The 70793-nt window shown below is 46.8% G+C and overlaps 5 protein-coding genes across 5 annotated transcripts; 4 read left to right on the forward strand and 1 right to left on the reverse strand.

Moving 5' to 3' along the window:
• The first annotated feature begins 7745 nt into the window (after nt 1-7745).
• Nucleotides 7746-9057, forward strand: LOC127330839 (putative serpin-Z5). The gene is made up of 2 exons (XM_051356921.2): nt 7746-8138; nt 8239-9057. The coding sequence occupies exons 1-2, from the start codon at nt 7746-7748 to the stop codon at nt 9049-9051; spliced, it is 1206 nt and encodes a 401-aa protein (XP_051212881.1). The 3' UTR covers nt 9052-9057.
• A 13199-nt stretch (nt 9058-22256) lies between these two features.
• LOC127302883 (uncharacterized) lies at nt 22257-22828 on the forward strand. The gene is made up of 2 exons (XM_051333581.2): nt 22257-22621; nt 22703-22828. Exons 1-2 carry the CDS (start codon nt 22301-22303, stop codon nt 22826-22828), a joined length of 447 nt encoding a protein of 148 aa, XP_051189541.2. The 5' UTR covers nt 22257-22300.
• A 2729-nt stretch (nt 22829-25557) lies between these two features.
• LOC127330838 (serine carboxypeptidase-like 18) lies at nt 25558-30925 on the reverse strand. The gene is made up of 13 exons (XM_051356919.2): nt 30719-30925; nt 30457-30602; nt 30307-30383; nt 30111-30233; nt 27484-27586; nt 27338-27375; nt 27068-27169; nt 26839-26922; nt 26494-26682; nt 26224-26417; nt 26020-26133; nt 25886-25931; nt 25558-25794 (listed from the first exon to the last, which is right to left on the reverse strand). Exons 1-13 carry the CDS (start codon nt 30868-30870, stop codon nt 25711-25713), a joined length of 1452 nt encoding a protein of 483 aa, XP_051212879.1. The 5' UTR covers nt 30871-30925; the 3' UTR covers nt 25558-25710.
• Nucleotides 30926-41389: 10464 nt separating this feature from the next.
• On the forward strand, nt 41390-52937 carry LOC127336956 (DNA-directed RNA polymerases IV and V subunit 2). Its single transcript, XM_051363822.2, has 8 exons — nt 41390-41557; nt 44057-44678; nt 45273-45524; nt 46531-47411; nt 47508-47799; nt 48559-49512; nt 51418-51689; nt 52174-52937. Exons 2-8 carry the CDS (start codon nt 44082-44084, stop codon nt 52673-52675), a joined length of 3750 nt encoding a protein of 1249 aa, XP_051219782.1. The 5' UTR covers nt 41390-41557; nt 44057-44081; the 3' UTR covers nt 52676-52937.
• A 4198-nt stretch (nt 52938-57135) lies between these two features.
• On the forward strand, nt 57136-60151 carry LOC127336955 (uncharacterized). The gene is made up of 2 exons (XM_051363821.2): nt 57136-59042; nt 59125-60151. The coding sequence occupies exons 1-2, from the start codon at nt 57233-57235 to the stop codon at nt 59823-59825; spliced, it is 2511 nt and encodes an 836-aa protein (XP_051219781.1). The 5' UTR covers nt 57136-57232; the 3' UTR covers nt 59826-60151.
• The last annotated feature ends 10642 nt before the right edge of the window (nt 60152-70793 follow it).

Below are 70793 nucleotides of genomic sequence, written 5' to 3' on the forward strand. Positions count from 1 at the left end.
TTCGAGAAACCACACTGATGATACATGAAATTTGGAGTGATTTAGTCATACTCCTACCTAGGCGTATAATATGCATACTCGTAGTCTTCATAGCCGCCGCCGTTGTACTGGTAGTCGTCGCCTTCTAAGTTGCCGCCATCGTCGTCGCTGCTGTCGTCGCTGTCGTCGGGCGGCGCTCGTGGCTCGAACTGAGGGTAGCGCAGGCGGGGGATATCGCCGGCCGTGATGTAGTCCATGACGCTCTGCAGAGTCCGGCCGTACCACCATAGCCGACGGTCGGCCTCGTGGAAGTTCCCAGGAGGCAGACCGTCCTCCTCATACCTGGCGAGCGCCCTCTCACGCCGATTGATGAAGAAGGCGTCCCAAGTATGCTGGTTATCGGGATGCCAGCGGGGATTCATCCGCTGCTCCGGCGTGAGGTCGAGGTAGTAGTGGTTCGTGATGGCCGCCCGGCACGCAGTACCCTGAGGGACGGGAGGGACCGGCACGCCGCCGGCGCTTAGGCTCCAGCCGGCGGGGACGCGGTAGCCCGGTGGGCAAGGGTAGTTCGAGGCGCAAAGCTCCTCCACCTGCTGGTAGGTTAGAGTGGGTGCGGTGGAAGCCATGAGAGAGTGATGAGAGATTGTAGAGATGTGATAATGCTGGCCAAGCCGGGCTACATATATGTAGTGAGAAATGGCGGGAAAAATGGGAGCGGAAAGACAGGAGGCGGGAAGAAAGTGGCGGGAAGAAAGAGGCGGGAAGAAATTGGCGGGAAGAAAGAGGCGGGAAGAAAGGGAAGAAATGGCGGGAAGAAAGAGGCGGGAAGATAAGGAAGAACTGGCGGGAAGAGGAGGCCGGAAAGATAGAGGCGGGAAGAGGGGGCCGACGGAAAGACAAAGGCGGGAAGAGGGGGACGGCGGAAAGACAGAGGCGGCCGGGAAGAACTGGTGGGAAGAACTGGTGGGAGAGGGAGGCGGAAAGATTTTGAAATGAATTAGTTTTATTTTTCTGAATTTTTTGATATATTATTTGTATTTTTCAGATTTTTAAATGAATTAGTTTAATTTTTCTAAATTTTTTGATATATTATTTGTATTTTTAACATTTAGAAATGAATTGATTTTATTTTTCTGAATTTATTGATATATTATATGTACTTTTAACATTTTGAAAAAGAAAAGAAATTTGAAAAATACCTTTAGTCGCGGTTGGCCTCGCCAACCGCGACTAAAGGGTATTTTCCGCGGGAAACGAAAACCCGGCGAAAAATACCCTTTAGTCGCGGTTGGGGTCGCCAACCGCGACTAAAGGTACCCCTTTAGTCGCGGTTGGGGTCCTGAACCGCGACCAAAGGTCGCCCAGTATAAATGCCGCGCCCGAACCGCCGCTGCCCCCATCTCTTCTTCCTCGATCGGTCCGCGCGCGACTTCTCTCTGCAGGACGCCGTCAGGCTGCTCGCCGACCGCCGCCCTCGCCGACTGCGACGCCCTCGCCGACCGCCACCAGGGCCCCTCGCCGACCGCCGCCCTCGCTGATTGCCGCCGCGCGCTTCTTCGACGCCGTCGCCACACACGCACGCGCGCGCCACCGTACGTGCTGCGCACCATATGCCGACGCTCCCCCGCCGGCGTGCTCGATCTTTTCCCCGGCGGTCGTCTTCCCCGCCGGCGCCGGCGCTGCCGCACGCCACACACACAGGGAGAGGGAGGCCGGCGGCCGGCCGGGGGCGCGCGCCAACACACACGCACAGTAGGGCGGCGCCCGGCCCCGGCCCCTCCAACTCCCATTTTTTTTAATTAACAAAAAATTTAACTTCATAAAAACTTTAATTAACTTAACAAAAAAATTGAACTTCACAGAAACAGTAACTTAACAAAATTTGAACTTCACAAAAACTTTAAGATATATAACAAAATTTTAAATTAACAAGAAATAACTTAACAAAATTTAACAAAAACAACTTAACAAAAGTTTGTCAAAAAAATGAACTAAATTTTCGAAATAACAAAAGTTTGTCAAAATAACTTAACAAAAGTTTGTCACTTTTAAAAGAACTCAAAATTTGACTTAAAAATTTTGTCTTAAATTTTTTGACTTATCTAAAATTTTACTTAACCACCGCGCGTATACGGAGGGGGCAGCGCTCGTCGCCCCCTCCGTATATGCGCGGTGTTTTTTTTGGGATCGAGAGGGGGCGGCGAGGGTTATGTGTCCTCGGCACCGCCACCGCCCTTTCGCCACCGCCACCGGTCTCTCGGTCACGCGGTCACTGCGTCCCCCCTCTCGCCTCCCTCGTCGCCCTCTCTCTTTATATGTAGAAGAGATGTGATAATGCATATACACAATTAATTTGTTTTTACTACATGTTTTTAGGACTGACATATGGCGGACGATAGAGCTGACCCGATTATGGCCAACTATGATCCGGAAGCTGAAGAACATATATTTGGCCTCATAAACGGCGATATTCTTTATGTGCCGGCCGATCAAGATGAAGAAGAGATCTCTTCTTATCTGAACCTTGACGGTGAAGATGAAGGCCGTCAGCAAGATGATGCCGAACAAACGTCGATAAACGACGATCTTCAATTGGAAGTAGCAACCACCTCCGGCGCCGAGGTATATATATATACATTGAGCCTCTGGTGATACAAACTAACTGATTTAAATAATTATGTGTGTACTAACGCGCGCGACTCTCTTTCTTATTTTAGCCCTCGGCCGGATAGTCGAAACAATCGAGTACGTCGTCAAAGCGTGGCGCAACCAAGACGATGAAACAAGGAGAAACATGTACCATCAAGGTTGTCGACAGTGCAACCGGCAAGCCGCTGGAGCCCCACAAGAACGCCACCAAGTTTATCAACCAATGCGGAGCCGTTGTTAGTCCGACTGCACATAACCGAACTGAAACCGAAAACCGAACCGAAAAAAATCTAACCGAAACCGAATTTCAGTTTTTATGGTTTTATGGTTAGGTTACAGTTAGCAAAAGTGCTAACCATACACAACTCGGTTAATTCGGTTTAAAACCGGGAAAACCACAGTTAACCGAAGAAAACCGAACAGCCTAGCCCAACAACGAATTTTGCTTTGCAGACCATCCATATTTTATGTAAAACGTTTATATTAGTTTACAAGTGCATATTAGACAATGGAGGTGCCATAGCGTGGTGGTGTGTATGTTGTACTTTACGTGAAATACTTGGCAGGTCCTGAGTTCAAGTACTTAACGTGCATCATTTTTTTTCAATTTGGTAGCATTCTCATTTTTTTAAGTCTGTAATATGCATCGTTTTTGTAATTTGGCCACATTTCATTATTTCAAGTCTGTAATGTGCAGCATTTTTTAAATTTTGCCGTATTTTCATTATTTATCATTTCTGTTTCCTGTAACATAATCAGTTTGGCCTTTAAAAATATAGGAACGAAATACATGTCCATAAAAAATAAGTGTTATTTAAAAATTCGCGTCAACTTTGGTTAATATGGTTATTACCGAAACCGAACCGAATTAATATGGTTATTACCGAAACCGAATCGTATTTTTATACGAAACCGTATTAACCGAAGTATAGAAACTGTATTTACCGTAAAACCGTATTTACCGAACCGAATTAACCATATTAACCGAACGCGCAGCCGGAGTTGTTAGCGACAACGTCTCGATCACCGTCCAGGAGTGGAATGAGCCAAAGAAGGCACGTCTTGGTTTCACTTTTGTCGATAAGAGAACAAAAAAAGATTGCTTGAAAAAGCTTATGCAACATTTCGTTCTACCTCCGGAATACAACAAATTCGATGAGGAGGGTAACAAGATTGAGGAAAACAAGGAGAGGAGGAGGCTAGTCAAACAGTTCGCTCTTCATAAGATGGCCGACGCATTCCGGAAATTCAAGCAAAATCTAGCCCGTGACTATGTCAACGAGAACAAGACTCCGGATTTCAAAGGACAATATGAGAAACTGAAACATGATTGGCCAGAATTTGTGAAGCAAAAGAAATCAGAGCAGTTCATTCAAATATCGAAAAAAATAAGGAAAATGCGGCTAAGAAGGAGTACAATCATATTATGGGGCCAGGAGGGTATCGCCTTTGGGAGCCTAGGTCGGAGAAGATGGAGAACGAGCTGAGGACGCGAGGAATCCGTCCAGGTACGGAGAGATGGGACCCAAGGGCCAAAAGCTGGTGGTACGGGCATGGAGGAACGCTACTCCCGGAGACAGGGGAGTGTGTTTACCGGGGCAAAATGTTTAAACCCACCCAAGCCCTTATTAACGCAATGAGGGATGCTCAAGAGGGGAAGATCAAGTTCAACAGAGAGAACAACGCGCTGACAAAAGCCCTCGGGAATCCTGAACACGGAGGACGTGTACGAGGCATGGGGAACCTTCTGTGGAAAATAGGGTTCTCCCAGAACGATGACCCGTACGGTTACAGAAGCCGTAAGAGAAAGATGGATCGGGATGCAGATGTTGTGGCGCGGTTGGCATCGGAAATGGATGAGATGAAGAAAACCGTGAATGTACTAGTACAAGAAAGAGATGCAGCTCGGACGCAGCATGAAGATCATCCAGCGTATCTCGGAAGCCAGCAGCGGAGAAGCAGCGTGGCTTCCACGGAGGCCCCACCGGCTGGTGCACATGCACCGACAATCGAAATTACTGCACCGGAGCCTCCTCGCTACCCCGTGGACGATGTAAAGGAGATGAAAGAATGCCATCTGTATTATCCAATCGGGAACATGTCCATGAAGGTAGCCATCGGCAGTGCTTTACCATGTGAACCTGGAGCACTCCACCACAACAAGCCCATTCAAGATGGCTATGCTCGTGTCACGGTGGAGGACATAGTACAAGGGTTTGAGGACCTGGAGATTGACATTGCTACACCTGAAGGGGAGAGAAGACTTGGAGATGTCAAGCGCCATTTCATTCTATGGCAAAAGAAGTTTATCAAGTTTCCAGGCGAGGCGCCAAGGCTAACAAGTCCACCCCCCTACGGTGGTGGTGGCGGTGGCGGTGGTGGTGGTGGTGCTTCACCTACACCTCCTTCACGTCAGCCGACGCCGCCCCCAATTCACCTCCGGCGGGTAAGCAGCCGCCGCCCCCCAGTCCGCCCCGGGCGGGTAAACAGACGCCGCCCCCCAATCCACCTCCGGCGAAGAAGCAGAAGCAGTCCTGGAGTATTAACCCGGACCGTTATGTACCTGAGACCACAAAGGTACCGGAGTCATCACTGAAGCCTCTCCCCACGAGGCCTTGGGAACGTAGTGCTGAGGAAGTCGACGCGGCCGCGACTGCTGATTATGAGAAATGGAAGGCGGACTGCAAGAAGAAAAGAGAGCCCGAGCCCAAGCCAGTATTTTCTGATGAGCAAAAGAAGTGGGCTAATTCATTTTTGAGCACACCGTCCCAAGCCGCGAAGAATCTGCCTGATGACTATGCACGTGAACTTCGTAGGCAGGCACTCATGTTGAAGGAGAAGAAAGAGCGGGCGGAGAAGCAGGAGAAGAAAGCCTTGGAGGAGGCCGAGAAAGAATTAGAAAGTAAAAAAAGCGGGAAACGAGTTGCCCAGCTCGGGGAACAAAGTAAACAATCGATTGTCCCGCTCATAGTGAAAGCCGCCGGTCCGGATGCCCCCGATATCATAGAAGCTGCGGAAGCACAGGGATTGACTGTAACGAGTGCCAGAGAACAAGCGGCCAACTTAGGTATGACTCTTCGTGAACTGTTAGACCTTGATGAGGCGCCAGTGAAGGAGGTAGTAATTACATATGTGCCGAATGAGCCTCTCGTCGAGCCTGCGCAGGAAGAGGATCTACCTCCACAAATGAAAAGTCTGCTGAAATGGTACAAGGGTCACATAAAAAATAAAAACGCCAAAGAATATATTTATGCGGAAGTTAGATATGAGCATCACTTCAAACATTACTATGTACAAATTCATCTGAGTGAATTGTTCCAGCTTTTCAATCTGCGCGAGCTCGACAAATCTATCATCAGTTGCTACGTTCTGTAAGTGATTTATTTCTACCCCATCTCGTTCATATTGCCTGCACTATATATATGTCCTAACTATATTGTTGTGTACGCTATTATATATGCAGAATGAAGATTAATGAATGCAGAGTAAGGAACATCCTTGATGTGGGGTTCGTTGACCCACACATCGTTAATGGATATGTGTTAGAGCATCACCCTGCCGACGTGGAGGAAGACCTGTGGCAGTTTCTTACAAAGCAGGAACTCAAAAGTGATATTCTATTTCCTTACCATTTTGGGTGAGTGTTTCTGTCTTGAGCACATTCTCTTTTGTTTACTTCATGCATGGTATGTGGCCGGCTAATCGATGAGTTATGCATGACTGTGCATGTATCGTGTCCGCAGGTTCCACTGGATTCTGCTAGTAATTAAATTTGACACCTCCACATGTCTCGTCCACGACTCTCTGAATCTGGAAGCAAAGCTTTGGGGCGACATGAGAAGAATGCTGCAGAAGTAATTATTTTCATTCATTTGCGCTCTATATCGATCGGTCTATTTCGTTCATTTCCTAATATCAAGTAACTAATAACTCTCTTGTTCATTTAATTTTCTTTGCCTCGTAGGGTTTGGAGACGGTTCTCAGATGAAAGGGTCGGTAATTTCAAAAAAGAGCTACATTTCATGCGGTCAATGGCTAAGAATGGTGGCGATATTCAGCCAGCGGGGACCAATCTATGTGGATACTATGTCTGTGAGATGATCCGAAGATACACCTCTGAGCGGGTTCCGAGTGATAACAATGAGAAGAGGAATAACCTCCGGAAGATGCTTAGTCCAGAAGCTCGCTTCCGACCACTTCAAGAGGAACTAGCTGGATGGTTCACGAGGGAAGTCCTCCATCCTAAAGGAGAACACTATTACGAGGACGTAGAACTTCATATGCATTAAATTATGTATGGAAACTTGTTCAAAATTGTATATGGTCATCCGATGATATTGAATATATATATATATATATATATTGTATATTCCTCTTGAATTCTTTTTGGTTCTAATTTCAAATTTGTTTGAAATTGTACATTCATATGCATGTATGTAGTACCGTAGAATATGTGAAACTCCTTCAAAATTAAAATAAAACACAAAAGAAATAAAACAATACAAATTAAAAAGAAAACAGGTTGGGGGGGGGGGGGGCTAAAACCCTAAACCTGCGGCGGCCTTTAGTCGCGGTTGGCCAGAAGAACCACGACTAAAGGTCCTCCGCCCCGACGGTCGCCTGACGCCCACGTGGACGGGCCTTTAGTCGCGGTTCGTAAGCAACCGCGACTAAAGGGGGGAGCCTTTAGTCGCGCTTATTTGGTCGCGGTTGCGCAACCGCGACTAATGGCAGTTGCGAACCGCGACTAAAGGCCCTTTTTCCACCAGTGGCCCCTCCGAAACCGGTACCAAAGCTCCTCACCCGTCTGAGCCCTCAGCCCGGTACAAATGACCACTTTAGTACCGATTCGTAAGGGAACCGGTACTAAAGGCTTAGATGGTTGTCCGTTTTTCTACTAGTGCAAGTGACTACTTTCCCACGACCCAGGTGCCGCTTTGGGTTATGGAGGAGGAACGGCGGTGGTAGCCGACCCATATAGGCCCGGCCTCGCACGGTGACGCCGAAGTGAGCCTAATGGTGATTAATGACTTATGACCCAAGTCAACTAGCCCTATTGTCAGGTTGGGTTATATAAACTGCAAGCCTTGACTTGGAGGAGGAGACAAACACAGCGCATGCAAGACAAGATGCAATCTGCGAACGGCATGCAGGCGTTCGCGCTGGGTCTCAACAAGCGCCTCGCTGACGACGCCGGCAGGAGCGGCAACCTCGTCTACTCACCGCTGTCAGTCTACGCGGCGCTATCACTTGTGGCCGCCGGCGCCCGTGAGCGCACCCTCAACGAGCTGCTCGGCGTCCTCGGTGCACCTTCGCGCGACGTCCTAGCCGAGCACGTCCGCGGGCTCGTCGGTCATGTCCTCGCCGACCAGTCCCACGCCGGCGGGCCTCGCATCAGCTTCGCGTGCGGCGTGTGGCACGACATGACGATGCCCCTCCGCCCCGCCTACCGCGACGCTGCTGTCCAGTCGTACAAGGCCGTCACGCGTGCCGTCAACTTCCGCCAAAAGGTCCGTATACAGTTATTTTTCCTGACTTCATAGTTCATACACATGGATGTCAACGTGTAAGTAAACTAGCAGTACTGTACGTGTGTGGTGCTGCATGCAGCCGGAGGAAGCAGGCAAGCAGATCAACGCATGGGTGGCGGCGTCGACGAACAACCTCATCCCCTCCATCTTCAGTCCGGGCGCGCTGTCGCCTCTCACCGACCTCGTGCTCGCCAACGCCATCTACTTCAAGGGCAGGTGGGACAAGCCCTTCTATAAGAAGCTCACCAAGGAGGACAAGTTCCACCGCCTCGACGGCACCGACGTCGACGTGTCCTTCATGCGTGACTTTGGCAGGCAGCTCCTCGCCTGCCACGACGGCTTCAAGGTGCTCCAGCTCCGCTATGAACGCGGCCGCCCGTTGCCCGCCCAGCCGGCGCCCATCTACTCGATGTGCGTCTTCCTCCCCGACGCGCGGGACGGGCTGTGGCGGCTCACCGACAAGATCAACTGCGACCCGGACTTTGTGCGGAAGCACCTGCCGAGGAACGACGTCCTGGTCGGCGACTTCCGGCTGCCCAAGTTCAAGCTCAGCTTCGGCAGGGACATGTCAGGCCATCTCCGGGAACTCGGCCTCGGGGAGGCGTTCGACGAGGGGAAGGCCGATCTGACGGGCATGGCGGAGGACGGCGCAAGAGGAGGGAGGAGGCTGGCGCTACAGAAGGTGATGCACAAGGCTTTCATAGAGGTGAATGAGGAAGGCACCGAAGCCGCGGCTCTCACCGGTTCTCTAGTTGGGTGTAGTATGTACTCCCCGCCACCACCGCCGCCTGTGGATTTCGTCGCCGACCATCCGTTTGCCTTCTTTGTGATCGAGGAGGTGTCCGGTGCGATCCTCTTCGCGGGCCACGTCGTTGACCCCTCGATCAACTGAGGGATTACAGTGCTGGGAGCTTATTTGCGGACTCAAGTGCGAGTTATAATCTTTCAATTAAATGTACTTCGTTATCTTGCTACCATTGCTATGCTGGTTAAATATAAATTTATACATTTACTTACCCAGGTTGCATTTTGCGCGAGGATTCCAAGCAGCATCTATCATCCATATTTCTTGGTATAAGAAAGACCTCTATTGATTAAAAAAAAACAGTGGTAGAATCGTGGGCACTCTCACAAATCATGGAAGAAGTAAATAAGGTGTGACCAATTCTTACTTGAATGAGTTATTAACCTAGTAATTTCTAGTCAAGCAATATCGTCGAATCTTACTTGCAATCTATGTTACAACTCACGCTTGAATCATGAAGCAACCGCGGCCCCCAAAGATTTAGACCCGACGTGGTCCAAAAATTGTCCGCGCCCACAGGCCAACCCCGTCCCATAGGGGGCGGCATGGGACACCAGAGCCGGCCCTGCCACAGAGATGATGGATGGCCATCCCAAAATAAAGACACGGTTAGCTTTTAAGACTCGCTGGTTTCCGAGGTAGTGGCAGGCGAGGCGTCTCGTCGCTGTTGCATCTTTCCCACGAGGTAGTGGCAGGCGAGGCGTCTCATCGCTGTTGCGTCTTTCCCATGAGGCAATGTACGGGGAACCCATACGCCAACGTTAATGCACGCACTGGCCTCCTCACTTGTAAATAGGCTGCCTCCTCGCTTGCATCGCGCACACCATCTCCCGCCGCACATAAACTATGACCCCCACTACAGGAAAATCAGGCGCTGCCGTGCAGCATATCATTGCCGTGAGGCACCGCACGGCAAAGAATTCTTTGCCGTGCGCCGCAAGAGGCACGCACGGCAAAGAATATGTGCACGGCAAAGTTAAAGGGCGGCGCACGGCAAAGATAAAGAGCACGGCAACCTCACCCATGCCGCACGGCAACGTTCCCTCGCACGGCAAAGTTCCTCAAACGCGCACGGCAAAGAAAACATGACGGCAAAGCCAACAGAGGCCGCACGGCAAAGAAACTGTGCTCGGCAAAGGACTGGGACATTGCCGTGGGCCTCCCTTTGCCGTGCGGCCAGATAAAATGCACGGCAAAGACGCCTTTGCCGTGCACTCCTTCTTTGCCGTGCGCCATACTTCATTTTATTTGTTTTTCTTTCTATTTTATTTCATCTAATACTTATATTTATTTTTTTATTAGTTTTACTTTTTGATGACTATTTATTAGTGTTACTTAAGACAATGTGCAATACAAAATTAATCTCCATGCTCATCCCCCACAAATATGAGGGTTCCGGTGCTCCGGCGGCCGTCCCCCTCCTTCCCCCCAAAACAGCGGGACGGCGGGTCTACCCCCGTTGATTTCTCCGCGCGAGGGTGCACAATGTACTTTTTCATTCTCTTAGGTTTGTTAGGGTAGGTTTTAGGTCCAGTTGCAAGTTTTGGTTGCATTTCGGTGCTCCGCGGGACATAACCCCCTAAAAACGGCGGTCTGTGGGCCCCGGATTGTCTACCCCTAGATTTCTCCGCGAGGTTCCACCAATATACCTTGTCATAGGTTTAGGTTTGTTTAGTCCATGGACATATGGAAAACCATGTGGGGCACCCTTTGGCACAGTCTAGCCCCCGATATACCCGCGGCGGGACACTTCACCGTACACGTCCAGGAATCTGTTAAGTGTTATCGCCCGAAGGTGAGGGATGTCAGACCGGGGATCCATGCCATGCACCATTTGGTGAATTACACCTAGCATCACACTTTGACACATATCATAGGTCCACATGCAAGGTTTGGTGGGGTTCCGGTGCTCCGGCGGTCGTTATCCCCTCCTCCCCCAAAACAATGAACGCGTGCCCGGCGGGTCTACCCCCCTAGATTTCTCCGCGCGAGGGTGCACCAATGTAACTTTTCATTATTTTAGGTTTGTTTTGTACATATACACATGGAGAACCAAAGATTGGGACCCTTTGGCACATATACCAGCAGCTAGAGCCATTATCACACGATCGACGGTGTGCCTGATCTACTGGTTAGGGTTAGGGTGTAGGGTTAGGGCTAGGGTTTAGGGGCTAGGGCTAGGGTTTAGGTTAAAGGGTAAGTATTTATGGTTAGGTTTAGGTTTAGGGTTTAGGGTTAGGGTTAGGGTTTATGATGCATGCTTCTGCAGCTCCGGCGTCGTGGTTTAGGGATTTAGAGGGGTTTAGGGCTCGAAGCCTCCCCAGTTTAGGGTTTAGGGTTTAGGGGAGCTACTTTTGCACCATTAGACCTTGCACCACACTTTGACACATATCATAGGTCCACATGCAAGGTTTGGTGGGGTTACGGTGCTCCGGCGGTCGTTATCCCCCTCCTCCCCCAAAACAGCGGAACGTGTGCCCCGGCGGGTCTACCCCCCTAGATTTCTCCGCGCGAGGTTCCACCAATATACCTTTTCATAGGTTTAGGTTTGTTTAGTCCATGGACATATGGAAAACCATGTGTGGCACCCTTTGGCACAGTCTAGCCCCGATATACCCGCGGCGGGACACTTCACCGTACACGTCCAGAATACGTTAAGTGTTATCGCACGAAGGTGAGGGATGTCAGTGCGGGGTTCCATGCGTTGCTACATTTGGTGAATTACACCTTGCATCACACTTTGACACATATCATAGGTCCACATGCAAGGTTTGGTGGGGTTCCGGTGCTCCGGCGGTCGTTATCCCCTCCTCCCCCCAAAACAATGGAACGCGTGCCTACGGGTCTACCCCCCTAGATTTCTCCGCGCGAGGGTGCACCAATGTAACTTTTCATTATTTTAGGTTTGTTTAGTACATATACACATGGAGAACCAAAGATTGGGACCCTTTGGCACATATACCAGCAGCTAGAGCCATTATCACACGATCGACGGTGTGCCTGATCTACTGGTTAGGGTTAGGGTGTAGGGTTAGGGCTAGGGTTTAGGGGCTAGGGCTAGGGTTTAGGTTAAAGGGTAAGTATTTATGGTTAGGTTTAGGTTTAGGGTTTAGGGTTAGGGTTAGGGTTTATGATGCATGCTTCTGCAGCTCCGGCGTCGTGGTTTAGGGATTTAGAGGGGTTTAGGGCTCGACGCCTCCCGGCTTTAGGGTTTAGGGTTTAGGGGAGCTACTTTTGCACCATTAGACCTTGCACCACACTTTGACACATATCATAGGTCCACATGCAAGGTTTGGTGGGGTTACGGTGCTCCGGCGGTCGTTATCCCCCTCCTCCCCCAAAACAGCGGAACGTGTGCCCCGGCGGGTCTACCCCCCTAGATTTCTCCGCGCGAGGTTCCACCAATATACCTTTTCATAGGTTTAGGTTTGTTTAGTCCATGGACATATGGAAAACCATGTGTGGCACCCTTTGGCACAGTCTAGCCCCCGATATACCCGCGGCGGGACACTTCACCGTACACGTCCAGGAATCTGTTAAGTGTTATCGCCCGAAGGTGAGGGATGTCAGACCGGGGATCCATGCCATGCACCATTTGGTGAATTACACCTAGCATCACACTTTGACACATATCATAGGTCCACATGCAAGGTTTGGTGGGGTTCCGGTGCTCCGGCGGTCGTTATCCCCTCCTCCCCCCAAAACAGCGGAACGCGTGCCCCGGCGGGTCTACCCCCCTAGATTTCTCCGCGAGGGTGCACCAATGTAACTTTTCATTATTTTAGGTTTGTTTAGTACATATACACATGGAGAACCAAAGATTGGGACCCTTTGGCACATATACCAGCAGCTAGAGCCATTATCACACGATCGACGGTGTGCCTGATCTACTGGTTAGGGTTAGGGTGTAGGGTTAGGGCTAGGGTTTAGGGGCTAGGGCTAGGGTTTAGGTTAAAGGGTAAGTATTTATGGTTAGGTTTAGGTTTAGGGTTTTGGGTTCGGGTTAGGGTTTATGATGCATGCTTCTCGACTCAGGCGTCGTGGTTTAGGGATTTAGAGCGGTTTAGGGCTCGAAGCCTCCCCAGTTTAGGGTTTAGGGTTTAGGGGAGCTACTTTTGCACCATTAGACCTTGCACCACACTTTGACACATATCATAGGTCCACATGCAAGGTTTGGTGGGGTTCCGGTGCTCCGGCGGTCGTTATCCCCTCCTCCCCCCAAAACAGCGGAACGTGTGCCCCGGCGGGTCTACCCCCCTAGATTTCTCCGCGCGAGGTTCCACCAATATACCTTTTCATAGGTTTAGGTTTGTTTAGTCCATGGACATATGGAAAACCATGTGTGGCACCCTTTGGCACAGTCTAGCCCCCGATATACCCGCGGCGGGACACTTCACCGTACACGTCCGGGGAATACGTTAAGTGTTATCGCCCGAAGGTGAGGGATGTCGACCGGGGATCCATGCCATGCACCATTTGGAGAATTACACCTTGCATCACACTTTGACACATATCATAGGTCCACATGCAAGGTTTGGTGGGGTTCCGGTGCTCGGCGGTCGTTATCCCCTCCTCCCCCAAAACAATGGGAACGCGTGCCCGGCGGGTCTACCCCCCTAGATTTCTCCGCGCGAGGGTGCACCAATGTAACTTTTCATTATTTTAGGTTTGTTTAGTACATATACACATGGAGAACCAAAGATTGGGACCCTTTGGCACATATACCAGCAGCTAGAGCCATTATCACACGATCGACGGTGTGCACGATCTACTTGGTTAGGGTTAGGTGTAGGGTTAGGGCTAGGGTTTAGGGGCTAGGGCTAGGGTTTAGGTTAAAGGGTAAGTATTTATGGTTAGGTTTAGGTTTAGGGTTTAGGGTTAGGGTTAGGGTTTATGATGCATGCTTCTGCAGCTCCGGCGTCGTGGTTTAGGGATTTAGAGGGGTTTAGGGCTCGAAGCCTCCCCGCTTAGGGTTTAGGGTTTAGGGGAGCTACTTTTGCACCATTAGACCTTGCACCACACTTTGACACATATCATAGGTCCACATGCAAGGTTTGGTGGGGTTACGGTGCTCCCGGCGGTCGTTATCCCCCTCCTCCCCCAAAACAATCGGAACGTGTGCCCCGGCGGTCTACCCCCTAGATTTCTCCGCGCGAGGGTGCACCAATGTAACTTTTCATAGGTTTAGGTTTGTTTAGTCCCTGGACATATGGAAAACCGTGTGTGGCACCCTTTGGCACAGTCTAGCACCCCATCAACCCCCGCCGGGACACTTCAGCGTACACGTCCGTGAATCATAAGTATTATCGCCGAAGGTGAGGAATGTCGACCGGGATCCATGCCATGCACCATTTTGTGAATCACACCTTGCATCACACTTTGACACATAGAATAGGTCCACATGCAAGGTTTGGTGGGGTTCCGGTGCTCCGGCGGTCGTTATCCCCCTCCTCCCCCAAAACAGCGGAACGTGTGCCCCGGCGGGTCTACCCCCCTAGATTTCTCCGCGCGAGGGTGCACCAATGTAACTTTTTAATTCTTTTGGTTATGATTTAGGGTTAGGGTAAGGTTTAGGGTTAAGGGTTATGGTTAGGGATTTCGGGTTGATCTGCAACTCCCGCGTTAGCAATTGAAGTTGCGTCTACCCCCCTTGATTTTTCCGCGTGAGGTGAACCGGATTGAATCACATATTTATTGAAAAGCATGGGACATATATTATTACATAATACACATTTTGAAAAAACAAGTTTAATATAAATTTTAAATAAAACTTAATGTTATCGATAATTAAAATGGTAAAAATAAAAAATCCTTTGCCGTGCGTAAGCCCACGGCAAAGAACTCTGCCGCACGGCAAAGGGTCCTTTGCCGTGCGCTTCTCCCTTGCCGTGCGCTTCTCCCTTTGCCGTGCGTAAGCCCACGGCAAAGAACTCGTGCACGGCAAGCGCCGCCGCACGGCAAAGGCTGCGCACGGCAAAGCCACTTTCACTTAACCCTAAACGTCGATCCGACCAGGTGTGTTTCGGCCAATCGAGCACGCGCCCGCACCCCTGCCTCCTCCCACGCGCCAAGCGCCGCCGCCCACCTCCTGCTCTCCTCCGCCCCTCCGGCCAGCCGCCGTCGCCAGCCCCCACCGCCCACGCCGCCGCCGCTGCCGGCCCCACCCGCCCACGCACCCGCCGCCGGCCACCACCCACGCAGCCGACGCCGGCCTCCTCCTCCTCATCCCACGCAGCCGCCGCCGGCCTCCTCCTCCCACGCAGCCGCCGCCGGCCTCCTCCTCCCACGCAGCCGCCGCCGGCCTCCTCCTCCTCCTCCCACGCAGCCGCCGCCGGCCTCCTCCTCCCACGCAGCCGCCGCCGGCCTCCTCCCGTGCTTCAAGGTAACGCACCGTCCGGGTTTTTTTTTCTGCCACGGTTAGGGTTTGTTAGGGTGCGTTGCCGTAGGCTCTGGTTTACCCTCCCTCGGTATCTGACCCGCGCAAATTGCCGCCGCCGAGAAGGGGGAAGCAAATCCAGCTCGAGGGACTGCATTTCGGCGGGAATTCCGGCTCCTCGTCAGTCGTTGCTAGCTCGTAGTGGAGTGGAGTGGACACCGCAGCCGCGACGTTGCTGTCACGTGGTCGGGGTGATTGGGGTTGGGGTTCTGTCGGCCCGGTTCGGTAGGGGCTGCTATTTTCGTGGGGGTAACGGGCGCAATTCTGCTGCCAGCGGGCGTGCCCTCGAGGATTATTCTTTAGATTTTGCCGTGATCGGTGGTTTTAGCCGCCGGGGGAGGATCTAGCAGGGTGTCCTTGAGTTGGGCATATGACTGCGTATGGAAAGCTTCCAATTCCAACTTGGGAGCCCGCCGCCGCCCGCGGTGAGAATTTTGTGTGTGCGAGTGAAGGCTATTTTACCTTGGCATTGTCTTCTCATGGCTGTTCATGGGCATGGAGGAGATGATAGTATAATCCGGTTCTAAACTTCCAACTGGGATTTTAGTTTAGTATGAATTAGATATAGGATTTTAGTTTAGTATAATATTTTAGTGTTTAGTATAAATTAGAAATAGGAATTTAGCTTTGAAAAAGGTGTTTATGATACGGATATGTTAAAACTAGCCCCATATGGCAAAAATAAGATAATGTGCCGGAAGGAAATTCTTTATGGTGAAGTAATATTGTTATACCACTATTGTAAAAAATTCTTGTTCACTTGCATGACTATTTTTCTCGTTATGCAGGCGATGCTTCGAGGTGGACACGAGGGGCGGCGTCGCGGGGGTGTTTGACGGGCGTTCGGATCTTCTTCGGCGATTCTCTCAGAGGGTCGTTGATCTTCTTCGCTTGTTGTCGATCACGCTTCGAGGGTGAGAATCCGTTCGCCTCTCTTGTACCTAGGTTTTTTTTTGTGTCTAGATCACCAAGTCTGTCGCGATACCTAGGCGTCTCTTCCCGACCGTAAGGGTTACGCGGATAAATATGCATTAGTGGTCTCGCATATTATGAACCGTAACTCTTACGGCATTTATCGGGACAGCCGGCGGATGCGTAGTTGGGTACGTTCTCCGTGCTCTACCCCGATCCGAGACAGGATTTCGGTAGCGCCTCCCCGTTGTTCTCCGGATGCACACCCCTCTCGGCTTTTTGCCGAGACGTGTATCGGGAGAGCAGCGGGAGGTGCCGCCGAAATTCTGTCTCGGATCGGGGTAGAGCTGGGAGAACGTACTCAATCTACGGATCCGGCGGCTGCTAGGAGCCCACCTAGTAGAGTTTCAGGTTGATGCACGCGTAAAATAAATAAATATATGATGCATTTATTTCGTATTTGATATATAAATGCTATGTTCGTCTGTTTTGTTCTTGATTAGAGGATGGATAATCGTGGCTGGATGTACGATGGCAGAATCAGTCAGTGGAACTATACTGATGAATGGGGAGAAAAGACCGAGCAGTTTGTGGATAGGGCGTTTGCCATCCCTAGCAGACCTATAAGTGTTTGGTGCCCTTGTAGTAAGTGCGCTAACCGAAAGGCACGGGACAAGGAAACTATGAGTATGCACCTGATCAAGTTTGGGTTCACACCGTCCTACAGGATTTGGACTTACCATGGAGAAAAGGCAAAGAAACGTGCTAGGAAGGAGGTGCGGCAGATTCAACCTAGGGGGGAATATGACACTGGTTTTGATAGGTGCTTAGAAAACTTGGCTAATGGTAATGTGCCTGAAAGCTCTCATGTAGAGGTGGAGACACCTCAGGATGCGGAGACAAGTGAGGACCCGGAGGAAAACACAAAGGAGTACTATGAGGCTCTGTTTGCTTCGTAGAACCCCTACATGAAAATACAGAGGTTACCCAACTAGATGCCATCGCTCGCCTTATGGCCTTGAAGTGCCATAGGAACTTGTGCAGAGATGGGTTCGATGAACTTCTGGTCATCGTAGGCAGCCTTCGCCGAAAGGGCACCTCTTGCCGCAAAACTTCTACTATTCGACCAAATTGCTCGGTGACCTTAAGATGTCATCTCAGCAGATACACGCTTGTCCAAAGGGATGCATGCTATTCGAGAGGAGCACGCTGACACAAATTATTGCATCAAATGCAATTCCTCTAGGTACTTTGAGGTGGACCGCAATGGTGATGGTCGAAGAGGCAGACCACGGTTGCCAAGAATATCCTCCGCTATCTTCCGGTTCTACCGAGGATCCGGCGGCTCTTCATGACCGAGGATACCGCCCAGCAGATGAGGTGGGCCGTGGAAGGAAACAGATACACCGACAAGATGATACATCCGTCGGATGGTACCGCATGGAAGAACTTTGTGAAGAAATTTCCATTGAAAGCAGGTGACCCGAGGAGCGTAGCGGTTGCGATATCAACCGATGGGTTCAATCCATATGGTATGTCGGCTGCAAAGTATACGGTTGTTGGCCGGTGTTTGTTATTCCCATGAACCTCCCCCCTGGCGTCTGCATGAGATCAGAGAACATGTTTGTGTCGATGATAATCCCAGGGCCCAAATACCCGGGCAAGAACATGAATGTGTACCTGGAACCGCTGGTGGATGACTTGGTTCGTGGCTGGGAAGGTCGCGGGATCCGAACATATGACGCATCAAAGAAGGAGTACTTCGATATGTATGTGTGGTACCACACGTCCCTGCATGACCTGCCAGCACGTGCTTTGTTCTGCGGGTGGTGTACACATGGGAAGTGGCCTTGCCCACAAGCAAGTGCAGACAGGCCGTGACTTTCTTCTGGCTAAACAAGGGAGGCAAGTATTCATGCTTTGATGAAGCTCGACAGTTCCTTGAGCGGAGGCATGCATACAGGAGTGATGTAAAGAGTTTCAAGAAAGGCCGTGTTGTCCGTGGCCCGAAGCCAATTCCGAAGACCGGAACGGAAATCAAGGCCGAGTTAGATGCTCTTCAGCCTAGCCCGGATGGGAATGGTTTCTTAGGATATGGGGAGACACACCAATGGACTCACAAGCCGTGCTTATGGAAGCTCCCTTACTTTGAGTTTCTCGAGCTCCCGCATAACATTGATGTAATGCACACCGAGAAGAATATCAGTGAAGCCATTTGGAGCACGATTGTGGACACTGAGAAGACGAAGGATAACATAAAGGCTCGAATTGATCAAGAAAGGTGGTGTGATAGGCCGGAGTTGAACATGCAGCCACCTAATGGTGCCAAAAAAAACTTGGACTAAGCCACACGCTCCGTCACGCCTCACAAAGGCCCAAAAAGGGAGGTCTTCCAATGGATGAAGGACTCCTTGTTTTTCCCCGATGGGTTCGCAGCCAAGCTGGATGAGGGGCCTGAACATTGAAACGCTGCGAGTACAAGGACTGAAGAGTCATGACTACCACATATGGCTTGAGCGGATAATGCCGGTGATGATTCGAGGCTATGTCCCTGAGAAGACTTGGCGAGTGCTAGCGAGGTTGAGTTTTTTCTTCCGCCAGATTTGTGCTAGGGAGTTAGACACTAAAGTGATTGAGAAGCTGGATGAAGAGGCACCCGTGTTGCTTTGCGATCTGGAGAAGATCTTTCCTCCAGGGTTTTTTAATCCGATGCAACACATGATCCTGCACCTCGCGGAGGAGTGCTTAAAGGGGGGCCCGAATTGGGGCCGTTGGCAGTTTGGTCCCGAGAGAGAAACACAAAAGCTTCGTCAAATGACTGGCAATAAATGCAAGATCGAAGCATCCATAGCCGAGGCAGTCTTGAACGTGGAGGTGGCAAACTTCACCACTAAGCACTATGATCCCAACATTCCCACAAAGCACAACCCGGTCCTCCGTTTAAATGCCGCCAACAATGAAGAAGTACCCAAGCTTAGCATCTTCGTGGGGCTTGGTGGCAAGTCAAGTGGCTCGAAGCCGTACAGAACGGACCTACCTGAGCGGACCTTGATCCACTCGTATGTCTTAAACACCATGGTCGAAGTGAAGCCGTACATCGAGTAAGTGCGAACCATTTAATTATTCGCAAACGTTCACTCGTATGTTCGTGGCTAACTCTTCCTCTTTTCATCGGTATAGGAAATTCAAGGCTATACATTGGAAGAATACCCACAGGGAGCCTACCCCGGAAGAATCCAAGCAAATTTTCGATAAGGGAGGCGGTTTCGGTTTCGATAGCTGGTTTTGTAATTTGGTACTATTCTATCCAAATTAGCTAGCACTTCCTACATTTATCGGTCATTTCTCGTTCTAAACTTCTTGTGCTAAACTTGTAGGCAAGAACTGACAAAGAGATGAAGTCAGAGCTAAGAAAAATTGCTAGGGGCTTTGACCATTCCGTAGAAGCGTTCAACTCCTATGACGTGAACGGGTATCGCTTCCAGACCCATCAATACACAACAAGCCGGCCCAACGCGAAGACAATAAATAGTGGGGTGGTATGTCAAGGTGATGATGGGCTCCATTACTATGGAAGAGTCGAGGGTATATACGAGCTGAATTACGGGTTTCACAAAGGGCTAAATCCCGTCGTCTTCAAATGCCATTGGTTTGACCCACGTCGGGTGAGACGGGATCCTGAAATTGGGTTGGTCGAAGTTGAAAGGAACTCCATTTATAAGGGAGAGGATGTGTACATCTTGGCAACCCAGGCCTTTCAAGTATTCTATCTCCCGTACGCGTGCAGAAACCCGACAAAACGTCTACATGGATGGGATGTTGTGATGACGGTGCCTTCACGCAATAGGCCGCCCCCGCCAAACAAGGACGATTACCGCCGCGTAGACCCCACAACAAGGAGTGTCGAGTTTTATCAGGAAGAAGGGCTCCCCGGCCATTTCACAATCGGCTTGCCGACTATCGATGAGATGGTCGTAGACGATGAACAAGAAGACGCGGGCATGGATGGAGACAATGCAGAAGATGAAGCCGAGGATGTACGTGCCCCGGAAGACCTGAGTTTGCTCGAGGCGTTCAAAGCAGGGATTGACCTCGATGCAGATGGACCACCTCCAGGTTTCATTGATGATTATTGGTTCGCCGAGCCTGATGACGATGAGGAGACACGCGGTCCAATCACGGATGGCGACACAAAGCACCGATCTATGTAGTAGTAATTGTGAGGCTAGCCTATTTGTAATAACTCCGTGTAATAGAGATTGTCTAGCTAGGTTATTTGTAAGAACTCCGTGCTATGTTTGAGAGAACTCTATGGTAGCTATTTGTTGCTTCCACTAATTAATTAATGTTCATCCTTTTGCATTATTTGTTGCTTTCATTAATGTTCATCTACTTATATTTCTGTTGCTTTCACTAATATTTATCTCTTTACAATATTGCGTACTAATAAACCACTCTCTTCATTTGTGTTTGCAGGTGATTGAAGCATGCCGCCAAAAAAAAGGGGTGGCGGTCTTAAAAAGAAGCTCAAGGACTTGGTAGGTGTAGGGACTTCGAGGCGGGGCCCCCCACCTAGCCCCCCTCCTAGCCCCCCTCCTGTCGCTCCCACAGGGCGGCCTCGTAGGAAGAATGCGACGCGGGTACTCACTCCTAGTCCTAGCCCCCCTCCCGCAGCCGATGATGATGACGAGGAGGAGGAGGTGGGTGGGGAGGACCAGGAGGAGGAGGTGGGTGGGGAGGACCAGGAGGAGGAGGGGGGTGGGGAGGACCAGGGAGGAGGAGGGGGACGAGGAGGACCTCTCGGAGGATGAGGGGTTGGGGAACTTAGTGTTCGATCCTGATCCAAGCCTAGAGTGGTGTGAGCCGGAGGATTACCGCACGTTCCAGCTTTGGAGAGGCTGAGGCCACGTGATAGGAAGCCATATCGGCGTGGGATAACACAGCTCCCCTCGCTGAGAAGCTGGCGCTACAGGCACGTTGTTCTTGTGCCCTATGGAAGGAGGTACATGTTATTTTTTGGCATTTCGTTATCGCAATTTTGTCATTATCAAAATTATTATCACATACATATTGATGTTGTCGTTTCATGGTGCAGCTCGTTCCAGTTTGAAGACCCGACGCAGAGACCGCCACGTGGGTACTCGAACATCCTTGGGGGCCTACTTAGGTGGTATTTCCCTGGGATAGTCAACTTCCCTACTGGTGGCTGCGACGTAGCTTGGAGGTGGGCGCACTACAGCCTCGCGGAAGATCCTCTTGGCCGCGGCACCGCGGCGGATATGGTTGTTGCCAAATTCTGGGTACGTGACTTTTGACTTCTTACCATTCATACACTCTCCTTGGTTCACAATAATTGCACTAATGCCCCTTGTTTTACCTATGTGCATGGTTGCGAAATACTTCAAGAGGGCCGAGGGCAAGGAGAATGCGTGCGATGATGTCCTACACCAGCTTGCAAGGAAGAGGGTGATCGGCATGCACTACGAGGCACGTATTCAATGCGTCCGCGATCGGCACGCCGACCGCTTCGTCCACATGAGTAAGGAGGACGCTCGCGACACGCTCATGCAGCCGTGGCGACTTGCAGGTATTTGCATTTATGTGTTATTGATTTCTTTATCGCCATGTAGTTTATTTTACCATAATGGGTTTATCTTGTGCATGTAGAACCCTCCTCAATGACGTCGGCAACGACGATAGGTGCTTTCGTGCGATGGTCATGTGGTGGACATGCCCCCGCACCTCAAGAAGCACGAGGAGGGCAAGGCGAAGCGGCAGAGATGCGAGGTGGATCGCATATCCAAGGCAGCATCCCCATCTCTCTTCACTGCGAAGGAGGTGAGCAAATTAATGGTTCCTTCATTCTTTGAATTCATGTTATATATTTGTTAACTCCGCAAGGGTGTGTCACTTCACTCAATTACATGTTCTCTTTTGCAGGAAGTCAGGACAGGAGCGAAGCCTAACGTCTTTGCCGTGCTAAAGAAGATGAAGCAAAGGAAGACGCCTGATCCTGAGACGGGGTCCTTGTGGGTTAACCCGCAATCCGAGACCCAGTGCACGGCGTATGTCTCCAAGTTCAAGCAGAAGCACGGCGAGGACGCCAATCCAGAGGCCGAGGACTTTGACCCTGAGGTCGCGGTGCTTGCGGGAGAAGGCTTGAAGCATGGCCGCCTATGGTTTGGTGACGGGTGCGTCGACCCAGCGAGGGTTCCCTCTCTCCGCCAGATCCGTCGTGGTCGTAAGAGCGGCCAGCCTGAGGTAGAGCCCCGGCCACGGGCTTCGGATCTAGCTGTCGAGCGGTTACGGGTATGTTCTTCCTCGGGTCTCTACATTTCCTTTACATGCTTTCCATTGAAATGTTAATGACATCGCGGCAACACAACGTAGGAGGAGATGGCAGCGAAGGAGCAGGCGGCCCAGGAGCAAAGGGCGCAGATGGAGCAGCAGATTCTGCAGTACCAGCAGCAGCAGACACAGATGATGCAGCGGATGCAACAAAGAAGAAGCAGATGATGCAGCAAAGAGCAGTACGAATGAGCTGGCTCATGAGCCAGACGGCTCTGTCTTCTCCACCGGGGAGTCTTCCTCCTCCACCTTACTCCATGTGGATGCCGCCACCGCCCACTCAGACCCCGGGGACACCTATCACCGTCAACAACATGAACATCATCCGGAGCATGAACCTCGGTGAGTCCTCTTGTGCCCAACCCGCTACTTGTACTTGTTCAAGTGTTCAATATGCAAATGCAAATGTTCATTCCATCAACCTGCTTATAGATTTTATGTCACAAGGCAATGACAATGAGGCCGGCGGAAGCGGAGGAGGACAAGGTTGATGGCATGGTCTTCGTGCACTCGTGGTCGTTGCAATGGATTGTTCGCACTTGTTATGGATTGTAATATGGACATTGCTATGCATGAACTATGTGTGCTCGATGTGGACTCTATGTAACGGATTGTATGCATGAACTATGTGTGCTCGATGTATTTGTGGTGTTGTTGATGTGTTTGGTGATCTTATGTTGATATATATGTTATATATGCTATATTTGTGAAATGCAATATTTGAAATGCAGGGATAATTGAAAAATAGCAAAAAAATGAAAAAACCAGGCCCCTTTCCCGTGTGAGGGCACACGGCAAAGGACATTTGGTCTCTATGCCGTGTGCACACGCACGGCAAAGGGGCCACGTGTCGCCCAACTGTGCTCCTGGGAGCTCCTGGGGGGCGTGCCCGCATGGTTCTTTGCCGTGCGTGGCAGAGCAAGGCCGCACGGCAAAGCGTCGCACGGCAAACATTGTTGCGCACGGCAACGCAGGGCGCACGGCAAAGAAGTAGGGCGCACGGCAAAGCAACGGCGCACGGCAGCGATGGCGACGCACGGCAAAGATCCCTCGCACGGCAGCGTCCGCAGCGCACGGCAGAGATGGCGACGCACGGCAAAGGGCGTTGCCGTGCAATCCGTCCATGCGCACGGCAAAGGCAGCTTTGCCGTCGAAGACTTTGCCGTGCAAACTATGCCGTGCGTGCACGCACGGCAAAGCCTTTGCCGTGCGTATAGGCCTCTTTGCCGTCCAATGGCTCGCACGGCAAAGCCTGTTTCTCCCGTAGTGCCCCTTGCAAAATCCCCAACGCCCACTGAGAGCAGTAAAGATGAACCAACATGCACTAGTAGGGAAAGGATCATAACTGGCGCACCAAAAAAGTTATTCTGTGGCGCATGGGTAGTGCGCCACAGAATCTATGTCACAAAATAAGAATTCTGTGACGCACGGACCAATGCGCCACATAAAGTTTTATTTCGGTGGCGCACCAGGCAAGGTGCGCCACAAAAGTTTTATATTTATGGCGCACCGGCGGTGGTGCGCCACAGGTTTTTTTTTAGAATTTCAAAAAAAAAAAATGGCGGCCAGATCTAGATCTAGATCTGGGACCGCCGAAATTTCGCTGGATTTTTTTAAAAAAAATTGATGGAGGTCGCCGGAGGTGGGTGGGTGGGTGGGGTGGGGTGGGGTGGGTTGATGTGGGTGGAGGAGGAGGAGGCCGGCCGGAGTGGGTGAGTGGGTGAGGAGGTCGGCCGGAATGGGTGGGTGGGTGGGGTGGGTTGATGTGGGTGGAGGAGGAGGAGGCCGGCCGGAGTGGGTGAGTGGGTGGAGGAGGAGGTCGGCCGGAGTGGGTGGGTGGAGGAGGAGGCCAGCCGGAGGTGGGTGGAGGAGGAGGAGGAGGCCGACCGGAGGTGGTGGGTGGGTGGGTGGAGGAGGAGGAGATCGCCGGGTGGAGGAGAGGAGGGAGGAAAAGAAGTGGAGGAGGAGGAGAAGTGGGCTCTCAGACGGATTGCAGTTCGTACTGTTTCCAATGTTTTGCCGCCTGAGACGGATGTTATTCCTAACGGACTCCAATATACATAGTAGTACTAGGTTTTCCCCTGTTGTAGGTGGCTTTGCCCTTATGGCGTTGTTTTGGAGTAGACCATTGGTTCTTTTGAGCTAGATATGGTGTGCTCCAGCAGAACCTCCTCATCATGTGGTGCTCCATCGGCTAGAACCGGTAGCGGGGAAGGAGGTTGTCATTAGCATGTACTCAAATAAGGTCCACATGTTTGGTGATGTTCTGCTTCTTCCATGCACCTCGGTGTGCCCCTTTCATCCTTGTCAGCGAGTTGCCGAATGAGGTTGTGGTCATGCAGGATCTCAGAGGAGTGCTGGATGGCGGGGATGTCCTCATGCTGCAGTTTCTAGGAGTACAATCTCGGTGGCCCATGTTTGGCTTCCAACCATGAAGGCCAGCAGTTGGCCCTTATCGATGCCGACGGCTTTATTTCAGCGTGTGTTCAACCTGCATGTGGAGGCCCTTTGTGGGATTTCCTGCGCGCTCTCTCTCCCAAGTGGTGTTGTCCCCGGTGAGAGAGGGGATGGCCAACGGTGGAACTCCAGATGCATCTGTAGAGAAGAAGGACTGTATGGAGTTTTTAGTTTTCAGTTTAGGCTTCTTCGTGCTTATTATGAGGGCTTGTTTGTATTTTTTTTTTGTTTTTTCTGGGTACTCTATGTAACTTGTACCTTCACAATTTGTGATCAATGCAGCGTCTAGGTTCTTTTCGGCCTTTCTGTTGTTAAAAAAACACTACTAGCAGCCCATGCACACACGCTGCAAAAGCAACACACCGGTATCGTGCATCGCTTGAAAACCGAAAACAGCGAGCACGAATCTTGGCACACAAAGCCAACGATAATTGAGGTGACTGAGATTTAGCTTATTCTCAGGCGACTGAGAATTAGCAAAACTGTTATATTTAACCGGTCGTAAACGCAGAATCTAAATGACCGTAGCAAACTATAATCATTATAACTGAAAGATAGTGTGCTTTACCCGGGAAAAAACAATACAGTAGGGGCTAGAGTTGCTGATTCAGTATCCAACGGCTAAACATGGCAAAGCACCTCTCCGGCTCAAACTCAGGCGCCGTGTGTCCAGCTCCCTGCAACCCAATTAGGAGCAGCACCTTAAAACTAGTAATTTGCCGACCAAAAACTCCAGCAACTCAAGCAGAGAGGTGTAAATTTTGGTACCTTAATAGTTGCGAATGTCATGTTGTTTGAGTAAGTTATGGTGAACCTGGAAAATCATGGAAGAGACGTTAGACAAAAGAATCACATCACTAGCAGTAAAGTGAAAAACTAAGCAGATGACTAGAAGAACCAACCCGGCAGACTGTCCTTGGAGATGCCATGCCCTCCAGTCGTCAACAATCGGGAAGCCGAGCGACCTCACCCACGCCTGCGTCCCCAGGTGAGGCACCATCGCATCATGGTCGCCGCTGCCATCGGCGGCACCAATCAAAAACACATTAGAACCCCTCTCTCTTTGATCCAATCCAAATATCCAATGCAAGTCTCGATTCACGGACCTGTATACCAGTGCACGGTAACCATTGGCCGTGACGTTCCGGTGGTACTTGATGCTGCTCCTGATGTCTGCGGTGTATGGCACGTCGCCATTGTGGCATCTCACCCACTCCTCCAAGGTGCCGTCCTTGATCCCGAGGGCGTCTCGGGTGCCCTGGTCATTTGCCCAGAAATACGACAGGTAGATGCCATAGGTCTAATCGACCGTGGCTTAATTATGATTGGATTAACGGGAGAAAAGGGAACACACTACAGGACTGCTGCACACTTACCTGACAGTCAAGTGTCGGGCTAGGTGGTGGATTTCTAAGACGTTTCACCGTTTCGGCTCCATCTTTCTCCTCACTTAGAATTTTCCTACCAGCACCAGCTGAATCGTCCATTTCTCTACCCGGTCCAGTAGATGTAAAACCACCACAGTTGTCCAACAATATTTGGCCCCATCTAACTTCAGAGAGGAGCTGCAATTGGAATGGCATGCAGTATATAATTACCCATATAGTTAACCTTCGGTACTCAGTCAGATACTACCATGGATGAAACATATCTTGAAAAAATTGTTTGCAGGATATCTTTCAGCAAATAGAAACAAGATATCTAGGATATCTCCTTCTTACACTTTTGTACGTATCCAAAGCTTGAGCACATAACGCATTGGTGGGATACTTGTAGTCTTCTCCATGGCAATGCCCACCTATGGTCTACAGGACAAGATAATGTGAAAAATAGTATCATGATCACGCTTTCAGTTGCGATAAAAAGATGTACCCTTGCTTGCAGATCTGAGGGCATTGAGAGGATCTAGATTTTGTTCAAAAAAAAGAGGATCTAGATAAGTTCAATTACCTCATATAACTGATCTGATATTATGCCAACTCCGTGAGCATATGGAACTGCAGCGCTATAATCAATTATTTCACCTGTTGCCGGATTGCCCACTAGATAGCCCTAGGAGTGAAATAAATAAACGAATAACGGTTTCGTGAAAAAACTATACTAGTATTTAACTAAAAAAATGATGGCAATGTGACCATATGCAAACTCGTAATGGTATCACAGATGGCCCTTTGGTATTACAATTTTTTTTTGCGAGCATTATTAGAGTTATGATGGTACCTTGAGATTGAGATGGGGGCTCCTTCCAGCTTCAACACCTGAAGGGGTAAAGTATGAAGACAGAGTTTAACAAGAGGAATTTTCATTCAGTTTAAAAACTGGTCATTCTTGTATTAGTGGAAATACAATAATACTAGCGCTCTCGCCTTCTGAAATCTTTTGTGCGATAAATGGCACTATTTTCCCAGCGTAGGAGTCTCCCCCGATATAGAGATGATTTGCGAGGAACGCCGGATGGTCGGTGAACCACTAGACATGGATTAGACAATAAAGCGGATGCCATTAGCTAGAGATACAAATGAGTCCAGTTTGAGCAAGCCACACTCAGCTTATACATGGACACATGGATTAGCTAGACATATAAATAAATTCACAAAAGAAAAAAATCTAGAGATATAAAATGAGTCGAGTTTGAGCGAGCCACACTAAGCTTAGTTCATAAAAACACATTTAATTTGAGTTGAGCAAAGGATAAAAGTTGGGAATGTCAGAGTATCACAACAGAATAACCGTGGTAGAGATCAAAACTGAATTGGCCAAAATTAATAGAGATTAAGCTATAGATCGGTTTAGCTCACACTCGACGCTTATAATGATTTTGAATTGATGTGAGTGCTTTCAAGATGTGAGTACTTAAGTACATTGAGAATTTAAGCCAGTTTTATGCTGCACCATTTAAAATCTCCCGACAGGTTATTACTTCACACCAACCACATGAGGAAACTAAACTATTAAACACAACAACAAAAAATAACCTAGATAGTGTGGTAGTTGCATCCAACATGACAGAGGCTAACAAATTATTCTATTTTTTTTATCTATACATACCGACATGTCTTTTCTTCGAAAGATCCAGTAGATGCTAGCATTCATTGATAAGCAGAGGGAAACGTACAAACATGTCACCCGAACTAACGTACATCCGGAAATGAACAGAAAAGAGAAAGAAATGAAAAAAAAAGACTATGGAACTAAAGTACATCGGGAAACGAAGAGAAAAGAGAAAGAAATGAAAAAAAGAGACTATGGTGACGAACCAGCCACCCTCATGGCACTAATTCGTTACCATGCAACGCAAAACCACGACCCTGCCTCATAGAGCCATGGTCGCCAAGCTTCCGAGGCCGCCGCCTCGGCTTACAACCGCCTTCCGGGGCCGCTGCCCTGGCATTCTCCGCCCAGAACACAAAGCCACTCCACGGTCAGCTGCAAGCCCGTCGCACCAAGAGGGTTGAGAAGCTCCAAGGCGACGCCTTCAAGAAGATAACGGCGTTTCCATCGCCGTCGCCCGCTCCAAATGAGCTTAGGTTTTCACCCAGAGAAACACAAGCCACCCGCATCGGTAGAGGATCACAACTCCCAAACGACGCATTCAAGAAGGAGAACGACATCCTAGGGCGCCACCGCTGTCGGCACCTAAGTGTGAGGCTTTCACATGGAGCGCGATCTCAACCGCCAAGCCCAAGGGCCTAGGCCAAGGAGCAGCAGAACAGCGTGGCTCCATCGCGGACCACCAATCCTGACCACATGCCGCAGTAGTCGTGTCACCTCACGCCGCGACGATGACACCATGCTGGCGGGAGGGCAGAGCTGCCCCTCCCGCAGCACGACCACCAATTCGCGGCCGCCGCCCCGGCTACCTTGCTGCCGCGCAGCAGCTGTAGCACCTCACACTGCAGCCACCCGCACAACACCACCAAGACAATTCTGGGGCCGACGCCCCAGCTTCCTCGCAGCCAGAGGCACGCCGGGACAAGGAGAGGTTCTTATTGTTATGTCGATCCAAGTGTGAGTAAGCTCATCTTAACCCAAACTCATCTTAATTTTCAATTGCGCTACATGTGAGCTTATCCTCACCGATTCTGGATTTTTTCCAGTTAAGTCTATGTATCTTGATTTAATGAATGGGCATACTGTATATCTCAGGAAATATCTATGGAAAATAAAGATTCCCCTAAAAATTAAGATTCTCATGTGGTTTCTTTAATAAAGTGCTTCTTGCTAAGGATAATTTAGCTAAATGGAAGTGGAATGGGTGTCAAAAATGTTGTTTTTGTGATTCTACTGAGACCGTTAATCATTTGTTCATTGCTTGTCCATTTATAAAATTGATTTGGCGCATCATTTATCTCTCTTATAATATTCCTCCACCATCCAATGTTACTAATATGTTTGGTAATTGGTTGAATAGAGTACCAAAGACTGATAAGCAAAAGATTCGCATTGGCGTTTCTGCGATTTGTTGGTCGATATGGACAAGTCGCAATGATATCATTTTTAACAAGAATACTGGTACTAATGTTTTGCAAGTTATCCGACGGGCTGCACATTGATTCAACAATGGGTTTTCCTCCTTCCATTGGAATTGCGGGAGGATATGGTTACTGGATGCAACCGGATGCTAGTGGTTGTTCAGGACTGCTTTTTTCAGGCTACTAGATGGCGGCATCTTAATAGAATAGCCAATGGATAGCTTTTCTACATGCCGTGTTTTCTTTTGATTGATCTTAGTATCGACTTTACATTTTGATTGATTGTAATGGTTGATTTTTGTTGACCCGTACTTATGGTTAATAAAAAAGAAGCCGTGTGCATCAATTGATGCAGAGGCTTGGCGATGCTCCCTTATCGGAAAAAAACGTGAGCTTATCCTCGGGTCATCGATTTTCAAATCAACCTAAAAGACTTGAACTCGAGCAACTTACGGATTATTATTCAGGAATGAATACTGAATCCATCTCAAAAAGTTTTTTCGAATGGGATTAGTTAGTACCTTGATGAGGAGTTCATGGAGCTGCAGTGAGGCTGATACATCCCCAACATTGTAACCTTCAGGTTTTCTAGAAAAGGAAAATCCCGCCCCAACCGGCGCATCGACAAAAAGAATATTTGCCACCTGCAGATATAGACCTTGTCAAGGCAGGAACGAACCTGAATATTTACGCTGGAGTGTGCAGAACGGGACCAACCTTCGTCCACGAGTACGGGTTGAGTTGCAGGCTCGGTACGGTGCCATTATAAGGCTCTATGACGAATTGGAATGGGCCTGCAGTTGTGGTGCACATGTACGAAATCATATATGAATCTTGGAGAGCATTAGAATACAAACTCAAATGTACCAATCTCCAAGGCAAGGCCGCTGAGTACGGAGCAATGGTCGCCGCCGGTGAGCCACAGAAGAAAAGGAGCATCCTCGCCGCCGGCTTCCGACCTGACGAAGTAGTAGAATAGCTCCGCGCCGTTGACCTCATCCACTTCCACGTAACTTTGAATCAAGTAGCGGTAGCAGCAGCATCAGCCGATTAAATCCAATGGAATCGCTCAAGGGGATCGCACCTCTTGCGTAGAAACACTAACTGAAGAGTTAGAGAAGATGTGTACCCAGTCTCGAGGTGGAAGGGAAGGAGGCCGTCGAATCCAGGGAGGGTAGTCACTACCTTCGAACTAGAGGCAGCCGCAGCGAGGACGAGCTGCTGTGCGGTGAGGCCGATCGAGAAGAAGAAGCAGAGCGGCAGGAGAATCCGTCCGATCATTTTATGAGACACTGGTGGTCAGCTGCTCTCTTTTGCTCTGTTTTTTTTCTACTGGCTGGAGATTAAGAGTCTGAGAGAGATGGACGCTATGGCTGGATCTTAAGAGTCCGAGAGAGAGAGAGAGAGAGAAAAAACGGTGAGCATGATCTCAATGGGACTTATTTAATGTTTTTTCCCTCTTCTACAGCAGATCTCAATCCGTACGATCAGGCGTGGCTAGTTGTACATAAAGAAACTATCTGGTCAACCCTCAGCTACTCTTTCCGTTCGTATTTAGGTTTAATCAAAGTTAAACTTTGTAATATTTAATTAAATATTTTAAAAATACAAGAATATCTAGAATATATCGATACTATTATATTAGAGTTGGTCGTAGGTCGTACAACGCGTTTGGTGAAGGAGATTCGAAGCATCCTGACCGTTTAATATAATCTGGGTTGGTGCTTCGTTCGATCCAGTTAGGAAACAATCTCACACGTAATATCAATTAATCCCACACAAATATTAAAATACTTGCCAAAAATCTTTTAACGCTTGCAACATTTAGCAAAAATTATTTCCAAAATCTTTGACCTTTCCTGTCAAATCGTTACAAAAATAGCTTTCTCCCGGTCAACGAGAATAATCCAGTCTTTCCGATTAGCAATCAGTATGTGATCCCCTCGTTTTCTCTAAGGAAGGTTATCTCGCAAAATTTGGAATGTAATCCACTCTTTGATTGGTGTGATGGTTATGGTTCACGTCTCTTTTACCCCATCTCATAATATTTTCACCTCTACTTCGAAAGACTCCCTACAATTTCCCCCCTTTTTTCATCAGGACCATTTGCCGGATGGCGACACTGGACCTCGAGCGGCAGCGGCTGTATTGAACCTCAGGCGGCGCCTCGAACTGGTACCCTTGCCTCCTACATCACGCGCGCCAAGGGGAATCTCGCATTAGGCACCTCCGCTCTTGGGGTACATCGCGCCATCCTTGATCTCCTCCAGTCGAGCTAGGTGCGGCGGCTGACACCAGGAAAGGCAACCAGAGGAAGGACATGGGGCAAGCTCCGCTCATACTCCACCTCATCAATCTCTCCAAGTAGCCCAGACGAGGTACGACATCGAGGGCTCGATGGCACCAAGCAGACGCTGAGGCCACCATGCTCCCCATCAAGTACACCCAGTTGTTCACCGCTACGTGAGACGTCACATGAAGCTTTGCCTATTTCGTTTCAATTCGGATTGTGCTGATGGTTTGATGGCTTATTGAACGAAATGTGCCAGAAACTTGCAGGAAAGCGGAGGTCTTGGAGTATTTCTGCTCTATAGGCCGCCGGGGATGGGGAAGTCTTACTTTCCTAAAACTGTCGCGATGAAGGCTCACTCCACCTTCAGTTTATTGGTGCACACCCACCACAATTCACGTTTCTGCCAGTTTCAGTGTTGTGATTCAACAACGGACGCACCTTGTAGATCCATGCTCCTTGTCCGTTACTCGGATTACAAAAGGCAGAAATGATTTCTTTGTTTTTGTCGGTTAAACTCTCATGTGTTCATTTTTGTAGAACTAATAGAATTTTTATCTCTCACTGATGTTGTGTTCAAATTTTTTTTGAAACAGAGGCAAATCTCATTCACTAAATAAGGAGTTCAAGGTACAACAAAGTCACCAAATACTCCAAAGAAAAAAGACAAGGATCACTCTCTAAAAATTACATTGCAAGTGATTTGCGTCCGCGGCGACCACCCTCACTTTTAATGATCTCTAGAAGCACCGTTGGCGGGCAGATTTGTTGTTGAAAACGCGTGTGTTTCTTTTTTTCCAAACCGTCCAACTCACAAGCATGGTGAGGGAGGCGATTGCCTTCCGTGGCGGGATAGCCTTGCAAGCCATATTGCTCCATCACACGTGCATGGAGATATCTGGCGCCCAAGCATGGGAGTGCATGTTGGGAAGAACAAGCCACTCTTTTTGATCATCTCCCAAATCCTATTAGCATACCGGCAATGGGAGAAAAGGTGTGCCGTCGTTTCTTGAGTTTGCCTGCAAAGCGGGCAAACGCCACAATTTGTTCATCCCTCTTTTCAAGTCTATCCGCCATCCCTAAAGAGCACTAAGCTCCCAGGGTTGGGGGCGTCCCTGGGCGCGCTGCGAGTCGCTTTCGCAGGACCCACATCGCGTGCTTGCGTGTCGGCGTGTCGGTGTCTCGGCTCTGTTTAGGATTCGCTCTGTTCTTTCTCTTCGTCATTCCTGCCGTCCTGCGACATATTCCAGGCAAACCGACTCGAAGCAAACCGACTCGAGGAGAACAAACTCGATCCGTCCCCATCCCAGAAAACGAAAGAACTTTGTTGATCCTCTTCCCTACTCGTGGAATCCCTCCTCTCCACTGCCGGCCGCTGCTCCGTCCCCCTCCCAACCCCACCCACAGGCCGCCGCTTCTCCTGCCAAGCCTGGCCTACTCATATGTCTCTGCTCTACTCGCCGGCGCTGTTGCCCGATGCCTCCGGCAGAATGGCTCCATTACTCGCCGTGCCTAATTCTTAGCCCTAAACGTCGCCGCCGCCTTTCTCGCCCTCCTCCACGTCCGTTGGCTTCCTTCGCTTCCTCTCCTCAGACTGGCCACGCTACTTGGCAGCCATTCCCTCAATCTGCGTGACTGGTGAAGGCAGTGGCATTGGCAGATGCCGAGGTCCTAGCGCTGGTGGCCGAGGGTGGCGCACTGGCGCGGAAGAGAGGAGAAGACACAAATCAGATCCTAATTTAGGTTCAGCTGATCTACATCTACCAGATTTTGAAAACATGCATGATGCCGATTCCCAAATCTGCTGATGCTGACATCATTCAAAAATTTAGACCCATCTGTCTGCTCCAAGTCCTTTTTAAGATAGTAACAAAGGCTCTGACTGTTAGAGCAAATCCTGTGATGAGTAAACTCCTACTCCCATGCCAGAATGCTTTCATTAAAGGGAGGTTTATTTCTGATGGAGTGATGTTGCTCCAGGAAATTTTGAGAGAAAACAAATTCAGGAAAAAACAAGGGATAATCCTGAAAATTGACTTTGAAAAAGCCTATGATAAAGTAAATTGGGGATTCCTGTTTGATTGTTGTAAACAGAAAGGGTTCAGTGACAATTGGCTGTCTTGGATCAAGAAGTCTGTTGCTGGTGGGACCCTTAGTGTCAAAGTTAATGATAAGGTGGGGCCATATTTTACTAGCCATAAGGGAGTGAGACAAGGTGATCCCTTTGCCCCCTTCTTGTTTAACATGGCTGCCAACAGCTTAGCCAAAATGGTTCATTTGGCTCAATCCAATGGTTTGGTTACTGGGTTGGCAGATAATATGATACAGAATGGGATAGCAATTCTTCAGTATGCTGATGATACCATTTTGCTTTTGCAAGATGCTGCTCAACAAGCTGTTAACCTGAAGCTTTTGCTTTATATCTTTGAAGCCATATCTGGTCTGAAAATTAATTTTGAGAAAAGTGAAGTTATGATGATTCTGGAAGATGATATTAAACAAACTTTTTATGCTGAATTATTCAACTGTCAGAAGGGCAACTGGCCCATCAAGTATTTGGGAACTCCAGTCTGTGCCAGAAGAGCTTCAGTAGCTGACATGAAATTCTTGGGAGAAAAACTAAGAAAAAGATGAGTGGCTGGATTGGAAATTACATGTCCATTGGGGGGAGGCTGATTAAGATTGATGCTTGTCTTGCTAGCACTGCTGTGTATCAGATGTCCCTGAGACTCCTGCATAAGACAAACATTGAACAAATTGATAAACCTATCAGGTCTTTTTTCTGGGCTGGTAGTGCTGACAAAAAAAATATCACTTTGTTAGATGGAGATGGATTTTTAAACCCAAACAAAAAGGTGGCCTGGGAGTTAAAGACTTATCCAGATTCAATATTAGTTTGATGTGCAAATGGTGGTGGAAATTGGAGCATGATACTGGCCCCTGGCAGGATTTTATGAGATTGAAATATCTGAGAGGTAAAGGCATTTATTATGCAAAAAACAGGCCTGGAGATTCTCCACTTTGGTCTGATATGTTGAAAGTTAGAGATATTTATCTCTGTGGCAGAAGAATGAAAGTTGGAAATGGGGATCTGACTAGTTTCTGGGGAGATTCCTGGTGTAGCACCAACCCTCTCAAAGACATGTTTCCTGCCCTGTTTGATATCTGTAATGAACAGCACATCACTGTTGCTGATGCAGCTACCATGGGTTGGAGATTTTCTTACAGAAGATGGCTGCCGCCTGATCTTATCATTCAAGAGGCTGGTTTATCTCAACTGATGACTCAAACACATTTGTCACAAGAGAATGACTCACCCAGATGGAAATGGTCCAAAAAGGGTAACTTTACTGTTAAATCAGTGTATAAACAGATCAGTGATGGGGGATGAGACAGATCCTTTAGGCATCTTTGGAAAAGCAGAATCCCTCTTAAGATCAAAGTTTGGCTTTGGTTGATCTGGCATAATGCTATTGCCACTAAAGACAATTTACTCAAACGCAATTGGTCTGGGGATTCTGTCTGCCAATTCTGTAATGAACAAGAATCCATTAACCACCTCTTCTTTGGCTGTTCTGCAGCCAAGTTTGTGTGGAGTGCAGTAGCTACTGCCATCAATTCCCCTACACGACCTGGGAGTTTTTCCCAATTTTTCCGGTGGTTCCCACAGTTTTCCCATGCTAGTCGAAATACACAGATAGCTGGTTTGGCAGCTGTTTGCTGGGCCATTTGGAAACTTAGAAATAGAGCTTCCTTTGAAAAAAAATTAATCAGCTCTCCTTTTGACATAATCAGTTACGCTGCTGTGTTTATGAACTACTGGTCAGGTCTTCATGGTGAGCAAGATGCCTTGGAGCTTCGTGCTGGAGCTGATGGTCTTCTACGCCTTGCTGCTGCGGCTGGAGCTGGAAATCCTCCCTCTAGAAGTTCTGGATGTGTTGATCAACGGCGCTTGGAGGACAAGAACCCTGACGATACACATGATGATACCACTTCTTGAAGTTGCTGTGCTCTTTTGAGCCGTCCCTTTACTCCTTGTGATGTTGGCAAGGATTTCGTTATGTGCAAAACTTTCTGGCCTGTAATAACTCTAAACGTTAGCATTAGGCGGCGACTCTCCCCCCTCCTTTTGCTTTTTTCTTTAGGACATACTTGTGATGTATTTTCGTTATCTCCATGGTAATGAAAATTCGATCCTGGTGGATCGTTTGGAAAAAAAAACATCTACCAGATTTTAGGCTACTTGCATCTTTCAGATATGCAATTTCGTATAATGTACGCAAGCCTTAGCGTGAGGTGTCTAAGGTTCCTAATTTTGCATGCTTCAATTAGCTTCTGTGATACATTTGCTTGCTGCCACTCTTCTAGATATATTTGTTTCTGCAAGTTTCAGTTGGGTGTGGCCTTTTGGTGATATGATATAGCTCAGTGGCATGCTCACCAATCGTTTGTGAAAATGAAGAAGCTTCTATTGTTTTCCCCATTTGTTACTATATACTAGAACTGATTGTTTGCTTCGTGGGACTTGACATATTTCTACTCTTGTGCATTTGAACTTCTCCAAACATATTAGCTTACAGCCATATGTAGTATTCATTGCTATGGATGTTTTTTGTCCTTCTTCCATACAGAGAAATATGACCATATTATTTCAGTTTTTGCAAAATAAGAATAATTTACATGTACTGTTTGATTTCTTATAGGTAAAACAAGAGTTGCTAAGCCTAGATGATTTCAAGAGGGACATGGTATATTAACAAGATATCTACTGAACATCATTTATTAAAAGTCAGATACAGAGAACTATCTCTTCCCTTTCCCATGACATGTGGAAGATATCTATTGAACATCATTTAGTAAGAGTCAGATATAAGTAGTATGCAGTTAACTTGCATGTTTATTATAGATATGTTGGTGATACATGCATTCTTTAGGATATGGCAACGGATATATAGATGTGAGAATAGGGCAAGACATGTAAAGTCATGTATGATGGCATGCCATGTGGCATAGACATTCACTAAGTGCATGCCGTGACTGAAATTGTTGGCCTCTGAATATTGGTTCCATATTAACCATGGGCCTAAGTTTTTATTTTGAATTGTTGCAGCTTGCAAGGGTCTAAGTTTAAACATAAATTGCAAGCTGCAACATTCTAATTTTGTCATGTCCTACTGTTCTTAACTCCCACTGTAAGTCAGCGTGCAAGTTGACCTTTTAACTCCATGGTAGTAATGGTTGTAATGTGTTAAGCTGTGTCCTGGATCAGATTAAACAGATTGAGCTTGGAGTTCTTTTGTGTGCTTCAACCAACCAAATCCTATTATTTTGAATTCACTGAAAGCACTCATGATCACTCTGTTATTGCATCATCTGTTATACAAATTTCACTCATCCATGTCATTGGTTACCTACCACTTGACACACACTTTTTTTTCCAGCTTTTCGTGTGTTTCTAATGTTTCTATAGTTAAGCTTATGAGATGGTGGACCAAGATCTTCATTGTGTTTATTTGATGATACAACATAATTATGCAGGCCATTTCCTATTCTATTTTGTCTCCTATCTATTCGATGATGATCTGTAATGTCTTGCGGGTTACTGAATATTATTGTTCCACATAAGATTTGTGTCCTCCAAGTTAATATAAATGAAGACCAAGTGCATGATATGATCATAGGAAACATATGGAGGAGGTGCATGAGCTACTACTATACTATATGTTTCAAAAGGAAATTTTGTACTTCGTTCGGAAGCATTCTCTGAGGCATGCTTATTTTGTTTTGTGAAGGTGTATTTGTTCTCCTCTCATACAATTTTTTGAACCGATTTTGTGAGCTTAAAACGATTTAATTATATTTTTTTTAAGATTCCCCACAACATTTTTAGAGTCTTCTGTGCCACTTCCTTTGTTGCTTATTCTTCTTTCCGTGCGACCAGCCATGTTGTCGCTCCCCAAACCCCAGCAAAAACCTCGTGCGGGATCTTCTGAAAAAGCATTGGTTGTCGATCTATGCTCTGTTCTGCCATAGACTCCGAGTTTATGCTGTGTCAAGCACGATTTCCTCTTTACCATCTCATCTGCAGATATGTTACATAAGGGTAGCTGTGATCTGTTTTTTATCATATGTAACTACAGAACCTGGTGAGCACACCTGATGGCCATGCCACAAGAGTAGAATTTACATCCAGGCTGAACTCTATAGTGTGGAAGTCGGTAAGATGTATCATCTTGATGCCCATGGTCTTCATTAATAATATTGCATGGTATAATACCCTAAAGCCTGAAAGTTAAGTAAAATATACCATCTCGATGCTCATGGTCTTCAGTAATACTATTTCATAGTCTGTACTCTCTGATTCTGCATGTAACCAAGTAATCTATGCAATAGCCAATAAATAATATTACAGGCGAATATTACACAGAAAAAATTCATTCGCTATTTTTGTTTGTTGATACTCGCTCATAGCCTTTTTTAGAAGCTTAAGACGCACAACAACATTTTAGGTATACATTACCTATGGGGTTCCAAAAGAAAATTGGCAGACATAATATGCATTTCCCCATACAATCCATGTAAATCAAATTTTATCAGATTTGATCCAGTTTCATGCCAATAAGTATATTTCCTCGAAGTGCAATTTGTTTTCCTGAAACGGGCAACTAATTTATTATTTTAGGGAGGTAGCTAAATCTATGTCTTATATTTACAAAATCAACGATGAATGTTGCTGTAGTGAGGGTGGATCATAGCGGCCGCAGCATTTGCCACCAGAAGTGTGACAACTTGGTGAGCTGTTCTATCATGATCCCGCTTTTCTTCTGTTGAAAATGATTAATATTTCCATTGTTTTTCTTCTTTCATAACTGTGCTTATGTCCAGTAATTTCTTGGGTAATTAATGTGGTAGTCAACATTGCTTTTAGCAGAACTCTGTGCAGCTGCAGTTTGCTGAACGGAGTTGCATATGTAGCCCTCTTATTCCCACAAAAGGTAGCCATGACGGTCTTTCACATTTTTTTGAAACAATTTCTTATTAGAAATGCTATTTGCAAGGTGCTGACATCAAAAGCTACGTATGCACTATGTTGGACGAAAATTCCCAGAAATTAACTGAGGTTCTGCCCTACTCTGCTGAAGACAGGCATCTGAGCTTGAAGCCTATTAATGTCAAGAAAAGTTATGCATCTGATTATGACACCTGAACCGGTGCTTTAAACTACACTCATATATACGGTATGAATCATCAACATAATATCAGGTACCTGGTATCACTTTTGACCATATTTTTAAGTATAGTACAACCGTCTTGATTACATTTTTTTATAACTTAAGTGGCACATGCAAATGGACTACTCTGGACTAACTCATATTGCAGTTATGTGGTTTCTAAATAGTATCGTACAGCCCCATTTTATCTGTATTCTTTGTTGCGTAACTAGGCTCTGTTTTCACGTTAATGTTTGTTTGAGCTCCCTAAAACTGTAGTATGAATTGGGCATCGCCGGTGCTCACACATCTTTTTATCTTTAACAGTATGTAGCACGTATATTAGTGATGCGGTGTGTATTTTCATAATTTTTCTTTAATCCTTGAACTTTATGTAAAAACGTTGGATCCGACTGTCCACACACATAATTCCTCTCTTGCGATTAATATGCACTCCTTATGCAATGCTTGTTTCTATTGTTTTTTCCTGTACAATGCAGTTTTATGTTACAGATTTCTAGGTGAAAGGAAAGTGGATTGACACAGCATAGCAAAGAATTTTGTATGATGCAGGAGCACTCCTTATGTACTATAAATGCTGTACGGAAGCCCCATTGCAGAACCTTTTTAGATTAATCATGCAAGACTTTTGTTGGTATAAACTAGAAACTAGATTCAACATTATTTTGTGAAACTAATTCTGGATGTTCTCATGCTGAAGTGCCATTAGAACTCCAGTGTTTGTTGATATGCCCTGCGTTTCTCCACTTTATGTTGGTTCTGTTAGACATGATATGTCAATGTTTTTAGTAGTTCATAGCTTGATGTGCATCATTGTTAGCTTATGAAATCAATTTTACTATGTGTATCTAAGGAAAAAAAACCACGGGAATAATCAAAACGGCGCAGCAAAGCGCGCGAGGTCCATCTAGTCCAAAGCCTATTTTGGAATACTAACCAAGAGAAGAACCCAATTTTGGAGGGTGCCCAATGCACGCCATTTTGGTCATACATCTTCGCACCAAAGAATTGTGCGTGTAGGCCAAGGTCGTGTAGTACTCGCAATTGTTGGTTAGGTTCCAAACAATGAAGTCCTCAATCTTCTCATCGAGGTGTAAGGAATGGATCTCGTTCCAAAGGCAAAGGTACTCGTGAATGTGAGCAATAGTTAAGTTGGCATCCATCTTGATCTTTATGTTTAGAAAGAGATGGCGAGAGATGTCTCTGTAGGTTGTTGTAAACTTGGTGTTTGAACAATTGGGCACAAGGTGCCGAGCTGCCGATGTATCGTTTGAAATCAGCAAGACTCTATGTGGATCAATTGATTTTGAAGTGCATAAGTAATATGAGATAGAGCAAATTTTATCCACCTCCTAATTTTATAGTGCATGCACGTAAGAACGTGAGTTTATGTCACAATATATCATTAAGCGGAGATTATTTGCCGTGTGGGGGGTTTCATAGAAAAAGCTTTGATCTGAGAGTCCTTGAGGGTATCTCATTATTTCATCACCTAACTCATTCTCAAGGTCCTCAAACTTGAGAATAGTCTTGGTACGAGCGTACGCTTGTAGTTGCTCACCAGATAGCGATCAATGCAGCTTCATCGTCACTGGGTAGCGCTCACAGATGTCGATCACTGCAGCATCATTGTCATCGGGGTAGCGCTCACGCGCATTGCGTTGATCCTTGCCCAGGTAGCGTTGTGTCCAGCCTTGGATGTTCGTGGGTGCTTAGGGTTTGCCCTTCCTCCTCCTCCTCCTCCTCCTCCGACATCCTCTTATAGCTACAACCAGAGCGGGAAACAGCAGAGCAACAAGGGGGAAACCCAAGGCCGACACGTGGGAAACGGCAGGCAGCTTGGGAAGCTGGCGACAACATTAATCAAACCATCGTCGATGACGGTCGGTGGACTTTCTTTTTGCGTCGTCTCGGTAGCTAGGCTGCCCCAACCCAAACGGACAAAGGTGGGGCACGGCGGAGTTCGTGTCTATGGTCTCCAACCCTAACAGGTTGAAACGGACATATTTGATGTTCGAAGTGGATTGGCCGATGGCGATGCCCTTGCTCCTCGGGATACCGGAGTAGACTTGCCTAAAGTGGCACCACCCTTTGCCACTTGTGACCGTTACCCATCCACAATTACAGCCACGGCGTGACCCCGCAGAAGAAGGACTCCCCCCATTGATCCCGGGGAAACGGCACTCTCAGCCGTCAGATTTGCCCTCCCGGCCACCGCGGACGGCTGCCCTCACTCCCCTCAGAAAACACACTCCCATTTAAACCCCCGCTCCCTGTTTCCGCCACCCTGAACCCCTCCCCTGCGCCCCCACATCCTCGGGACCGGAGTAGGAGTCTGAGTCGGAGATCATCCGCCGCCGGAATTCCACCTCCCCCAGCCGACCTAGGGTTCTCCGCCTCGTCCGCATCGCCCCTCCCTCCCGCCCGTCCGCCGCCGCCGCCGAAGGTATACCCCCTCTCGTGCCGGCGCTCCGCCGACGCCCCCCTTTCCCTTCCGTTGGCAGCCCCTGTTACCTCTTCTAGAAATACAGCATTTTCCCCTTCCGTTCTAGTCTACCCCTTTTACCGCGAGCAGTCCGATCCGGAAATTAGTTCCCCTCCAACGCGTCCAGCCTGCCGTGGATTTGTTTGCGGCGGAGCTGTAAAATCAGTTCTTTTTTTGTTTTGTTTATGGGGGTTTCGAGTAAACGTCCCCCTGTTAGATCTTCCTATCTGCTATATAGGCGGGCGTATTGATCTGTACTTACTGGTATAATCCAGATCATGGGGCAGCATCGATTTAATTTTTGGGTGGGGAGATAGTACTGTTTTGTTTTGAGTTGTTTTGCCACAAGGTTCGGTGGGTTCCAATGCCCTCAGCTCGTGAACCGTGATGATGATTTCTACTTACTCACTGGCATAATCGGGATCATTAGGCCGCATTGATTTAATTTTTGGGCGGGGACATACTGTTTTGAGCAGTTTTGCCAAAAGGTTCGGTGGCTTCCAATGCCCTCAGCTCGTGAACCGTGATGAATGTGAGCTAGGGTGTCCACTGTGATGTGTTTGAGGTTAGGATGGCGCGGATCGTTGTTTTCTGCTCATGTAGTGGCTCCAAGTAAGTTAGGGTAGGGTTGCGCAATCTGAAACTAGATGTTCTCTGCTATTTTTAGTCAGTGTAAGCCATATGCTTCAACTCATCTAAAATAGGCCATATGTTTCATTTATTGCCCTGCTGGGATTGAGGTATTTACCTTTTCGGGAAAATGACGTGTACGTGGATATGCATGCCCTCCTTGTTCCCTTGTTAGATCTTCCCATCTGTTATATATTTGCAGCTGTATTGATCTTGTGCTGATGAAATTGAGATCATTGTGCTGCATATATGGTGGTGTGGGGATTGTATTTGAGTTGTTTTGACAAAAAATTCGATGGCTTCCGATGCCCTCAGCTCGTGAACAGTGATGGTGATTTGTACTTATTGGTTAATCGAGATTATTGGGCCACATTGATTTAATTTTGGGCGGGGAGATACTGTTTTGAGTTGTTTTGCCAAAAGGTTCGGTGGCTTCCAATGCCATCAGCTCGTGAACCGTGATGAATGTGAGCTAGGGTGTCCACTGTGGCGTGTTTGAGGTTAGGATGGCGCGGATCCTCGTTTTCTGCTCATGTAGTGGCTCCGAGTAAGTTAGGGTAGGGTTGCGCAATCTGATACTAGATGTTCTGTGCTATTTTTAGTCAGTGTAAGCCATATGCTTCAACTCATCTAAAATAGGCCATATGTTTCATTTATTGTTCTGCTGAGATTGAGGTATTTACCTTTTCGAGAAAATGACGTGTACGTGGATATGCATGCCCTCCTTGTTCCCTTGTTAGATCTTCCCATCTGTTATATATTTGCAGCTGTATTGATCTTGTGCTGATGAAATTGAGATCATTGTGCTGCATATATGGTGGTGTGGGGATTGTATTTGAGTTGTTTTGACAAAAAATTCGATGGCTTCCGATGCCCTCAGCTCGTGAACAGTGATGGTGATTTGTACTTATTGGTTAATCGAGATTATTGGGCCACATTGATTTAATTTTGGGCGGGGAGATACTGTTTTGAGTTGTTTTGCCAAAAGGTTCGGTGGCTTCCAATGCCCTCAGCTCGTGAACCGTGATGAATGTGAGCTAGGGTGTCCACTGTGACGTGTTTGATGTTAGGATTACGCGGATCGTTGTTTTCTGCTCATGTAGTGGCTCCAAGTAAGTTAGGGTAGGGTTGCGCAATCTGATACTAGATGTTCTGTGCTATTTTTAGTCAGTGTAAGCCATATGCTTCAACTCATCTAAAATAGGTCATACGTTTCATTTATTGTCCTGCTGAGATTGAGGTATTTACCTTTTCGAGAAAATGATGTGTACGTGGATATTCATGCCCTCCTTATTCCCTTGTTAGATCTTCGCAGCTGTATTGATTTTGTGCTGATGAAATTGAGATCATTGTGCTTGCATCTATGGTGGTTTGGGGACTGTATTGAGTTGTTTCGACAAATTTTTTGATGGCTTCCAATGCCCTTGTACGTGATGAATGTGGGGCTAGGGTGTCGGGTGTTGTCTTTTACTGCTCATGTAGCGGTGTTGAATTAAGTTAGGGTGGGCTTTCTTTTTATTTGCGCATTCCGTTACTAGATATCTTTGGTTACGTTTAGTGCAGTGTAAGCCACACGCTCCATTTATCTAAAAAAGGCCATATGCTTCATTTATTGTCCTGCAGAGATTGACGTATTTACCTTTTCGAGGTAATGTCGTAAACGTGCATGTGTACAGGTACTACGTGTATCGTCATTTATGGCTAATCATTTTGATAATTCAGTTTCTAGTAGTTAATGCTGCACTATAGAAGGCATTTTTATATTGAAATTATCAGTTTCTAATCTGGTGTTTTTGTATGATCGGTGTTGCGAATCGCGATACTTGACAGGGTATTAGGGTCCTCGGCTCGTGTAATGGAGGATTCACCAAGGGACAATGGGCAATGGACAAGTAGCCCTGAGCCTGAGCTGGAACCTATGATGCTGGATGACAATGTAGAGAGCAGATCACATACCATGGATGATTCGAACGGGAAGTCTTCTATGGGTGTTGACAGAGATCAGTCTTTTATGGATGCGGATATGAATGGGAAATCACCCCTGGACCTGGATGACGAGAGTAAAGGGAAGTGCTCTTCGTCACATCCAGAAGTTCCCATTGACATGAGCTTGGAAAGCCTAGAGAAGTTCTGCAGGGAAGCATCTAGGTCGTTTTTTGACGAGATTGGTCTGATTAGCCACCAGTTGAATTCCTACAACCAGTTTGTCTCGCATGGGCTCCAGGAGCTTTTTGATTCACTAGAGGAAATAACCGTCGAGCCAGATTATGATCCTTCAAAGAAAGGACCAGGTGGTTGGAGGCATGCCATCATCAAGTTTGGGAAAGTGAAACTGCACAGGCCTGTATTTTGGTCTGAAAAGAAGTCACGTGACCTCGATCTCAAGCCGAGACATGCTCGCCTCCAAAATATGACATATTCTTCCCAAATGGAAGTAGACGTGAATATTAAGGTCAGCAGTTTCCATGTTCTTTATATGCTAAGTACATTTTTTTTTTCTGTTATCTATTTGCGAAGTGTCGCACAGTGCACGCTATCTGTAGGATCGATGCTTAAGATTTATTTGAAATTGCAAAGTGCTATGACATGCATGGCATAACCTGTTTTTAAATGCTGGTGACAGCACATAATTTCAATCCTGTTCTCATAAGCTAATCATGTAGAAAGACGGAAGTTCTTTGTCTATCTACTTATCTTGTGAAGCTGCTGTTGTCTATATTTAATTTGGTAGTTGTTTTTTCACTGGTGCCCTAATCAATATACCAAAATGGTCCATTGACACTACGTGAAATGGCGCAGTCAAGGATCATATGGCTACATGATGTTAGCTCAGTAGTCAGCATTCAGCAACATACACAGTTGTAGATGTCATTACACCTGCTATCCTATTCAACTGTTCTGTTGATATGTTTATTAACTTTTATGAACTATGTGCTAAGTTGTCGGATAGTGTATTTTGAAGTTAGGGCATCAATATAGGTGTGCTCATATTTGCGTATTTAGTTCTTGTACATTCACTGAGTCACATGTTCTAAACTGTTAACAGGTTTATTCGATGGAGAAAAGTGACAAGGCTAAAACAGGGAATGATCTTTCTGGTCACAGCAAAGATTTTATTGTGGATAAAAATCAACCGATGCCTATTGGTCGCCTTCCAGTTATGGTTAATTCAAACTTATGCTGGTTGCATAAAGATAAGAAAAGTGAGCATAAAGATAAGAAAAGTGAGTATGGAAATAAGGAAATTGACTGCCTTTTTGATTCTGGTGGATACTTTTTGATCAAGGGAATAGAGAAGGTATAATTCTATTGATGTTTCTTTATGTATTTTATTAATGTATCATGCACGTAGTGTTGCATTATCAATAAAATACTTTTTTTTGTCACTGAGATGGACTATGGAGCTGTGGACTTTCTTATATTTTAATTGAAAAATCTTATATATTCTTGCTCTTATCTAATGAAAACAAGAAGCCCATTTATCTGTTTGTGAAGGCATTAGTGCCAAACACTACAGGAGTTTTCAGGATAGTTCTTATATATATACAGTTGCACACGGAGTGCTATCAAAAGAGTTATTATACCCTACAGAAAAGACCATTTAAAATGATTATCATGTGAATTGGTTTGCTTCCATACGTTGAACTCTTTTGTGTTTGGTCTGCTTCCATTGTTGAACTCTTGTGTGTTAGCCCTGTCAGTCAAATATGATGTAACCTAAATAAGCTACAGTTTATATATTATAGAAGACAACATAGAATTCTATCAAACTAGCTAAATACTTATCCTTTGTTACGGAGAACAACGACAATACGAGTGATCATGTTAATCACCAGCATATACTGTTCCATACTTTAGGAACACCGTCATGCCTACCTAAGTTTCAGCCTAGACCTGTGTCACTTCTGCACATTTGTGCTCCTTGTCATTTTGCATCTTTGTTTAGGAGGTGGTTACCTTTGTGTGGAAGCCTCATCGTGTTCCCGTTAGTTAGTTTGTACATCTTGTTATAGATCTTTTTGCAATTGTCATCACTCCAGTCTATTCCGTGTACTAGTTAAGTTTTTTTTTTTTCAAAATTAGTCCGGTGATGTTTTAACTGGACATGAGCTTCTGCTGATAACCTTGACACTTCTGGACCCAGTTCATGATCTTGTTAGGAAAGTTAGTTTTTTTTTTAAATGAAAGCGGTGGAGGAGGCTTCCACAGCGAGTTTTTTTTAGCAATTGTCTACTACAAAAGTAGTTTTGTAACATATGTAAGCTTCTTGGATCTCACTATATTTCCATTGTTGAATCCTGCAGGTATTTATTGCGCAAGAGCAAAAATGTTTGACCAGGATTTGGGTTGCTGACCGGCCTTGCTGGACTGTCTCTTATTCATCTGAAATCAAAATAAGAAGAATATATATCAAACTAATTGATTCTACAAAGAATAATGATATCAGTGGGAACAAAATCATTTCCATTTCCTTTTTGTATGCCAATATGCCTATTTGGCTAATGTTTTTTGCTCTAGGCATATCATCTGACAAGGAAGCATTTGAGATGATAGACACGGGAGACTCTGATGCTTCTGTTATGGACGCGATATCTGCAACTATTAATGAATCAGATGAACTGTGTGAAGGCTTTCGTAAGTCCAGTAAAGCCCGCCAGTATGTTGATGATCTGGTCAAGAGTCAAAAATTTCCTCCAGCAGAGTCGTTTGATGATTATGTTTCCAAAAATCTGTTTCCTGGTATAAGAGGGAATAGGAATAAAGCATATTTCTTAGGTTACATGGTCAAATGCCTTCTAATGGCTTTTACTGGGAGGCGCAAATGTGATAATAAGGATGATTTCAGGAACAAGAGGTTGGAGCTAGCTGGTGAATTGCTTGGAAGAGAACTTCGGGCACATCTTAGGCATGCAGAGAGACTAATGGTTAAGGCCTTGCAGAGAGATTTGAATAGTGACCGTGATTTGGAATTTCCTCTGCACTGCTTTGATTCTTCAATTATTACTAATGGTATAAATCGTGCCTTTTCTACTGGTTCTTGGTGCCATCCCTCCAAAAGAAATGAAAGATGCCCAGGAGTTGTTGCAATGCTAAGGAGAACAAATCCTCTTCAAACGATGTCAGACTTGAGGAAAAGTCGCCTGCAGGTTGCTTATGCTGGGAAAGTTGGTGATGCAAGATATCCGTAAGTAATTTCTTAGACCAAGTGTTGCACACTCGCATGTCCATTTTATGCTTTATATGCCCTTATGTAAACTTACCTGAAGAAAAAACCTTGCAGCAATCCGTCCTACTGGGGAAAGATGTGTTTTATGTCCACCCCTGACGGAGAAAACTGTGGACTTGTTAAAAATCTGGCTGTGACTGCTATTGTTAGCTCTAAAGTGGCACAGCCATTGATTGACAGATTTGTTTCTTGTGGAATGAATAAACTGGATGAAATTCATGTTGAGGAGATTCCTAAAATGGATAAGATCTTCCTCAATGGCGATTGGGTAGGATCCTGTACTGATCCAGCTTCATTTGTCAGGCGTTTACGGTGCATGAGACGCGGCGGTCTGGTTGATCGACAGGTTTGCTCTCTCTCATGGTTAGATTAGAAGCATTGTTCTTATCTACATTTTGGTGTCTATGTTCAGTGATACATGTCATGTTTAGTTTAGGAAGAGTTACTAATGACGTGTCATAAGTCTTGGAAAGGTCAAATTTTCATTTTTGGTAAATCTTGGGTCGCTGTACGTTATCTGATCTGATTGAATATAACAATGGTTTCCATAATGTATGCCTTACTTCTACTATGCAATATTTTAAATTTGTATCATGATGTTCTGTCTTGTTTATATTTGTACTTAATTATTTCTGGAGAATCAACATTTTACACGGTTCAGTTAACAACAAGATTAAAATCACTTTCTGCTGAGTTCATCATATTCTGATCTACTATGCAATCTTTTAAATTTGTATCATGATGTTCTTTCTTGTATATATTTGTACTTCATTATTTCTGGAGAATCAACATTTTACACGGTTCAGTTAACAACAAGATTATAATCTCTTTCTGTTGAGTTCATCATATTCTGATCTTTTAAATTTGTTGGTGCCATCTCCTACACTGTATTTTATCTTCTTTGGTACTGCCTAACTTTCAATATGCATTTCTTTTGTGTGTCCTACCAATTGAGTAATATAATTTTTGACAACCTCCTAATCTAATGCACGATGATGGAGATACCTGTTGCTACATATGTTTTCCCCTTGCATACCATGTGCTAACATTAGACACCACAATATCATTTGTAGTATTGCTTATGCTTTACATTTCATCTGATCAGGTTGAAATCAAAAGGGACAAGCACCAATCTCCTGGAGAAGTACGGGTGTTTTCTGATGCAGGGCGAATCCTCAGACCTCTTCTTGTGGTTGAGAATCTAAATAAAATTACAAAACGGAAGGGCCACCACCCTTACTCTTTTCATACACTATTGCAACAAGAAATAATTGAGTTCATTGGTGTTGAAGAGGAGGAAGATATAAGATGTGCCTGGGGAATTAAGCACCTATTTCCAACCAGCGAGGAGGAGGATCCTGGTTATACTCACTGTGAGCTGGATGGATCTTTTCTGATGGGATTAAGTTGTGGTCTTATCCCTTTTGCAAATCACAATTTTGCTCGAAGGGTGCTGTACCAGTCGGAGAAACACTCGCAGCAAGCTATTGGATACTCCACAACAAATCCACGTACCAGAGTTGATACTCTTTCTCATCAACTTTTCTACCCTCAGAAACCCCTTTTCAAAACATTTACAGCTGATTGTATTGGAAGATCAAATTATCCTTTTGGAAGAAAAGATGATTTTTCAAGGCCAGAGTATTCCAATGGACAAAATGCAATAGTGGCAGTCAACGTTCATCAGGGATTCAACCAAGAGGACTCACTGATTTTGAATAGGGCTTCTCTTGAACGGGGTATGTTTAGAACTGAGCTCATCCGGAGCTATAAGGCAGAAGTAGATACCAAAGGGCCCATCAAACGACTGAAAATGAAGGAAAAGGTAAACTTTGGTAAAATGCAAAGCAAGAAAGGGCGAGTTGACAATCTGGATGACGATGGATTACCATACGTGGGTGCAAGTCTCCAGAGTGGTGACATTGTAATTGGCAAAGTGTCAGAATCTGGTGAAGATCATAGTATTAAACTGAAGCATACGGAAAAGGGAATAGTCCAGAGAGTGTTGCTCTCAGCCAATGATGAGGGGAAGAATTTTGCTGCTGTGTCTTTAAGACAGGTAAATCTTTAGTGAAGAATAACTATTTTCTAGTTCATTACGTGGAATCAACTTTACCAGCGATTGTATTCATCTTATAGAAAGTAGAACTCTACATGGTTGCCTTCTGCTATACAGATTGACCAGCTGAAACCAACTGGAACTGAAATGTTTCTTAATTGGGTTTACTCTCCTTTCATGTGCCTAATACTATAGCATGATCTAGTGAACTAACGAATTGTTGCTTTTGGGTTTAGTAATCATCTAGCTCTGGAGAGAATATTGTTGTATATATTTATCTTTACCTTTGAAAAACATGAATTGGCTACCCTATTTTCCTGCCATATAAGAGCGAAATGGAAGATTCGAAAGGTAGGCCTGAGAGAAATAGTTGATGTGAAGTCGTCTTTTCATAATTAAATGCCCATGCGTAAAACATGGAGTAGTATGTAGTTACTCTAGTAATAATTCAGAATTAGCTTAAGCATAATGGTGGGTGGTAAGAGCACTAATTATGCTTGAATTAGATCTAAGCTGAATGCTAGGCAATCCAACAACTCTTTATATTCAGGGAAAGTTCTTCCTATTGCATTTATTTCTAGCATAATACGGTACTCGCTCCATGTACAAAAACAATATATTGTTCGGAACATAAGTGAAGGTATTAATAGATCTACCATTAAAAATACTCCAATGTCACTAACAAATTTGTAGATTTTACTGACATTTCATGAAAGAAATTACTCACCATAATTACAAAAAATGAGACCAGCCAGGATTAGCCCTTGGTGGCATACTTTTATAGAAGAAAGAAAGCCCTGTGAAGTCCGAGACTTGAACATTGGTGTTTGGCATGCACACCCGCACACCTTACCAGCAGAGCATCGCTCTGTTCTCTACTCACCATAATTACACCAAACCCTTAATTTATGTGCTAATGGATTTATTAAGTATTTAAGCGTCAGAACTAATGCTATACTATGTTTGCCTGTCTAGTGCAAGGTTTTTGATTCTTAAACCTTTTTTTATTTAAGCCAGTGATAGATGTTCAGGGATGGATTTTCTTGTGTCCGGTGTGTGCTGTGTAAAACAAAAGGGCGAAGCTAATATAGCATCTACCTCATGTTTTCACCATTTGTTTTTTCTACAATACACAAACTGATATTTTCACATAAGTGCAACATATTATTTCCAAAGGTACATCTAATATTTTTTTTAGATTTTTTGAAAAACTAGAGATGTTTTAAAAAAAAACTAGCGTAGGTTCTTGTGGTCATTTTGGCATTTTCATGGTTGGCTCATACTATTATAGAGTTTCAAGTTTACCTAATTGTTGGACATGGTTGCCTAGCCTCCTCTAAGAGAAGTGGTGGATGGAGGGAGACCTTGGTGCGTTGATCTGCCTATCTTTGCGTGGAGAGGGGGAGATGCAGGGAAAACTTGGCGGGTTGATCTTGGCTCAGCGCTGGTAGATTAATGCCAGTGCTATCTCTTCAATTGTCACCGACTCACTGCTGACAATTGGAGTAACTACCATTATTTAATGTGGAGCCATATTTGTCTCCAGCAGTATCAGTTGCTGGTGGTGGTCAAACTGATTACCTGAAGGCAATATCAGCAATACCATTACTTTATGAAGGCAAGGAGAATGATTACCTGAGGGGGGTAGCGTTAGACGGACACAAACAGGCAGTTGTGCTGGCAGCCCAAGTCTCAGTTTTCCATTTTCTTAAATTTCTTTTTGCTGTTAAATATGATATAACAAGGTCAAGGTCAACTTGGTGATACACTGATACCCAGACATCCAGCTGGTCACTGGCCTCATATGTTATGCCATTTCCCTGTACTTTTTGCTATGACTTTGTATTCCCAGAGCTTGTGTTTCCTTTAGATGGCCATAAAGTTCTGTTGCTGATGATTTTTCAGGTTCGAGCACCTTGCGTCGGAGATAAATTTTCTAGCATGCATGGACAGAAAGGTGTTGCTGGTTTTCTAGAATGTCAGGAGAATTTTCCTTTTACTCGCCAAGGAATAGTTCCGGATGTTGTGATAAATCCGCATGCCTTTCCTACCCGTCAAACTCCAGGCCAGCTGCTTGAAGCTGCTTTGGGGAAGGGAATCACTCTTGGTGGTAAAATTAGATATGCAACACCATTCACAACAGCATCAGTTGAAGTTATCTCGGAACAATTGCACAAGTAAGTGCTTTCTTAATTCTCCGAAGTAAGTTTCGAAAAAAAATCTCCGAATGAATTCAAAACCAGCCTCTTGTTTAACATAGATACAATAGAGTGATATCTTTAATGATTCCAAATGGTTGAGCACAGGTGTTTTGGCCAGTATGGGCCATAGCCCCTCCTTTAGCATCGCAATCTATAGAAGGTAGTTGTACATGATAAGTTCCTTAGGAAGAAATCATGTATATGTTTTTCCTTTCAATCTCACCAGGTGTTCTCATATCTATGCTACTTTCACTTTACTACTATGTATCATCATGTATATCTGAGACATCTGTATCGTAGCTAGAGAAGATGTGGTCCTCTGCAAGTCATATTGCATAGTTTTGCAGGAAACATCTTTTGAGTGATCATTATATTTTTTAGCCACTTTTCCATGGTACTACAAAGTAGTGCAAGTTATCGCCATAAAGGTCCAAAGCTGATGCATCTTGTTGTATTTCAGGGCTGGATTTCAAAGATGGGGAGCTGAAAGCGTTCTCAACGGCCACACTGGTGCAAGAACGGAATCACTGATTTTCATGGGTCCTACCTTCTACCAGAGGCTGACACACATGGCTGAAGACAAGGTGAAATTCCGGAACACCGGGCCAGTGCATCCCCTCACGAGGCAACCCGTCGTGGACAGGAAGAGGTTTGGAGGAGTCAAGTTTGGAGAAATGGAGCGCGACTGCCTCCTCGCCCATGGCGCGGCTGCCAACCTACACGAGCGGCTCTTTATGCTCAGCGACTTCTCGGAGATGCATGTCTGCCAGACATGCGAGCGGGCGGCGAACATCATCATAAGGCCTGTCCAGGGAGGGAAGAAGATCCGAGGCCCCTACTGTGGGTTCTGCCAGTCTTCGGAGAACATAGTCAAGATTCCTGTCCCCTACGGCTCGAAGCTGCTCTACCAGGAACTCTTCAGCATGGGGATCTGCCTCAAGTTCAAGACCGAGGTCCGCTAGAATGACGCCATTGACTCATGATGTATATGTATACATATATTATATAGGTTATGTATATGGTTATGGACATGTAAGCTATGCGAAACCCCTTGTGGGTTGTGGCAATGGTGTTTGCGTAGCTAGGATGGGCGATACCATGCCTTGGAGGTTAGAACCATCGATCATGATTACCTGTCTTCATTAGAACATGCTACTTGCCGCATGGAGTATATGCATTGGATGGAAAGCAGAGGTATGGATCAAAATGTGCTGTGTGAATTTACATCAGGCTATCGTAATCTGATTCTGATAGGCAAGGGCGTTGATCGCGTCAGAATATATGGTATATCTTGGATCATAAACCGTTGCTGCATTGGAAAGGATTCATTGGTATGAAGGTCCTAGGCCATAATCACAAGCCCTCCAGAAACACACAGACACCATGACAATTAAGGACAAAAAGAAGGGAAAACCAGAAGAGATGCCAGGAAACACGAGCAGTCTCTACCCAATCAATCGCCAAAGATTTATTATCTGCCCAGATCCAGATACAACATACAATCAAGCTGCAACAACACGCAACCAGATGAGAGGAAGACGCATCTCCACCTCCTACCAAGAACAAACGCAAGGGAGATAAGACCACAGCAGCAAAACCCTCCTCCCTACCTGCACCAAAAACCAGAACCAAGAAGTGAACGGGGGAACTCCAGGTGAACGAAGACGACGGTCTCTCCTTGTTACATCAGGAGGACGAAGAGCAGCTCCTGACGCATCATCATCGTCACCATCCTCTGCCCAATGATGCTTCTCCAAAGATACTTATACCCCCAAGTACAGCTTCACAATTCTGAATCTGACCTGCTTTGAAACATGCCATCCCCGAGCTAGCCCTCAACTTTGAACGATATATGCCCTGCAGAGATGGCAGGGATCGCGTACACTGAACCTGGACGCCTTCTTGTAGCTTTTTGCTCTGTTGTTTGGCATTGGGACTTGGGAATATGAGTCACCGTCCGATCCCTGTTGGTGGCAGCGGGCGTGTTGCCATCAGTGTCACTGCTTTTCTCTCACTTTGTGCTGCCTGCCCATACAGTCACGCATAATGAGACAACTAGCCAGCCCATTGGATTAGGCTGGTTTTCTAATGGAAAATACCAGGTTAGGTGTGTGTGCTCTAGCATTATTTGTCTGCATGATTGCTGAATTTGTTCTGAAAAACGTGCAAGTCCCACCGACTACCGACATGCAAAAGATATTATGTGGAGTACTTTATTTATCACGCTGAGTTCATATTAGTCACCAGTACAAGATCGTCTCCACAACATGCCCTTCTGTTCTTCAACTGAGAAGATGTACTGATCATGGCGCACTTGAGAGAAGCCACATCCTGTGAAGTTGAAAAGGAGTAGCACTAAGCCGTAAATAGCATACGCCACAGATACAGGAGATATTTATATCATAGACGCCTGGAGTATCTCTTGTTTTACCTAAGTACATGATCACTTTTTGTTTCCCTTCTACCTGAAGGTCCTTGTGACCTTATCAAAATACTGCTGCAGCACAGCACTGCTGCAACAAGCGCATCCATCCATGAGACCTATGTAGCATTTTCTGCAAGTAATTATTAGCAAAGATTACCCGGAATCCCAGCCCATTTGTCTCTCCCATGTCTGCAACTTGCACAAGCTAGCTTTCCACCAGTTGGGATAATGATAATTATACTCTTCAATGTGATCTCTGTGTCCCTTTGCACACGCTGTGAGAAACGTTGGTGGACAGAAACGGAGCGAACGACGACCCTGATCTCTGCTTGGTGCTAGAGATAAGGAATTTGCAGACTGGGCACACACCTTTACTCCATGAGCTTTTCTACGATTCGGAGCTGCAAATCTATGCCAAAAAAGGCCACATCTCATGAGATTCCCTTCGCTCTAGTAGCTAGCTAGTTTCATTCTAACCTAGGCTGCATCGCGGCTAGGTACATTAATTGGTAGCTAGGTTCATCGATCCGGCGCCAAGAGCTTACATGCATTTGCACACCACAGTCCACATGAGGTTGAAAACTTGCTACTACATCTTTTAGTCTTTCATGTGTACTTATAAATAGCAGCCGGCTATGCGCTCATCACCAGGGCAGATTAAACAAGTGTGGTCCAAAGGAGGGAACATGAGTCCTAGCTAGTTTTGGTTGGTCGTCACCAGGAGTTCTCCTCAAATCACTTCAGTATCTAGCTTACATCTCATTGGCATTCGCACTTCCTTGAAGTGTTCAATGCAGGGATAGAGAGTTGTGCATAGTGAAGTGTTTGGGGGAACTCTAGGTGGGAACCAGCAGTTTTGATAGATTTGACCGCTTTATTAATTATAATGGTAGGTCACCATACATGAAATCCATATACACTATGATGGGTACGTGAAAATTAGTCGAGTTTGGCCTCGTCAGGGGTTCCCTTCAAGCACTTTAGAAAGCATCTTTTCGATGGATCATCTGAAGTGTTTGGGGGAACTCTCGGTGTCACCAAGCATGTAGTAGTCTAGTAGATACCGTATACATATATACCACCAGGGAGATGTACTACTAGTGAACCAAGTTTGGTATTACGAGGAGTTCCCTTCAAGCACTTTACAAAGGACCTTTCCGAGGTAGTATGTGAAGTGTTTGGGGGAACTCTTGGTGTAACCAAGCATTTAACAGATATTGTAGGTCAAATATAACAAGAGGTGTATTGATGGAAAATCGCGTTTGGTATTACCAGGAGTTCCCTTCAAGCACTTTACAAAGCACCTTTTCCGAGAGCTTATGTGAAGTGTTTGGGGGAACTCTTGGTGTAATCAAGCATTTACTAGTGTTCTACCATGTTTGGTTCCAAGCACATGTTTGGTTCTACCATGGGTTTCCTACAAGCACTTCACGAGGCACTTTTGAAAGCACAATTGTGAAGTGTTTGGGGGAACTCTCGGTGCCACCAAGCTTTACCCAGAGCCAACCAAAAACCAGAAGAGAGGATCAGTACAAATCATGTTTGGTTTTATCATGAGTTTCCTACAAGCACTTCACGAGGCACTATTTTAAGCGCCATTGTGAAGTGTTTGGGGGAACTCTCGGTGCCATCAATCTTTACTCAAAGCCAACCAAGAACCAAAAGAGAGGATCAGTACACATCATGTTTGGTTTTGCCATGAGTTTCCTACAAGCACTTCACGAGGCAATATTTTAAGTGCCACTGTGAAGTGTTTGGGGGAACTCTCGGTGCCACCAAGCTTTACTCAATGCTGACCAAAAACTAGAAGAGAGGATCAATACAAAGCATGTTTGGTTTTACCATGAGTTTCCTACAAGCACTTCACGAGGTAATATTTTAAGCGCCATTGTGAAGTGTTTGGGGGAACTCTCGGTGCCACCAAACTTTACTCAAAGACAATCAAGAACTAGAGGAGAAGATCAATACAAAGCACATTTGGTTTTAGCACGAGTTTCCTAGAAGCACTTCATGAGGCACTATTTATAGCGCCCTCTCGTGAAGTGTTTGGGGGGACTCTTGGTGTAACCAAGCTTTACCCAATGCTGATGGAAAACAAGAACAGGGGATCAATCAAAGCATGTTTGATTTTACCATGAGTTTCCTACAAGCACTTCATGATGCGGCATCGTGAAGTGTTTGGAGAAACTCTCGATTCACGACGCGCTTCTCACGTACTTACCCACTCATATAGCGCATTCAACCATTTCAAGTTGCACATAACAATGTCACTCTTTCATGAGTTTTAGGTCCAACGTGAAGTGCTTGGGGGAACTCAAGGTGACATCCAACATTTTGAGGTAATCAAGTACATTGGTAAGCTCCTCGCGGTTAAATGCACTAGGTGAGTGGGTGGTCTTCCGTTTGATGTATTGGCCACTCTCATTTTTTAGGCCCCACCAGTCAAGCTGTCAAGGAGAGGCCCCAAACTTGGCCAGGTATTTGCATGGGCTTGTCACGAAGCTGGGCTGGACGCTCAAAAGAAGAGGCCCATAATGTATGGCTCATGTGTTCTTCCTAGGACCTAGTTTAGCTAGGGGGCTGGTGTGGTTTTCAGTTCAGGCTGCTCAAGTGTTGTTCACCTTGATCCGTGTACGTTTTTCGGTTTATAGTCTGGTCTGGTCGAATGTACTATGGCCTTATTTCACCTTCATCTCTCTTAATACAAATACAATGACATGCAGCTCTCATGCATAGCTCGAAGATAATAAATTCTTCATTTTCTGAAAAAAGAACAAGAAGATAAGAACATAATTAGCTAGTGACATGCAGAGCAAAGGAGATCGATCGATCCATGCAAATGCCAAGTGCTCCCAACCAGTAAACGAGATTATCGATCCGAAGAAACTTTCAAATCGCTGCTGAAGCCAAGCCAAGCCAAACCAGGGCACTCCAAGAATAACCGCTGCTCTGGTCCACACGCTGCACTTACATAAACGAGACCTTGGCGCGCCAGGGCCAAGCTCACTACGTACCCGTGCGGCGAGGAGCCCCGGCCGGCTCCGGCAAAGAAACCAACAATAATACTCGCGCTCCCGTACATTGGTCGCGCACAATGGCCAACAAGGCCGCCACCGCCAGCATCATCGCCGCCGTGGGCGTCGTGGCCGTCATCGGCACGATCGCGGCCGTCATGACCTCCCGGAAGGCCCACGGCGAGGGCGCGCCCATGGCCACCAGCGTCAGACTCTCCGAGCTCTGCTCCTCCACGCAGTACCCGGAGAAGTGCGAGAAGAGCCTCAGCCCCGTGGTGAACGAGAGCTCCAACCCGGAGGATATCTTCCGGGCCGCGCTCCAGGTTGCCCTTGATGAGGTCGGCGCCGTGTTCGTCCGCTACACCGACGTCGGCAAGGATGCCGCTGACAGCGTGACCAAGAGCGCCATCGCTGAGTGCAAGAAGCTCCTCAACGACGCCATCTCGGATCTCAAGGACATGACAGGCCTTAGGGCCGACCAGGTGCTCCAGCACGTAAACGACCTGAGGTTCTGGCTCTCCAGTGCCATGACGTACGTCTACACCTGCGCCGACGGCTTCGACAAGCCAGAGCTCAAGGAGGCCATGGACAAGCTGCTCCAGAACTCCACCGAACTCAGCAGCAACGCGTTGGCCATCGTCACCAAGGTCGGCGAGGTTCTGCAGAGCCAGGACGGCTACAAGAAGATCGCTGGAGGGAGCCGCCGGCTTCTCGGATGGAACAACGGCGGCGACGCCGCCACAACAGAGGAAAGCAGGCGCCGCCTTCTGGCCGTGAATGGCAGGCTCGACGAGATCGCCGACGTGAGAGACGCGAGCCGGCGGCTGCTGTCCGAGACGCTGGACGAGATCGCCGAGATGTCCCACGACGGAAGCCGCCGTCTCCATAGCTTTATGCTGACCGACGACGATTCCAACGCCAACGACGGCAGCGGCCCCGAGTTCGACGTCGTTGGGCGCCGCCGGCTGATGATGAGCATGGATGCCTCGATGTTCAGCGGCATCTCCAACTTGAGCAAGGAAACCGACCTCGTCCGGCGCCGGCTGATGAGCATGTCGTTCAACGACGCGTCGTCCGAGAGCGGCGCCGAGGTTAAATACGATCAGGACGGAAACAAGCGCAAGCTGTTGAGCTTCTCCTTCCAGGACGAGTCGTCCATGACCCGCGCCGAGGGTCCAGATCCAGACGGGTACGGCCCGGTCGAAAGCCAGCGCAGGCTGCTGAGCATGCCCTTCGATAGCGCGTCCGCCACGACCGGCACCGAGGTAAATTACGCCCAGGAAGGAAACAGGCGAAGGCTTCTGTCCGCGCAGATCGAGAGCATCGCCGACATGTCGGCCCACATAAACCGCCGCCTCCTCGCGACGGAACTCCCCGAGGACCTCGCCGGAAAGCGCCAGCTCCTGTCCAACACGCTCATCATGGTTCAGGACGTAGCCAACGAGGCCAACGGCCAGCTGGAGGCGATCGACAAGGGCGAGGAGGATGAGCGGAGGGTGCTGACGACGGACGTGATCGGCACGATCGAAGACCTCGACGACCACAACCACCAGCACCGGGCGCTGCTGTCTGCCGGCGCGTTCCCGGAGTGGGTGCCATCCAAGGCCCGGAGGCTCCTGCAGCTTCCCGGTATGCAGAAGCCCAACGCGGTGGTGGCCGCGGACGGGAGCGGCAACTTCAAGACCATCACGGAGGCCGTGAACGCTGCTCCCAAGAAGTCCACCGCCCGCTTCGTCATCTACGTCAAGGCCGGCGACTACAAGGAGTACGTCACCGTCCCCAAGGATCTTACCAACATCTTCATGTACGGTGACGGGCCAACCAAGACCCGCGTCATCGGCGACAAGAGCAACAAGGGGGGATTCGCAACCATCGCCACCCGCACCTTCTGTAAGCTACTATCTAATTTGTGCTCCACATGCACCTTGTGTAGTGCCACATTGATATGATCGCCATGGATGGATGGTTGCAGCGTCGGAGGGGAACGGGTTCATCTGCAAGTCGATGGCGTTCGTGAACACGGCAGGACCGGACGGGCACCAGGCGGTGGCGATGCACGCGCAGGGGGACTTCTCGGTCTTCTTCAACTGCAGGTTCGAGGGGTACCAGGATACGCTGTACGTGCACGCCAACAGGCAGTTCTTCCGCAACTGCGAGGTGCTGGGCACCATCGACTTCATCTTCGGCAACTCGGCGGCGCTGTTCCAGAACTGCCTCATGACGGTGCGGAAGCCGATGGACAACCAGGGCAACATGGTAACCGCGCACGGCCGCACGGACAAGAACATGCCCACCGGCCTCGTGCTCCAGGGCTGCAAGATCGTGCCGGAGCAGGCGCTGTTCCCGGTCAGGTTGACGATCCCCAGCTACCTCGGCCGGCCGTGGAAGGAGTACGCCAGGACGGTGGTCATGGAGAGCACCATCGGGGATCTCATCAAGCCGGAGGGGTGGTCGGAGTGGATGGGTGACCTCGGCCTCAGCACCCTCTACTACGCCGAGTACGCAAACACCGGGCCCGGCGCCGGTACCAGCAAGAGGGTGACCTGGCCCGGCTACCGCGTCATCGGGCAGGCCGAGGCCACGCACTTCACGGCCGGCGTGTTCGTCGACGGCACTAATGGCAGCTGGGTACAAAACTCCGGCGCGCCCAACGTCATGGGATTCATCAAATGATCGAGCTAGCTAGCTTGCCGGCCATTAATTTGGCTCCGCCCGTCTGCATGCATGCGCGGCGGTGCGCCGCATCTTGCATGGACATGTGGAGTTTCGGGGGTAACGAGACATAAAGGAGGATGAATGTGTGTATTATTTGTACAGAAGTACAAAAAAACAAAAAAGGAGTGAAACTAAACTAGTTCACGGTCGCAATATCCAAGTAATGTACTAATTGATAGAACTTATATATCTACATGACCTTGTGTATCTTTCTTTTTTAAATCTATCAAGAGATGTAATGTCTGACTAAATTGATGACAAAATAGTACTACCTCCATCCCAAAGTAAGGCTTATATTACTTTTAGAAAGTTAAACTATGTTTTTACCAAAAACATTAACATCCAAAATACATAATCAATATCATTGAATAAATAATGAAATAAATTTTCATATGGTATCTACAAAATATAATATTTGTTGATAGATTTTTCTAAAAGTTTGATCAAACTTTATTTGGTTTAATTTTCAAAAAAATATAAGGCTTACAATTTGAGATGGAGGTAGTATTCTAAATATGTGATTCCCCACCCCCATCTACATGTTGTACTTTTCTTGGCTGCCATACACGTTTTACACAACTAGCTAGCACGCTAGTGTTTGCATGGGAAAACTTTTAGCTGTACATACTTCTATTAGTTGACCAATATGATTATATATGACTATGTTATTTGCACGGTGGTAATCCGTCTGTTTAATAGTGTATATATAGATATTATCTTAAGTCAAATTTTGTGAATTGGACAAAGCTTACAAATGAATATCAACATCTATAATACACAATAATAGAGTATGAAAATATATTTCATGGTGATTTAGCATTGTAGGATGTTGATATTTTTCTATAAACTTTTCGTCGATCGTGGAAAAGCTCCTATTGTAGAGCTTCTCGAATATGTCTTATGCTTATAGCTATCTAGCTACGATTTATAAGACATCTTCGAGGAGCTCATCTTAGGGTAAGAACCACTACTGGTAGCTAGCAGCTAGCATGTGGCGCCCCTGGCTTGGACGCGCGCTGAAGTTACCCTTAGCGTGCAGCCCATGTAGCACACGGCTGTTAATTTACCCGCAACATGCCAACAAGCCGCTTGTGGAAATTATGTTATATATCCGTAGCTTGCCCAGTAGGCCACACGCTTCTATTATTAGCTGAACCGGCTAATAATAACCCCCCTTGCCTCACACTCTTTCCATTCGATATGGATCTCCTAATCCGCCCGAACCCTAGCTAGCTGGCCAGCAACGACCACCGGTCAACACCGCCATCATCCCGAACCGGTCGGCGCCGCCACCTTCCTCGATGGTCGTTGTCGCCTTCCAATCGGCTGCGTCTTGCCGCAGCCGCCCCCAACCGATCGCTATCGCTGCTGCCACCTTCCCTGAGCTTCCGCGCCGCCTCCACCTTCCCGACCGTTCGCCGCAGACTTTCCCCACCGTTTGTCTACCCCGATATTTGTATGCTATTGAAATTGCTCTAATTCATATGTACTTGAACTTTCTTCCAAATGCAAGTATGATTTTGTTTTAATTGTTACGATAACCAACCATGCAGTAAATGATTTTTTATGAATCCGAGCACAAACTATGGATAAGTTAGGGGTAGGGACAAAAAATTGTCATAGTGTTTAAGGAGAACCATGAAACCATGACGGTATATTTTAGTTCATAATGTTTTGTGCCTCTTAATTAGTTGTTCGTATATAGTTGCATTGACTTGTATCTTTGATCTAATTGTTGTTTCTTCTCTAATTATGTTTAGGCTATCCCATGTAGCGCAAGACGTGACTTCATGGAACATGTACATAGAAATATTAACCAAGTGGGGATGTTTGAAGTCGTCCTCCAACAGGACTCACTCCCCATAGCGGAGAGGACCTTCGTTGTTGAAGTCACTAATGAGGCAAACCGAACCTATTTCCACGGGGTTCGTTGGATAGAGATGATAGAGCGCTACAGGATGGAGCCAGTGACTAAGTGTTATTTCTACTTGGATAATTTATTTGGGTAGACCTTCTTCTACTACAAACAGCGGGCCAACTCCTCTACATCTGATGGTGAGTACAAAGACCCAAGAGCTTATAATGGGGTCCTTGTTCATTACCCACCCGTGGAGCCAGAGCCGGAGCCAGAGGAGGTGCTATAAGGGTACATTGCCCCTAAGTGTGTTTTTGGTAATTATTTACAATCCTCTATGAACTAATGTTTTCATTGTGTTTATATGAAGGAATGTTCCATATGTATTGCTTGCAGTCCATGTGTTGGGTTCATGTGTGGATGCCAACAAGATAAATATATACACCTTTGGTATTGGCATCAAGATCATCGATTTGAAGAGATACAAAGTTGACTGAGACTAATAGTGAAGATTGAATTCAAGTTGGTCAACACATGAAGCATAAACAGTGTATCACTTTGGATCATGTGATCTTGTGGTATGGTCCGCCTTCTCAATTATTGTAATATCCCAGGTATTGGGGTTACAAAAAATAGAGTAAACAGATGTGTGCATTGCATTCATGCATAGAAAATCTGGGGAATTTTCGCGCTTTAAAGTAAAACGATCACGAATCGAAGTTTCACCTGACCTTGATGGAATTGAAGTAGATCATCAAGTCAAGTTCTATAAACCTCAATGTGACTTTGTTAAAACCTGTTTTGGGAAAAGATGATTTGATCTAAGGGGTTAGATCAAATGGAATTAAAACCAACACAATAACATATTAATCAAGGATCAATTGCTTGATCTTATAAAAGATCATAACATGATATTCCTTGCCATAACATAAGAACATCTATTCAATTGGAAATCAACTAACCATAAAATGAAGAAAACATTATTGGCATATCTTTTCCATGTCTTTAACAAATAAATATTCTTACCATGAACCTCATGGTATTTCTGTAATTAAACTCTTGAACTTAACATCAACAAAAGCTTATCACTAAACCCTAGAGTTGGGAGAGGTATATAACCATCAAAGAGATAAGATGCAACTCTAAATTATTAACACTTAAAAGTTAAGCAACTACCTTGAGGTACAATTGAATTCACTTTAAAAAACTAAATACCAAATATAGCAAACCACAAGGACCTAAGTGCATAAAAGCCACACATTCTTATTGCAATCATAACTTATTAAATATGTGGAATATTACAAAACTAAATTCGTTTACATTACGAATTATAGTTCAAACTATTTGAATAAAATAAACTATGTGTACTTTGAAACTTATATGATCATGCCTTGGTGAAATCAAAATCATCATTCAAAATTGGGGTATAATTCTTATTCTTGACATTTGGATCCCAATTATAATATAAATACAATCACATATGAGATAGTGACTCAACCATAAGCATAAGATCATTCATAAGACATTTAGTAACAAAAGCCACTTGGCCATCCAAAAACAAATCACATGAGAGGATAATACCATGCCACATGGGATGAAAATATCTACATAGCTTGCATCCTAAGCAATGCCACCTCATGATTAAAGGATTACTATGGATAAGAGCATGACACCCAAGCACCTTACTCATCAAATCAAAGCAAGAGTCATCCACCTATGTGTCATGATACTAGAGCTTGCCCAAGCCTATAAAAGGAGCCTCACACTCCATTCATCTCATCATCTTGCACCATGATGCAAGGACACCAACACATTGAGCCACTCCATAAAATAGTTAGGATCAAGATGAAGCAGCTAGGAGGTGGAGGCATGCCACAAGATGCAGGTTTACCAGATTTCCTGAAGAACAAGCTACAGAAGATAGCAAGGTAGAATTCTTAGGCAAACCACATATTTAGTTAATCACATCATCATTCCTTGAGTAGAAACCTAGATTATAGTCCAAGTCCTTGTGAAGTGAGAGGGGTAATTGGTACAACCATATCTAAATATTTATAGTAATACCATAGGAAGCTAAACCTTTGATCATTATAAATTGTGTAGTGATCATAAACCCTAAGAACTAGAAGTAGAAGATATAAGCCTATAAGAAGAACTTAGAGTTAAAATCTATAATTTATATGGTGAGAAACCATCCATCATTATAACCAAAGTTAACTATAAAAAGAATTATAACTACTTTAGTTACCTTAACAATAATTGAGGATAATAATAGAAATTAATTGGTAGAAGATAAAACCAATTCGCAAATCATTGGTAATTAGAGAAGCACATAAGATATGAAGCAAGTAACCATCTTATCATGGTTAGGGGAGATTAAACCCTAGCAAATACTCTAATGTGTCATCTCATTTCTACCACCTAGAGCTATATCTAAACCTTAGTTGGTGCATCATTTGGGTAATTACAATTATAAAACCTAAACCATAATTGAGATCCAACCCATGTGTCATTAGGTAAGTAGCATTTGAACCCTAATGGTTCATGAATTAAATCTTATGCTTCACTTATCAAATATAATAAAACCTAGTGCTAAATCTTATAATTAAAACCATGATGGTTATAAATCAATTATTCTCATAAACCAAAATCAAACCTTGATGAGAACAATACCTACTTTAGATACTTTCAAAGATCAAGATAGTAATAACCTTAAAAGGGGGGTTATAATAGAAATTATAAAACCCTAACAATTAGGTGCTCACATAAAATCATGTGCAATTGACCAATTCCTCCAATATGAAGCCAAGTCCTCATACTAACTTCTAAAAACATTTGGAATAAGAATAGTCAACTCTAATTCTTCTACATGGAGTTATATTACAAATGAGAAAGAGAATTAAAATGAATACCTAAATTCTTGTCTAATTAAAATTGCAACAAGGCTCACATATCTTCAGGTTTATTCAAAAACAATACAGTAACACAATGATCCTTGTATTAGACCTCATGAAAACCAAATTGTTAAACACCTGCAAAACAGACAAGAATTCAAATTTGAATTTAAACCAGAATTCAAAACAAGAAATAAAACAGAAAAAGGAAAATAGAAAATGAGAGGAGATGGACATACCTGGCCGTGGCAGCCCAGCAGGAGTCCAGTAACACAGCCCACCAGGCAGCCCAAGGTCCATCCTAAAGCACAGCCCACCTCAGCCCAAAATACCTGTTCGTTAAAAAAAGAATGGAGGGGGGTCTGTTGACGTCAGAAACCCACCGGCGGGCAGCGACGGGCAACACCGTAGAGCCGGGAACAACCTAGGGCTGCGGCTGGCCGAGGTCCCTCCGAGCGACGGCCCGCAAAGCCTTCTGGTCACACGTCCGATGCTGATGCAAGGGCGTGCCACCTGACCTATACAGTCGGGAAGGTGATGGAGATGCCTCGCTTAGTTTCCTGCATGGCATACACGTAAACATTAAATACGAGCCTCGATCGGCTCTCAGGTTATCCTGTGAATCGGCTCAGGGAGCCGATCCACCCATGATTCATACGAGGTGCACGAATATATGGTGGTCCTGCTTGATCAAGATAAAGCTAATGAGATCTACGACGATTTAGGGTTTTCACCGCATAATCGGATCATCCTACTTAGGATTGGGCCTCGCGGCCACGCACGGTGATCGTAAGCCGATCCTAGACAAGGCCTAAAAACCAACACGAGGTTGATCCCCGGAACATCCTGTCTAGGACTAGCAAACGACACCCTACGTGCCGCTGGATCCTCCAGCCCCTTGTAAGGCCTAACTATTGCAGATATTAAACTAATCCTTGATGAACAAGGAGCAACCGTAACGGATCAGATCTACTAAATAATGATCAAGCGGGGTGCCGCCCCTACACCTAAGATAGGTGTAAGGGCGGCTAGACATGCAAGGGTTGCACTACGATAGCATGTTACACGAAGAAGTATGCTAACCCTAACACATCTATGATAACTACGTTGCTCGCCATCAACAAGGCTTCAGTACGAGCAACGCATGAACAACGTGGAGCTTGTGCTGCCTAGATCGCAAGATGCGATCTAGGCAGCATGTTGCTTACCGGTAGAAACCCTCTAGACGAAGGAGTTGGCGATGCGCCGAGATTGATTTGTTGGTTGAACGTTGGTTGTTGTTTATTCCATAAACCCTAGATACATATTTATAGTCCGTAGACTTTCTAACGTGGGAACAGTCCCAACCGGGCACGGGCCCAACTCTTTAACTAATCGACACGTATCCTACTATGTTACAGATACAAGGGCAAACTAGCCCAAACTTCGTGTACAAGGCCGATTCACGTATATTCTTCCATGTATATCCTTTAAGCCCATCTTGATCGCGGCCCACCTCTGACTTGGTCAAATTCGGGTGATAACACATGCCCCCCTGGTTTTGGAATTGGTAATTCCAAAATCACTCTGCTTTTCCTTCGTCGGGTCATGTCGTGGCAGAACCGTTGCAGTATCCGTCATCATGATGCCTTGCCTTCTCAACTTCTCCGCGTGACCTGGCAGTTTTTCTTCTTTTTAGGCACCACTTCCTCGGAAACTGCTGTGGCATTGAATTTCCACTATATCCCCTTTTATTTAACCGCTCCGCACAGTTTATTTCCGCATCCTCTTCGCATTAGCACTCCAAAAGCCCTCCTGTGCCACCATGTCCTCTTCCTCCTCTGCTTCATCGGATCTTTCCACCCAGTCCTCTTCCTCTCGCGAGCCGACGCCAGAGCCGAACCCGGCGGAGGTCCACGCAGCCAACACCCGCCGCGCCATTGAGGCCGGGGAGGAGTCTAGCCATGACTTCTCCATCTGGTCGGAGGACGACCAGTCCCTGACCGACGGGGAGAGCGACCTCTGCTTCCTCGCCGACGGGGAAACAGAGGAGGAGAGCGACGACGATCGCTTCTCCTGTAATTTCTCCTCCCCCGAGGAGGAGGAGGAGGAAGAAGAGGAGGAGGAGGACGACGACACCTTCTCCGACGAGCCGCCGGCCAAGCGGTTCTGCCCCTGGCCGGGCAACATCAGCGACTTCGACAGCGACGACGACGACGCTGACGAAGAGGACGAGGACAATGAGGGCCCAGTCGGCGGCCATTGGAGCGACGACGAGCCCGCCGGGAGCAGCGCCGACAGCGGCGACGACGGCGACGACGAGGGCAGCGACGGCCCGTAGATAGGACCTCTAGTATAGGGCCAGTAGCAGTAGATGGGGCAATGTATCCCCTAGTACTTCCTTTTGATAGCAATCAGCTCTTTATGTAAGAAATCTCGCCTATCAATGAAGAACTTTCCCCAATTTGATTTTGCCGATTTCCTCTGAGCTTAATTTAGCCGATTTCCTCTTCTACTGACCTTGCCGATTTGTCCCCTTTGCCAATGCGTAATGAGCCGATAGCAATGCATCGGTCCTTTAAATTTTACCCTTCCATTCTTCAACTGATGATTTTGAAATCTGGTTGACAATGTAGAATCTTCAGGGAAGCCTTTGAATTCTTCCAACCAAACCTAACGGACTTTTTAACACTCATCATCTTGTGAAGAAGGTTGCGACGAAAGATCAGCCGATGGTACCCCAATCGGCTCTTCACCAGAGCATCCACCAGGCCTGCTGCCCCCCGAGCCTTACTCGAGGCGAGAATGTTAGAGAGGATGCACCAAAGGTTGGAAATCCTTGACAAGAAGGTTCAGGAACCCGGATCGGCTCGAAGCAGCTGAAGAAATTCCCATTGTTTTACTCCCGCGAAGAAGCAGAAGGCACCACAGCTGGCCTGGATTTGGTGGAGATTCGGTAAACCTCGCATAATTGCACTAGAGTCGATGGCTGCGCATCGGCTGCTTCTCAATTCTAAAGTCGATGCCCTTGCATCGGCTGTCTAAAATTTTTTTTTTTACTGGCCGATTTTCTCCTATCGGCCCCAATATTTCACTGCGCACATGTCCTCCTGCATCTGTTCCCATGTTCATCGTGTTTAGGTGCCCCCCGAGCCGAATCTGTCAGGGAATGGCAGATATCGGCTCTGTAACTCGCACGTCGGCTCCTGATAGGACCAAGGACGAACACAAGCAGAACATGTGGTGGGGATAATTTTGGCCGATCGCTGGAATCGGCCTCCATATCCATTGAAGCGTTGACTGAAGGTTCTGTAATGCTCCTTCATAATTTTTTGGGGCCGATCACAAGGATCAGCCTCGCCCCATTTGCTTATCGCTTCGCTTCAGCTACATGGTCAGGCCAGTGGATAAAACCAGTTTAACCCTTCCCTTCGTCACGTCGATGCGCTCGCAGTCGTCCAAATTGATACCTGAGAGGGGTTCTTGGCCTGCTGCTTCCCATGCGTTCATGCCAGCCGTTGAAATTTCGGCTGAGTCATCGGCCCGGACGACTTCTACCTCATCTCCATCCCACTGTATTATGCATTGGTGCATCGTGGAGGGAATGCAGCAGTTGGCGTGGATCCAATCTCTTCCTAGCAGAACAACATAAGTGCTCGTGCTATCGACGATGAAGAACGTTGTAGGGATAGTTTTCCTTCCTACGGTCAGATCCACGTTCAGAACACCTTGTGCGTCAGACGCTTGGCCGTTGAAATCGCTCAATGTCACGTTGGTCTTGATTAGATCTGAGCTAGAGCGTCCCAGCCGACGTAGCATAGAGTACGGCATGATGTTGACTGCCGCTCCGGTGTCTACCAGCATCTTATTTACAGGCCTCCCATCGATATAACCTCGCAAGTACAGGGCCTTCAGATGTCTGTAGCTCCTCTCTCGTGGTTTCTCAAAGATAACCGGCCGTGGGCCGCAGTCAAGTTGTGCCACAGGTGCCTCGTCTAATCCTGGAGCACTGAACTCCGAAGGGAGGATGAACACCATGTTTGTGCCAGCCGATGTTTCATCATCGGCTTTCCTTTGCTTGGGGCGCCACTCCATCTTTTGTGGTCGACCCTCTTCGTCCAGGGTTCGCTGAACTTTTGCAGCCAGATCAGGTCGCGCCTTCCTTAGCGTATGCAAGTATAACCTTTCGGCTTCCTCCAAGCCGCGCAATCGCTGAACCCTGCGCTTCTGGGAACGGCTGAGTCCATCAGGGCACCACCTTGGACGGTGGTACCTGTCTTCTTCTTCTTCTCCCTCGTCTTCGGAATCCTTGAGATCTTCCAATCGAGGGGACTCAGCACGTTTGCTCTGAGGCGGGAGAGGCCCTAAGCGTTGGAACACAGACACGTTGGCTGCCTCCTTCTTATTTTGGTTGCATTCTGGGCAATTGCCGATTGTGGGCAATCGGCTCATTCCTGAATCCCAGCAGTGTCTGAAGAAGGGGCAGTCCCAGTGCCTAATGTTGTCGTCTCGCTCCCTTGATTCTTCCTTGGCACGACGCTCGTACTTCTCCTCATCGTGATCATGCCGATGCTGTCTTCTGGCTTCTCTAGCCAGATGATCTCTTTCAACTTCATCGCTGGATCGTCGGCGTTGGTCATACTGACTCACATACTTGTTGAGGAGGTGATCAGAGAGGGGTCGCTGATATCTTATGTTCTTCACTTCTCCCTCTGTGACGTAGCGCTTGCCATCATGACGGAGCCGATCGCGTGGAGCGGCTTCCTCTGTGTCCTTGCTACGAGAGCAGCTTCCCTCGTCTCCATCCTTGCCAGAGTGGTGCCCAGTTCCTACCATGTTGATGCTAAACGAGGATCCTGGCTGGCAACCTTCAGGGTAAGTGCATCCCACCATGTTAACGGCGGGGAAGGGGTGAGTGTCGACCTTCATGGCGTACTGGTTGAAAATCAGACGTCCTTGTTCTATCGCCATTTGGATCTGCTGACGCCACACCCTGCAGTCGTTGGTGGCATGGGAGAGCGAGCTATGCCATTTGCAGTATGGCTTTCCATTCAGCTCCTGTACCGTGGGGAATTTGAGACCTTCGGGTATCTTCAACTGCTTCTCCTTGAGTAACAGGTCGAAGATTTGTTCAGTCTTGGTCACGTCAAAATCAAACCCCCTGGGCGGGCCTGGTGGCTTTACCCATTTGCAGGACACGGGGGTTGCCCCCCGAGTCCATTCAGCCACTGCTACCTCTTGATCTCCCGCAGGGACTTCGTCTTCCTCCGCTTCGACCATGACTACTGCACGCTTGAATTTGTCCTGGTACAGGTCCGGGTGGCGCTGTTCATATGCTGACAGTTTCTGAACCATGTGCGCCAATGAGGGATAATCTGCTTGGGAGGCCATGTCCTTGAGCGGTGTTGCAAGGCCTGCCACTGCCAATTCGACTGCCTCCTTTTCAGTCACACGAACCGAATAACATCGGTTCCTCAGATTTCTGAAGCGCTGGATGTATTTTGCCACGGTTTCCCCACGCTTCTGACATACTTGTGCTAGATCGGCAAGGCCAGACTCGGCAGCGTCTGAGTGATACTGCATGTGGAACTGTTCTTCCAACTGCTTCCAAGTCTGGATCGAGTTCGGTGGCAACGAGGTGTACCACCCGAAAGCCGATCCCGTGAGGGACTGTGAGAAGTACCTCACGCGTAGTGGATCCGACACTGAAGCCGTTCCAAGCTGCGCCAAGTATCGTCTTACATGCTCGATGGAGCTGGAGCCATCTGATCCACTGAATTTGGAGAAATCAGGGAGCCGATACTTGGGTGGTAGTGGGACCAATTCGTATTCATCGGGATACGGCTTGGAATAGCCGATTGTCCTTCTTTTCGGCACCATGCCGAACTGGTCCCTCAGGATCGTGCTGATCTGATCCGCGGTGCTGGCTGTAGGAGTCGAACTCTGAAGATTCGCCGGGGTGGCATACTTAGCCAGCCATGCTTGCTTTTCCAGCTCTGAGCCAACTGCAGGAGCTGTGCTCTGGAGGTTCGTCGGGGTGGCGTACTTAGTTAGCCACGTCTGCTTCTCAAGCTCTGTCGCTGACGTCCCTCCTGTTTTCCCAGAAGTCCCTGATGTTGTGGCCTGGTTTGTGAGTGCCCAGTTACCACAATCTGGCACATACGTGCACGTGTACCCGTGAGGGATCTCCTTAGGCGC

Source organism: Lolium perenne, chromosome 2 (genome assembly GCF_019359855.2).
Source record: "Lolium perenne isolate Kyuss_39 chromosome 2, Kyuss_2.0, whole genome shotgun sequence".
Taxonomy (NCBI): domain Eukaryota; kingdom Viridiplantae; phylum Streptophyta; class Magnoliopsida; order Poales; family Poaceae; genus Lolium; species Lolium perenne.

Bases quoted from the DNA above. Each gene is read 5' to 3' on its own strand.
- LOC127302883 (XM_051333581.2), top strand. From the start codon at position 22,301: ATGAAGCAAAGGAAGACGCCTGATCCTGAGACGGGGTCCTTGTGGGTT. The intron at 22,622-22,702 runs GTATGTTCTTCC...AACACAACGTAG, and splicing joins TAGCTGTCGAGCGGTTACGG to GAGGAGATGGCAGCGAAGGA.
- LOC127330838 (XM_051356919.2), bottom strand. From the start codon at position 30,870: ATGATCGGACGGATTCTCCTGCCGCTCTGCTTCTTCTTCTCGATCGGC. The intron at 27,376-27,483 runs GCGAGAGCGCTA...TTACCCCTTCAG, and splicing joins CGCACAAAAGATTTCAGAAG to GTGTTGAAGCTGGAAGGAGC. The intron at 26,683-26,838 runs GTAAGAAGGAGA...TTCCAATTGCAG, and splicing joins CTTTGGATACGTACAAAAGT to CTCCTCTCTGAAGTTAGATG.
- LOC127336956 (XM_051363822.2), top strand. From the start codon at position 44,082: ATGGAGGATTCACCAAGGGACAATGGGCAATGGACAAGTAGCCCTGAG. The intron at 47,412-47,507 runs GTAAGTAATTTC...AAAACCTTGCAG, and splicing joins GTTGGTGATGCAAGATATCC to CAATCCGTCCTACTGGGGAA. The intron at 47,800-48,558 runs GTTTGCTCTCTC...TCATCTGATCAG, and splicing joins GCGGTCTGGTTGATCGACAG to GTTGAAATCAAAAGGGACAA.
- LOC127336955 (XM_051363821.2), top strand. From the start codon at position 57,233: ATGGCCAACAAGGCCGCCACCGCCAGCATCATCGCCGCCGTGGGCGTC. The intron at 59,043-59,124 runs GTAAGCTACTAT...GGATGGTTGCAG, and splicing joins CATCGCCACCCGCACCTTCT to CGTCGGAGGGGAACGGGTTC.
- LOC127330839 (XM_051356921.2), top strand. From the start codon at position 7,746: ATGCAAGACAAGATGCAATCTGCGAACGGCATGCAGGCGTTCGCGCTG. The intron at 8,139-8,238 runs GTCCGTATACAG...TGCTGCATGCAG, and splicing joins CCGTCAACTTCCGCCAAAAG to CCGGAGGAAGCAGGCAAGCA.